At 50.6% G+C, this 70,193-nt stretch overlaps 2 protein-coding genes and 2 long non-coding RNA genes across 5 annotated transcripts; 3 read left to right on the top strand and 1 right to left on the bottom strand.

Moving 5' to 3' along the window:
• Positions 1-823: 823 nt before the first annotated feature.
• On the top strand, positions 824-9,976 carry LOC140898802 (uncharacterized). 2 transcript variants are annotated; one of them, XM_073313239.2, is made up of 4 exons: positions 824-1,039; positions 4,040-4,146; positions 5,591-5,703; positions 6,734-9,976. In XM_073313239.2, the coding sequence occupies exons 2-4, from the start codon at positions 4,097-4,099 to the stop codon at positions 8,410-8,412; spliced, it is 1,842 nt and encodes a 613-aa protein (XP_073169340.1). In that variant the 5' UTR covers positions 824-1,039; positions 4,040-4,096; the 3' UTR covers positions 8,413-9,976. The 2 variants fall into 2 exon arrangements, with proteins under 2 accessions (XP_073169340.1, XP_073169341.1); XM_073313240.2 differs by lacking the exon at positions 824-1,039 and adding an exon at positions 1,189-1,625.
• On the top strand, positions 4,155-5,209 carry LOC140898805 (uncharacterized). The gene is made up of 2 exons (XR_012155103.2): positions 4,155-4,432; positions 4,512-5,209. It is a non-coding gene; the product is annotated as an uncharacterized LOC140898805 (long non-coding RNA).
• An 8,701-nt stretch (positions 9,977-18,677) lies between the features above and the next one.
• On the bottom strand, positions 18,678-36,960 carry LOC144929494 (uncharacterized). The gene is made up of 4 exons (XR_013634746.1): positions 31,043-36,960; positions 29,403-29,599; positions 23,948-24,287; positions 18,678-20,200 (listed from the first exon to the last, which is right to left on the bottom strand). It is a non-coding gene; the product is annotated as an uncharacterized LOC144929494 (long non-coding RNA).
• A 6,942-nt stretch (positions 36,961-43,902) lies between these two features.
• LOC140898801 (uncharacterized) lies at positions 43,903-53,358 on the top strand. Its single transcript, XM_073313237.2, is given in 5 exon segments — positions 43,903-44,500; positions 45,658-45,784; positions 46,586-46,693; positions 48,953-49,506; positions 49,508-53,358. Coding segments are annotated over 5 exon segments (1,896 nt in total). The 5' UTR covers positions 43,903-44,476; the 3' UTR covers positions 50,591-53,358.
• The last annotated feature ends 16,835 nt before the right edge of the window (positions 53,359-70,193 follow it).

The raw sequence follows: 70,193 nt of genomic DNA on the forward strand, positions 1-70,193 counted from the left end.
CAAGCCCTGGCACAAATTAAGCACAGAGGGAATAAGGAGAACAACATTTCATGACCCCCACATTTTATACTTCAGTGATTGTAACCCAGCACCAGCCAAAATTGATCTCTTGTGCAGCACAGCTCTGTCTGCTGGATACCTAGGCAGAGTAGGTGAGTCCAGTTAAATACAGTCTGGTCCTGAAGCCTTTTCATGCATCCCTGGCTCACCACGAGCTGACAGGGGAGAGCTCAGTCAGACCTTGCTAATAAATCATAATTTGAAATGATTAGGTAGGCCAATATAGCCTAAACAAATGTGCCAACATTGCCCTAAATAGCTGTATGAGGAAGCTAATCTTTGTTCATACTTTTCAAACCCATTCTGCTTTCTCAGTATAAGTATTTTCTCATACACTGTATATGCTTTTAAAGTGTGGATTACTGTTTCAATTTAAATTCAGATTTCCAACCAAGCACTAAATTGGCAATACTGCATGTAACTGGGGAGGGGGGGGGGTGTTGGGGAAATTCAAGGGGGGTGTACACCCTGCCAGGGGGGTTTAGGGAAATCACAGAATCATAGAATATCCGGGTTGGAAGGGACCTCAGGAAGTCATCTAGTCCAACCCCCTGCTCGAAATACCTGCTCACGCCCCCCCAACCCCTAGCCCCATGAAAGTGGGGGAGCGAGCTAGGGAGCGGGGATGGAGCGAGCGGGGCCCCGGAGCAGGGGCGGGACAGGGGGTTGCACCATTAGAAAGTTGGCAGCCCTAGGGTGGGGTCAGGGCTGATGTACATTTCCTGGGCCCAGCCCCGTGCCAGGAGAGGGGCGAGCCCCGCCCCGCCCCGCAGGTCTGTGAGTTCGCGACCGGGGCAGGGGCGGACCCGGCTCGGGCTCCGGCGGGGCAACGTTCCAGGTTCCCCGCCCGTGGGCCCGGCGCTGCAGGGAGCGGGCTGCAGCCCGGATCCCCCGCCTCGGCCGGCAGGGGCAGGCTTACGGCGGGCGGGGCTGGCGCTGGCGCTGGCCGGGCCCGGCGGCGCGATGGCGGCGGCGCGAGGTGAGCCGGGCCGGCGGCGGGTCGGGCGCTGGACCGGGGCCGGGAGGAGCCGCCCGGGCGGGCTGGCGGGGGCCGGCCCTGGCCCTGGGGACCTGCGGCCGGGGCGCGGGCTGGGGCAGGCGGGAGGGAGGGTCGCGCCGGGCTCCGGCTGCTGGGCTGGGGCGGGTCCCAGCAACGCCGCCAAGTGCCCGGGACTGCGGTGGCGGGGGGGCCCGGCCCCGTTCAGGGTCCCTCGCCGCCCTTTCTCCAAACGCCGGGCTGCTCGCCGCCCGCACCGGCCTCCAGACTCGCTGTGCAAAGGCGTTAACTTCCTCCCGTGACTTAACCCGAGCGAAAACTCCGGCAAAGCAGCGCCCAGCCGGCGGGGATAGCCGGGCCCCTGCCCCCGCGGGCACCAGGCGGGTCTCCGCTGACTCGCGGGCGCTGTCCCGTGGCCTTGTGTTACCGTCCCTGCGACGTAAGGCCGTCCGGGGTCAGCGTGCACCTGATGCTCTTTGGGCTCATCCGGTCTAGGAAACTGGGACTTAGGCAGGGGCCACAGCCTTGCAATGGGAAGTTACCACGGGGTCTTGCTGTGTTGCAGAAGGTGAGAGTTCAGGAGCTACTGGTGACCCCTTTCACATAGCAAGCCTCTGGGTGCGACCCCCCCCCCCCAATGAAAAACACTTTTTTATATATTTAACATCATTATAAATGCTGGAGGCGAAGCAGGGTTTGGGGTGGAGGCTGGCAGCTCACAACCCCCCCCCATGTAATACCTCGCAATCCCCGGAGGGGTCTCGACCCCCAGTTTGAGAACCCCTGGGTTAGGACCGGGGACTGGTCTGGGACTGGGTAGCTGAAGCCTGTCTGAATGCAAGAGAAGGCAGGGAGAAAGTTAGGTTGGTTGTGTGCCAGTGGGGAGGCTGGAAGTCTGGGAGAGCCCTTGGGTATGAAGTGATAAGTCTGAGAAATGCTCTGGTTCTCCCAGGTGGAGCAATAGGGCGTGAGGAGGGAGCTGGGAGCCAAGAGAGGTCAAGGTGAATGAACTAATGAACTACATACACTGCCCGATTCACAGGGGAATGGCCAGAGACACCTCTGCCCAGATAGAGCTTTGACAGTGACGTTCTTGGCCTTTTCGCTCGTGGACAGAGGATAAAGTGATGGATTCTAGTGTAACCTGTGTCTCTCCTGAGCTGTGTAACCTGTTTCAAACCAGCTGTATTTAAAATATTGCTTAATGGCAGTGTTACTGTCTAACTCTCCACGTTGCACCAGGGAGGAACTTTTCCTGGGGATTTCCTAGTCTGATCTGAGTGACAATGAAGAGCTCTGATTTGTATCTTGCAGATGCTGTTGGTAACGAAGGATTAGAGCTGGTCAAAGCTCATGTTTTGTGGAAAAAAAAAAATTTAACGCAAAGTTTGTGTGTGCAATGTAAAAATGTGTGTTTTTCAGTGAAAAAAATTATTTTCTTTTTGGTGGGGGAAATTCTTCACTTTCTTTTAAAACTCCCCTCCCCCACAATCTTTTTCAAGTAGGAAAAAGGGGGTAAGAAATTAAACATAAGAGAGTACGGGGGGGGGGGGAAGTTTCGTAGAGTTTACGTCTTTTTAGTAAACTTTTAGTCTGACCTCCTGTATATCACAAGCCATTACATTTCACTAACTGTACTAAGCCCAAAGACTTTAGTCAGACCAAAGCATTTTGGCTCTGAGAAAAAGAGAACAGGTGAGGCCAAGGTCCCTGCGATGTCAGTGAATGATTAGATGAGATGTGCACAGGTAATCCCAGCAGGGGATCCATGCCCCATGCTACAGAGGAAGGCAAAAAAGACATAGGGACTCTCACCATTCTGAGCTGGAGGAAAATTCCTTCTCAATCCCAAATCTGGTGATCAGTGTGACCCTGGACAAGGGAGCAAGAGGCACTATCCAGGCTTGCTTTTTCGAAGGGAAAAGTTACTTTTGAATGTAAATGTTTTTTTCTCACACTTTTGGAATGAGAAAATTGGGGGAGGAGGGTGACGGGAGGAAAAAATAGAGAGCAGGCATTTCCCCGCCCTTTTTAAACAAATAATTTCAGGCATACCAAAAAAATCCTCTCCCTCAATTTATCTGTTTTGAAAGTGTTTCTGAAAACTAAAACTTCTCCTCCTCCAAAGACATGTTTGATGGGTGGGAGAAAGAGTGGAGTTTCTTTGACAACCCCAGTTTTTACCAAAAAGATTTTTTTTTTTTAAATGAAAACCTTTGACCAGGCCTATCATGTAGCTGACAATGCTTGGCGCTGGAAGGATCTGTTATGATTAATGTATGTTGCACGTTTACTATCTTGGAGAATGACTCCTTGGTGAACTGCTCCTGATGCTTGCTGCATCTTTTGCATCCATGGGGTTGTTCTCATCCAAGGATCACTGTTCATTATTTGCATGGTGGCTGGTAGCCTAAGTTACATGGCTTTGCTTTTGATCCTTGCGTGGATCACAAACATTTTAAATAGGAAGCGAACTGGGAATAATCTACTTTTTTGTGATGGATTTTCAAATGAAGATCATTAGTGCTTAGAAATGTTTGGTGATTTTGGGGATTTGGAGAGAATTTGAGGAATCCCCAGAAAATGCCTGAATCCTTTAGAATAGGCAGCAAATCAAAATGAATGGAACTTGGTCCTTGAATTTGTAAAAATATTCATAATTTTTTTTTTTAAACTTCAAGCCTTTCTACTAGCTGATCAGTTGGGGGCTGATCAGCACCTCAGACTGTTCATCTCTCATAGCACTAACAAGTACTAAGACTGCTGTAGGCCTCGGATACTGGCTGCACTTCCTTCTTAGCTACGGGAAGAACACGGAAGTCAGTATGTAATAACAAGCTTTCTATGAGTTCCCAAGCTGGAGTCACATCCTCCCTCATTTCACAGCTCTCCGTGCCAAGGACTGTCTGTTTCTCTCCTCCATTGGCCTGAAGGTTGCAGCCGTGAGTCTGGATCCAGAGTGTATTTCATTTCTCATTTCAGACTATGTTTGATGTTGCTGTCTAGCTCTCCTGAGGAGGAGTGGGAGGAGCTAGCGGAATGGCAGAAGGATGTGATGAGGGACAGCTACAAGACTTCGATCTCACTGGGTAAAAACTATTATTTGCAAGTTTGTAGAAGTGGCATGAGCTGTGAGGGGCCTGAGTGATCTTCAGATCAGGGTTATTCTCATGTTTCCCTTCGACTTTGACAGTTTGCGCTTGCATTCCTTTGTGGGAGGGAAAAATAAATCCACTCCAGTCAATGGAGACTCAAATTACAGAAGGTCGTTCTAATCCTCTGTTTACAATATTTTTCTGGTTTAGGACAATGGGTGTACTTCTCTGTCTGTGTTTAGCCCACAAGCAGAAACGAGCTGCTGGGTCATTGCACATGGTAGGTTGGCGCAAATAAGGGATGTTCCACGTGGAAAGAGTGTCAATATTCTAATAGAAGCAATTTAAATTTTCTGCAGTTCAGCATCCACACAATCAGCCTGTCTCTCATCTAACTCTTTCATGGCCAAAGAGGTCTGTAAAATTATGTGGTGTTTGTCTTTTATGACTCTCCTGTAGAAATACATTGAATCTCAATCCCAGTTCCTTGTAACCTCTTAGGACAGAGATCAAGGTGCCCTTGTGGACAAATCAATGAAGATGTTTGCTTAGTGTGTAGTGGTTACTGAGTAAGCAATTAAGATTTTAGGCTGTACTGTGACAGACAGAAAACGTTACAATGGCATTATCTATGGTACAGCTTCACCTTAAATAATGCTGTATTCATTTGTGGGGCCTTTATTTCCTAGACTGTAGCCTGTGTAATACAGGAGGCCAGATTAGATGATCACAGTGGTCTCTTCTGGCCTTAGAATCTGGGAATCCTATGACGGAAGAGACCCATTAAAGAGACTGATATTGGTATTTTAGAAAAGAATTTGATATAGTATCTCGCAAAACCTTACTCCCAAAATTGGGTGGGATAGGAGAACAATTTCTTGGATATAAAACAGTTCAAAGATCACAAACTAGAATTAACAACAAATAGCCATGTTCTGGGTTGGGAGATGGTTACAGAAGCATTTGGTCCAGCATTTAAAGTGGTGGTCATTGCTCTGGATGAGGAGGTAAGCAGCATGCCAGTAGATTTAGGAGGTGGTGCTAAACTGTGAGGAATTGCAAACGCCAGTGAGGACAGGAAAACAATAGGGAATGTTGCAAAATTACAAACCTGACTGGAAATAACAAAATTACAAACAATATGGCAGCTAATACATTTGGGGACAGGTTGAAATGCTCCATTGGAGGAACAATCCTGGGAAGTAGTAAGGTTGAACGAGACTTTTACAAAATACCAAATACTCTATGCTTGCCAAGTAACAGTATGCATCCGATGAAGTGAGCTGTAGCTCACAAAAGCTTATGCTCAGATAAATTGGTTAGTCTCTAAGGTGCCACAAGTCCTCCTTTTTCTTTTTGCGAATACAGACTAACATGGCTGTTACTCTGAAAAAAGAAAACATGGTGTGATTCTTTTTTTTTTTTTTCCCGCTAACAGGCGTGCTGTCACCAAACCAGACGTTGTATTCCTGATTGAACGTGGCGAAGAGCCACATGTGCAGGCTCACCAGGAGTCGAGGGAAAGTGACCTTTCTACAGGGGTCTCCTCTGGTGAGTAATAAGTATCTCACTCAGAGTTTCTGAAGAGTTCATTAATGAGCTGAGAAAGAAGCCCGCGTTTCGTGAGCTTCTGCTGAAACGGCTTTGTCCCCTCCAGTCAGCATAGTAGCCAGCCATTATTACATCTTTTTGGCAGGTGTCTATCCTTGATTCCTACCTATCCTGACTGGCTTTGGACTGTAGCCTCCCCCTTCGGACATCTGACTGCTGAGGTGGGATGGCAGGACGTGGTGGATATCATTGTCTTGCCTCTCTGTAGAGCTTTGAAACATTAGCTAAGCCAGGAGGTGGAGAGGGAGCTTCTGAATCATAGAAATGTAGAGCTTCAGAGGCTCATTTAGTTCATCTGCCTGCACTGTGGCAGGACCCAGTCCTAGGAAACCTAAACCATCCCTGACAAGTGTTTGACCTGTTCTGAAAACCTGCAATGAGGCAGATTCCACAACCTCCTTAGTTAACCTGTTTCAGTGCTTAACTGTCCTTGGAGTTAGAAAGTTTTCCCTAATATATAACCTAAACCTCCAATACTTCAGATTAAGCCCATTACTACTTGACCTTCCTTTTGTGGACATAGAGAACAATTGATCACCATCCTCTTTATAACAGCCCTTCACGTACTTAATGACTGTTATGGGGTCCCCTTCAGTCGTCTTTTCTCCAGACTAAACACGCCCAGTTGTTTTTAACCTTTCTGCATAAATTAGGTTTTCTAAGACTTTTATAATTTTTGTTGCTTTCCTCTGGACGGTCTCCAATTTTGTCCACATCTTTCTTAAGTGTGGCACCCAAAACTGGACCCAGTACTCCATCTGAAGCCACAGTGCTGAGTACAGTGGAACAATTACCTCCTGTACATACAACACTCCTGAACGGAGATGGAAGGGATATTTTCAGCTTTTCTAATACAGCCTATAGTCAGAATGCCAACATGATATGCTGTATGTTTATATGCTTTACATTCACGAGTCCAATGTCCTTTGTGTGTTGAAGTAACATCTGGATTCTCCATTTATTTCCGCAGATGATGGAATCAAGTGGAAGACTGAAGAGAATCATCAGCAGGGAAATTCTGAGGGTTTGGCAGAGCACAGGAATTTATCACAAAGAGAGAAAGCAAACAGCTGTGATGAGGGAAATACGTGTGAGAGTGAACGCGGGCCAGCCGGCCAACACAGGAACATAGGGGATGAGAGTGTGGAGAAATCCACTCCAAGTGAAAGACCTTTCAGTAAACACCAAAGCATTCCTATCCACACAGGAGAGAGACCCCATAAATGTACTGAGTGTGACAAAAGCTTCACTCGCCGCTCACATCTTCTTCAGCACCAGAGAATCCACACGGGGGAGAGACCCTATAAATGTACCGAGTGTGAGAAAAGCTTCAGACAGAGATCGGAGCTGATTGATCATCAGCGAACGCATACTCAAGAGAAACCTTACAAATGTGATAAGTGTGGGAAAAGATTCATTCGGAGCACACGGCTTATTCAGCATCAAAATGTTCACAATGGAGTGAAACCCCACAAGTGCCCCCAGTGTGAGAAAAGTTTTAGCTGGATCTCATCAGTTATTAAACACCAGAGAGTCCATACAGGTGAGAGACCCTATAAATGCCCCGACTGTGAGAAAACCTTCAACTGGAGCTCAACCCTTGTAAAGCATCGGAGACTCCACACAGGAGAGAGACCCTATAAATGCGCTACCTGCGCAAAGTGCTTTGTACAGAGTGCAAATCTTATTAAACATCAGAGAGTCCACACACAACAGAAACCCTATACGTGTGGGGAATGTGAAAAAACCTTTCCGATCAGGTCTCATTTCATTCTGCATCAGAGAATGCATACGGGAGAGGAACTCTACAAGTGTGATGGCTGTGAGGAGTGGTTTGGTCTTGTCTCAGATCTTCATAAACATCAGAAGATTCACACAGGAAAGAAGCCCTATAAATGCTCCGAATGCAACAAAAGCTTCAACAAGAGTTCAAATCTTATTAAGCATCAGAGAATCCACACAGGAGAGAGACCCTATAAGTGTCCCGACTGTGACAAAAGCTTCATTCAGAGCTCACACCTGATGCTCCATCAGAGAGCTCATAGGGGAGAAAAACCCTACAAATGTCCTGACTGTGAGAAAAGTTTCCACCAGAGCTCCCATCTCATTCAGCACCAGAGAGTTCACACACAAGAAAAGCCCTTTAAATGTCCTGAGTGCGAGAAAAGATTCAGCCGAAGCTCAGTGCTAAATAAACACAAACGAATCCACGTGGGAGACCAGAACTATAAATGCAGCAAGTGTGAGGAAACCTTCACTAGCAGCTCCCACCTTCTTCAGCACAAGAGAACCCACCATGTGGAAAGACCTTACACATGCCCTAGCTGTGAGAAGAGTTTCAGTCGCAGCTCACAGCTTATGCTCCATCAGAAAAACCACGCAGCAGAAAAACCGTACAAGTGTGCTGACTGTGACAAAGGCTTCATTTACAGCTCACATCTAATTCAGCATCAGAGAACTCACACTAGAGAGCGACCTTATAAATGTCCAGTGTGTGAGAAAAGCTTCATTCAGAGCTCGCATCTCCTTCAGCATCAGAAAATCCACACGGGAGAGAGACCTTTTAGATGCAGTGATTGTGAGAAAACCTTCAATCGGAGCTCCAACCTTATTAAACACCAGAGAACTCACATCAGGGAGAACCTGTAAGAGATGCTTCCATAGAACTCCACACTGTTGACTATAAAAGTATTCACACCGAAGGAAAATCCTATAAATATTCCAACGGTGAGAGAAGCTTCAGTCAGAACTGGTCATGTTGTTCAGCTTCACTGTATCGAACTGAATTAAGATCTCTAGGAAACTTGCCTTGCCCTTCTTATACTGGCAAGAGTTTTGATGGTATAAATTATACCAGTTTCCCCAACAATATACTATCCCGGCAAATGGACTTATTTGCCGATATAACTATGCCTACACTACAGATTTTGCTAGCACAATTATGTCTATTAAGGATGTGTGATTTGTGAGTGAACAATGTGCTGGTAAAAGCCCCTAGTGTAAGCACAGTTACATTGCCAAAATTTGCACTTTTACCAGTTTGTGGGGGACAAGGAGGGACACTGTAATAAACTATACTAGCAAAATAGTTAGATGGGGATTGGTCCTGCTTTGAGCAGAGGGTTGGACTAGATGACCTCCTGAAGTCCCTTCCAACCCTGATATTCTGTGATTCTATGACCATGCTATTTTGCCAGTATCACCTGAGTCCATGTTAGCAGCAGTCTGCGGGTATTTTATATCAGTATAATACATTGGTGTAACTGTATTGGCCAAGTCTTACAAGTGTAGGACTCCAACACAGTAAGTAACAAAGCGTTGATTGCCTGAAGTGAATAGTTAAGCTCCTCTAAAAAATGGGAAAGAGACTGCAATTTGATGCCTGTCTATGTGCAGAGAAAGAATAGACTCTTCTCTCTTCTCTTCTCCCACCCCTGGGTCACAAGAATTGATCAGAGGTGATTATTTAGCTTATGCTTTTCAGGTCATGTATTCAATCATCTGTCACTGGGACTGTTCCACCTGGAAGAGGGAGTAATTTATATGATCATTAAATATTCAGATGGTGTAAAACTGGAGCGAGCTGCAGATGCCATGGAGGAAAGAGAAATAAGTCAAAGGGACCTGGGGAGATCAGGCCCCCGTAGGAGTAGAAATCAACAGAGTAGGTAGGAAAAGGAAAACTGCTGCATGTGGGCAAAAGTGATCTGAAATACAAACAGTCCCTGGCAGAGAACGCTAGTGAGTGGTGCTGAAGGTAAAAGGCAGCAGTGCAGAGATGTTTGCTTTTGGGTGTGTCATTGTACAGTCATCTTGCCTGAGTCTAGCTCAGAATATCACTAATAAATTAGAGGTTGTGACTGAGAGCCCAACACTGTTGGGTTCTGTTCCCAGCTGTCCCATAGACTCCTGCTTTGTGCCTCTGTAGAAGAGAAAAACAAATGTAATTTTGGGTTGTAACTGCAGAGGCATGAGATTCCAGAACAGCTGTGGAAGAGTCTCCCATGAGAAGTGATGAGATTCATGTTTTGCTTGGGACTTTTAACACTAGACTGGGCACATCCCTGGAAAATATTCTGTGTTGGTTCCATCTGTTTTGGGGGGAGGGGGGGTAATTTCTGATCTGACAACACACCAGCAGGCTGTTGTATTTTTTTGTTCTTTAGGATTAAAAAAAATTAGATCTTTGGAATTAAAATGGTATTTTATCAAACTTGCTAATTGTCGGAAGGAATTAATCATTTAGCTGAGGAACAAAACAATGAAAATCTTTTTGTAAGTGAAATGAGCCAACGTGGTGCTTCATTCCAAGGGCTGCGCTAGTTTTTAACCATCAGGATTTGCATGCAGCTCAAGCAGAGGAAGGCTACAGCAGCAGGAGTTCCTTCGGGTGGTGGATGTTCAACATGATGTAGTCGGCTGAAGGATGCTGGGCTGGAAGTGGCATTGAAATTTGAGCCACTGGCGCTTCTAATTGGCCAGAGGTGCAGTGTCATCGGCAAACAGCTCAATGGCCCCACCTCTGTGCAGCTGTTTGTACAAATCAAAAAAGTTAACCCTGAAAACTCCAGTGTGGTGTAGACTGGTGAGGGAGAGGCCTGCTCCTGGACTTGGGGCGGGGAAGGGATGCTCCCAGTATGCAGTGTCCTCCAACGGCGAAGTTGGCTTGCCTGTGAATTTAATGCCTTTATATCCCCCTCACTATCTTGTCAATGTGCTCTGCCCACAGCTCACTGTCCTCCTCTCTCCTTGGCATCATGGCAAAGGAAACCTTCCCTCCACTCTTCAGTCGTCTTCTGCCTTTGCAGATGCAGACACAAATATGCCTTCTCATGTGCACGTGCGTGCGTGTGCTCCCCCCCCCCCCCGAAGATTTGCCTGGCATTCAGCCACGGATAATGCTTCTGTCCATGTGGGCAGCGATGTGTCAGGACCTGAGGGGAGGGGGTAGAAACAGCACAATTAGCTATTGTTAGTTCTAGTCTCCATCCAATAATAATAAAGTGTTGCTTTTCCTTCATTTTGGAATTCCATTCCCTGGAAAAATCATGGAGCAGGTCCTCAAGAGGAAGGTGATCAGGAACAGTCAGCATGGATTCACCAAGGGCAAGTCATGCCTGACTAACCTAATTGTCTTCTATGATGAGATAACTGACTCTGTGGATATGGGGAAAGCAGTGGATGTGATATATCTTGACTTTAGCAAAGCTTTTGACACGGTCTCCCACAGTATTCTTGCCAGCAAGTTAAAGACGTATGGGCTGGATGAAGGGAATATAAGGTGGATAGAAAGCTGTCTAGATCTTCAGGCTCAATGGGTAGTGATCAATGGCTCCATGTCTAGTTGGCAGTTGGTATCCAGCGGAGTGCCCCAAGGGTCCTGGGGCCGGTTTTGTTCAATATCTTCATAAATGATCTGGAGGATGGTGTGGATTGCACCCTCAGCAAGTTTGCGGATGACACTAAACTGGGAGGAGAGGTAGATACGCTGGAGGGTAGGGATAGGATACAGAGGGACCTAGACAAATTGGAGGATTGGGCCAAAAGAAATCTGATGAGGTTCAACAAGGACAAGTGCAGAGTCCTGCACTTAGGATGGAAGAGTCTCATGCACCACTACAGACTAGGGACCGAATGGCTAGGCAGCAGTTCCGCAGAAAAGGACCTAGCGGTTACAGTGGATGAGAAGCTGGATATGAGTCAACTGTGTGCCCTTGTTGCCAAGAAGGCTAACAATGTTTTGGGCTGTTTAAGTAGGAGCATTGTCAGCAGATCAAGGGACGTGATCGTTCCCCTCTATTCGACATTGGTGAGGCCTCATCTGGAGTACTGTGTCCAGTTCTGGGCCCCACACTACAAGAAGGATGTGGAAAAATTGGAAAGACTCCAGCAGAGGGCAACAAAAATGATTAGGGGGCTGGAGCATGTGATTTATGAGGAGAGGCTGAGGGAATTGGGATTGTTTAGTCTGCGGAAGACAAGAATGAGGGGGGATTTGATAGCTGCTTTCAACTACCTGAAAGGGGGTTCCAAAGAGGATGGCTCTAGACTGTTCTCAGTGGTAGCTGATGACAGAACAAGGAGTAATGGTCTCAAGTTGCAGTGGGGGAGGTCTAGGTTGGATATTAGGAAAAACTTTTTCACTAGGAGGGTGGTGAAGCACTGGAATGGGTTACCTAGGGAGGTGGTGGGCTCTTCTTCCTTAGAGGTTTTTAAGGTCAGGCTTGACAAAGCCCTGGCTGGGATGATTTAATTGGGGATTGGTCCTGCTTTGAGCAGGGGGTTGGACTAGATGACCTCCTGAGGTCCCTTCCAACCCTGATATTCTATGCGACCACCCTATTTTGGGGTGAGCGTGGAGATGGTAAGATCTTTTTCCACCTTGCTTCCCTCCTTGGATAGGGCCTCTGTAGAAATGTCAGGTTGGTGGTGGGCTGGGAATTGGGGAGGAGGGAGGCACGTGGGGGCAGGTTAAGCTCATGTGCACAGCTGCAGGCTGTCTGTAACATGATGCTGAGGGCATCTCTCCAAAGGCAGAGCAAGATCTTATTCAACAAGGCCATGGGCAAACCGGGACAATATTTCACGCCACTCTTTGTCAGGCTGGTGCCGGAGTGGAAGGGAACCACAAGGTATCAGGGTGGAGTCAGGTGAGCTGCATTGCCTAACAGTGTGCATGGGAAAATAGAGTCTTGTCTTTGCCTTAAATTCTCTTCTGTAAAACCTGCAGAGCAGCACAACGTGCACTGCAAACTCAGTGGAATTTTGCAGGAATGGCTCCGATCCCAAGGGATCAGATAGCCATGATTGCCTTAAGGTTGCTACACATTTAACATGTCTCTGTCGCCGTCTTTCGGCACTGTACCTCCTCAAATCTCAAGTTGAGGGCATTAATCAAACCGTAAACCCAAGTACTTCCTGGCGCTACAATAAGCATGTCTGCGGTGCAGCCGATGTTTTTGATTTTGTTTTTTCAGACTAGCATGGTGCCCCTGCCGTGGCTGGGTGGGAAGGAGCAGGAAGCAGCATAGGAAAGGGGGTGAGTGGCACGTTTCACTGGTGGCTGTAGGATTCGATATTTTTGAGAAATTGCTTTGGAGCATTCTCCTAATGCACAACAACCCAACACGGTGGTGCCCTGAGGGTATCTGGAATAAAGCTGTTTAACGGTTGTATTTTGATATAGCCCCTAATAGTTATGGGGAAAGGTCCCCTTCCCAGCACTGTCAGGATGGGTCTCTGGCTGGCAACTGGGCATCTCCTGGGTCACCGTCTGCTGCAGTGCCTGTCTCAGGGTTTCGTGGGCTGGCGCCATCCTGCCTGGCTAGGCAATCTCCTCCTGCTCAGGGTCTTGGTTGGCATCCGTGGGGAGTTCCTTGCTGCAGTCCAGAACAGGCTGGGTTCAGTGGGGGACTCCCTTTCAAAAATCCCCTCCAGCTACTCTCAGGAGATGCAGGGCTTGCCGGGTCTTGTTGTTGTCCCTGAAATCTTTGTAACCTCTGCGCTGCTGCACGGCAACCCCCCGACCACGGTACCTGGGGTGGTCACCCGAGTGGCCCACCTCTAAGGCTGGCTCTGGGCTGGCGTGTTGTGAGGTTAGAATCAGATGTTGTGAGTACGGGAGGGTAGAGAGGTGCCTGCTGGAGGTAGAACTTGGACTGGCTTTGGGGAGAAAAATGGAGAGATGCAAAGAGTAAAGTCTGGGAGGTGATGGAGGAGTGAATTGGGGGAAGGGAATTGGGTTTCTAACAGGCCCAAAGCAGTGGGATTGGATGTGGGACTTGCCTGGAGGGGAGAATTGGGAGATGCAGTGGGGGTGGGAAATAAGCTGGAGCCCAGGAGTTTGAGGAACAGGAATGTCTTGAATGCTGTTCCTTTACAGAGTAAAAGAAGCATGCCATGTCGCTTCCGGTGCCATACTGGTTTCATGCCCCAGTTCTCCTGTAACTCCCAGGAAGTACAGCAAGACAGATTGCTGCTGATGGCACGGGTCTGAGAGAGGGAATGAATCAGCTTGTAGAGCTGCAGAATGACCCTCTCGCAGTGGCAGATTAATAGGGTGACCATATTTACCAGGACACTCAGTAAAATTACTTGTATTCAAGCTAGTTCAATGGCAATCAATCAGAACTATGCAGTACAACCGTTCACGTTATTTTTGTACAGCAAGCACTTGATTTCTCCAGGTTTAACCTTAAAAATCTTGATCTGTACGAATGGTTCCACATAGGCAGGTACCATTTTGCCCAGTATGTCTAACTTCTGCAGGTCCCTTTGAATGTTTTCTTTCTTCGCAGCTCCTACCAATTTCATACCATCTCCATATTTAATGACCATGTTAGTAATTTCTTCTTCCAGAGTAAACCGCTAAACTCAGGACAGATGAGTGAATATATGACCCAAAAAGCACAAGTTAAATAATCACCTCAACTCATCTCTTGTGATCGGCGAGTCTAGTGTTTCTCTGCATGTGGACAGGTATCGAGTTTCAGAGTCTTTCCCGTTTTTAGGGGATCGTGACTCTTCACTTCAGGCAGACCAGGTTTGGTTCTTATTGATTGCGTTGGGGTAAATTTCTCCTCGGGCGAGGCCTACGCTTGGAAGACGCTGGCCGTGTACCTCTCCCCGTGTGCTACACCAGCAGAGTGCTGCTAGCGTGGACACCGCTTAGATGAACAAAATGGCGCTTGTACCAGTTTAGCATATTCCAGCCCCTCCCCCTAATCAAAAGAAACCAGACTGGTAGGTGTGCGTGTTTTCCTATATAATCACATCTGCACTCATGGCTTTTGCCAGTAGGTTGGTCACAAATCACACCTTATCACCCGCTAGCAGACACAGCTGTGCTGGCAAAAACACGAGCATAGACATTTATACTGCAAAAGACTCTGTTTGCTGGTGTAGCTTATTTTCTTTGGAGGACTGGTATAATCTATCATTTTTAACCCTTCAAGGGTAATTTTGTACTATTCATTCACATCATAGGTTGCCTTTACTGCTGGTTGTTACCATCTGGTGAGCTTTGCTGGGCAGGAGACAGGAGCAACTAGCTTCTCTATTCTGTTGGATTGAGTGGAATATATTTATGTAATTATTTAGTGCCTTGTACATTAGCAACAACTTTGCCACATTCATGTACTGGACAGTGATCTTATAAGCATCTGCTTTAATCCATGGCCTGACTTTCTGGTTCACAGACTCTAGCTCAGGCCTTAGCTCTTGTACTAGACCCAGTGCTCCAGGCCCTCTCTCCCTACTACAAGGGGTATAGACCACATGACCTTTTAGGGCTTTTCCTTCTCTTTGTTCTATCAGTCTCTCATTTCATTATATTTTCATAAACCTCTAATCAGCAGTTCATACTTTATACCTTTGCATTTGAAGTTTTGTTCAGTGCTGATAAGGATTGTAATTTATTTTGGGGCTATTTTGTACTGATTTTCTGCTATGAATTTCTGTTTCTAGCAGTAGGTTGTGGAAGAAGTTTATGGTAATTCACTAGAATCAGGAAGCAGAGTCTTAGCGCACGTGGGATTTTGTTTTTTGGAGGTACTGATGAAATAGCCTTTTTTTCTTGTCATGGAGGCTTTGTTCAGATGTAATTGATGCTGGGACTAATCCTTTGCCCCTGGAGATCTCAACTAAGTACACAGTCCCAGGGAATCTACAATGCTGAGAAATCAGTCGAGGAAAGCTTCCTTTGGCGTTCATTCAGCAGGAAAGTTGGAGAACCCACAAGATAGAAGTACCTGGGGTAAGCTGATCAAACAATGCAGGAGAAAGATCCATGTCCAGTCAGCCAGGTCCTCCTCTCTAGGATCAGTCTGGAGTTCATCTCTGTGTATAACCCTTGGGTGTGGAGCCCAGCCTTCTCAAATGCATCTTCCCTCCTTTCTGTTTCCCAAGAAGCCAGTCTTACAGCCCCTCCTCTGAACACCTGGGCAGCAGGAAGGGGAAGCTGAGGCAAAGTTAACCATTGTTAACCTGCGAGCAGGTAAGGCCCCTGCACCTTGTCACACCCTGTGACTAGGCTCAGTGCTTAGTTGGACTAAAAATCCCAAATCAGTGGGGGCTGGTCTAGAAACCTCTCAGACTATTTTGGGGTTTGTAGAGTTCACAAAGCTAATTTTCCCTAGAAATTGAAGATTCCTTGCCTATAGAAAAAGCCAGTCTTAGCCTGTGAACCCTGTCCATTCTGCATATCGGAATTGGTTTCTTACTGGGCGTTCTCTGTAATTCTCCTTTTTTAGTCTCTCTATGAGAGAGGCATTGTACCCTATAACATTGTTGGCCCTTTTTAATCCCAGCAGCTAGTCAAAGTTTGGGGTTGTGGGGCTGTTCCAGCTGGGAGTAGAAACCGATGGAAACTGGTATTTTCTTTGATGCAGTCTTGTTTATTTACAAGAAATGTGTATAAAGTCCTGCTTCTCCAAATGCAGGAGGAACCAAAAAAGAGGGTGGCTTCTTTGCTTGTAGCCCAAAGCCTCTTTAGTCAGCACCAGACCCAAAAGCTCTCTCTCTAGCTTCTTCCTGGGCCATCTCATGCTTACAGGCTTCTGCTTGGACTTCTCCAGTCTCTCCCTCTCTCATTATGTCCTTTATATTTCAGAATATTCCTTTTAGAATCATAGAATATCAGGGTTGGAAGGGACCCCAGAAGGTCATCTAGTCCAACCCCCTGCTCGAAGCAGGACCAATTCCCAGTTAAATCATCCCAGCCAGGGCTTTGTCAAGCCTGACCTTAAAAACCTCTAAGGAAGGAGATTCTACCACCTCCCTAGGTAACGCATTCCAGTGTTTCACCACCCTCTTAGTGAAAAAGTTTTTCCTAATATCCAATCTAAACCTCCCCCACTGCAACTTGAGACCATTACTCCTCGTTCTGTCATCTGCTACCATTGAGAACAGTCTAGAGCCATCCTCTTTGGAACCCCCTTTCAGGTAGTTGAAAGCAGCTATCAAATCCCCCCTCATTCTTCTCTTCTGCAGGCTAAACAATCCCAGCTCCCTCAGCCTCTCCTCATAACTCATGTGTTCCAGTCCCCTAATCATTTTTGTTGCCCTTCGCTGGACTCTCTCCAATTTATCCACATCCTTCTTGAAGTGTGGGGCCCAAAACTGGACACAGTACTCCAGATGAGGCCTCACCAATGTCGAATAGAGGGGAACGATCACGTCCCTCGATCTGCTTGCTATGCCCCTACTTATACATCCCAAAATGCCATTGGCCTTCTTGGCAACAAGGGCACACTGCTGACTCATATCCAGCTTCTCGTCCACTGTCACCCCTAGGTCCTTTTCCGCAGAACTGCTGCCTAGCCATTCGGTCCCTAGTCTGTAGCTGTGCATTGGGTTTCTTGTGTGCATTGGGTTTCTTTTTCTTTCTTGTGCTATGCTAGATTGAGAGAAAAATGGCAAACATTTCCCTTACTTACCCCTCAGCATGAGTTATGCCTGCTCAGTGACAAACACCCTGTCACCCATCATTTCTGAACTTTGTCCTCTTAGTCTCTAAGGGCCTGCTTTCACTGCAAAGTTAGCCCAGATGCTTACTCAGATGTTGCCCCACTTGTCCACACAAAACCCTCTCACCTTAGTTTGGTGGCACTCTAAATCCAGGGTATCTGGCACTGCTGGATTGTGGGCTAGAGCCAGGGTGCTGCTTTACTCTCAGTCTGGAGCTCATCTACTTTGCAGCGTGGACACAGGTCAAATTGCTTGAGTGCTGATGGCTAAGGCTATGATTTTGGCATGGAAATTTTTAGTAGATTCCACAGCAGAGGTGCAGGAAAAACATTCAAAGTCACCGAAAGGTCACCAAACAATGTAGTTTTTGCAGCATCAATGTACACAAGAGCTTTTAAGTAGTAAAAGTGTCTGATATTAACACGCTGATCAATGATAATATATGTACAATTAAAATCAATTTACTCCTGGGGGATTCTGCGCCAAAAAAATAAAAATTCTACCCACTATTTTAAAATTCTGCATATTTTATTTGTCAGAATAATACAATATAATCACACCAGTTTCAATTATTTTTGGTCATTCATTCAAAATACCTGTCAGCAAGTATGTCTATAACAAACAAAGAAATTCAAGAAAAGTTTTTTGACAAATAGATTCCTTAGTAGGCATATTAATACAGAACTCTGAGTAATTCCTTTAAACTAGAATACAGAACGGTATTTCCTGCCCCCCCCCCCCCCAGAAGCAGTGTAAAGCCTTGGGTGATTCGGGGTAACGGAGGAGCTGAGGGAGAGGGAAGTAAATTGCTGGGAAGGAGCCTGGGTGTGAACTTGGAGGATTGCTGGGTATTGGTGGGGAAAGTATGGAACAGGTTTTTGGGTTTTTTTGGTGGGGGGGAGAGGGATTGTTAGGGATCTTCCCCCATGCAGGCCCTGGCTGACCGCTGTTAGGAGGATGTGAAGTAAATAGGGTAAAAACTAAACAATAATAATCTTGCTTCTGGCCTTGCTTTTAATTTAAACAGGCTGAATAAGCAAGCAAGAGAATGTAAGTGAAAGCACAAGGCTGCGTGTGCACACAGAAACACCACCCCACCCCTGTGAAGCTGCTAGCCTTGCCTTTCAGTAACAAGAGAAGATAAGGGAACCTAATCAAGCAAGGGGTTGTAATGGTAACCAAGCAGCTGGAACAGAGGGGAAGGTGCAAGGAAGAGATATGGAGTCTGCAAGAAAGTGACCATGGCCACAAGTAAGCCCTCTCCTTACCGCTCCCATCAGGTACAAAACAGGTGGTCTTATCGACCCAAGACCCCGCCAGAACAGAACATGACCATATATTGAAAGGGGTGGCACCAGGGAAGGGGCACGACATTCAGCCTCTGCCCCAGTCTGTCCTCCCCCCTAGCCCTTATGAGCCCCTGTCTGACCCTCCCCCCACCCACCCCATGCTGTCTGTTTCCCCATAGCCCCTGTCTCCTGACCTGGTCTGACAGGTGCTATGAAGAAGCCAGGTGCGTTCTCTTCCCTAGCTAGCCAGGAGCTGCTACTGTGTTCTATGGCCACAACACCCTCTGACAGGCAAAAGGCAGAAGTACACTAACATTTCAGCAGAAGCTTTCTGTGCAAAAAATTGAAAATATGCATGGCTCATTAATTAATTATGCACATGCACAGTAGCACAGATTTCCCCCAGGAGTAAATAATATAAAGACTACTGCCAAGTTTAACTGTTACTTTAGAGTACATCATGGTGGTTGTACTTAGTTTTCCACAAATGTGAAACAGAATGTTGTACACTCTGAGATTGGCATCCTTAATTCCACATTTGCCATCTTGGAACACAAGAGGAGAATGAAAGTAAAGGGCTCTATACATTTCATCACCATATACATTTTGACTGGTTTCCAGGCCCCCTTTTTGGTTTATGGCCTATTCAGGTCTCATTTTTGAACATGTAAGCTTTTGGCATCATGGCCACTTTGGATTTTTTTAATTTAATTTTTTCATGGGGCACATTATGGCTGCTTGTGTGTTTTTTCACATTTACAGCCATTTAAAAAATTTTAGGGTTAGAAAAAACATTTTTCAGAAGAAAATAGGCTTTTTAAACATTTAGGGCCTTTTAAATAAAGTTTAGTAAACAGAGGAATAAAGTGTTAAGACATAAATACGTTAACAGGCCTTTTTAAATGAAAAAATACTAATATTTAATGTCTTTATTTAAAAAAAATGCATAAAAATGTAATAGAACACGTGCTTTTAGAAAAAATAAAGAAGGGAGAGGTTGTTTCTCTGTTTCACAGCTTTGAGTGTGAGAACGCAGAAGAAGTTTCTAAGAGAATATGCTGCTCTGAGATTATCTCCTATGGACCTGTGCTATCCACAGGAGCTGGCAGGAATGCTAAGGACAAAGCCATCAGAGAGCCAGCTATGCTACCCAGGTGGATTCTTGCCGTCCGCATCTCCTGGATGATGCTGCCCAATTTCTTCTCCAGACTGTGCACAGAGGCAGGATGCTCAGTTCTCTGTGCTCTGAACATAGTTGTGTTATTCTCAGATCCTTGATCTGAATCTGCTCACACAAATCAAGGATCTGAGAATAACACAACTATGTTCAGGTACATAGATTCGTTCAGAATGTGGATGTAGGCCAGGCGAGGCTGGAGGTGAGCAAAACGCCCTGTCCAGGGCTTTCTCCTCCCTCTCCACTTGGCTGTGGACTGCCCCACTGAGTGCACAGGAAGACCTACTGCCACGCCTCTCTATGCATTCAGCAATGCCCATGCTGTTGTCTCCCTGGTCTGTGTGTCCTAGGTGTGCCTCCCAAATCCACAGGCTGGTGGAATGCACAGGGGATGGAGAGAGGTCCACGTTGTGGGAGGAGGGATCAGACGACAGGGATGCAGGAGAGGGCCCAGCTGGTGAGGATGTGAAGGCAGTATTCAGAGCTGTGTCAGCAGATGATGGATCTGTGTAGACACAAAACCGTGTTTAAACCTTCTGAAAATCTGACCCGTTGTGTCCCAACGAACAGAGCAATAGCTTGAAAAATCAACTTTATGTGAACAACAAGGAACTGCAGTAAGTCAAGGCCGAAGTCTGAAACATCAGTGTGTCTGGGACAGAGCAGGAGGAGCTCAGAAACTGTGCCCCTTAAGGCAATTCATTCAGAATAAGTCTTTACAGTAATTTCCACTTCCCCAAGAAGATATTCTGAGACCTTCACTTGGGGAGGATGGATGAGTATGTAAAAAATGCCCCAGGAGCCATTTCTACCTTCAGCTCAGTCATTCGCAAACTGTGGTCTGTAGAACGTCGTAATTTGAGAACCAAAGAGTGGAGAGCTGGGAGATTGGGAGGTTAAATGGGTCCATGAAAGACACTACCACAAAGTGGTCCATGCAGGATAGCAAAGTAGGAGAGACCCTTGTGAATCAAGCCACCACCAGGGAAGTTCTCTGTCTGGGGCAAAGTATTTGTGAGCCCTCCAGAGAAGAGAGATGAAGATACCAATTCAATTGCAACAGCCGGATGCTCACAAACTAGCTGGACAAAATGCAGAGGGGCAGGGAGAGTGGAAAGAGATGATTGATGTCTGCCAAGAAAATATGAAATCTGCTAGCTACCAACCTCCCGCATGGAACTGTAGATGTACATTGGAGTGGGGGGTCATTCTGGATACATTATACTATTTATTTATTTGTAGGCAGGAGCCCCGGTCATGGACTATGAGGCAAGGAGCTGTAGAAGCACATAACAAAGATGGTCCCTTCCTGTGACGGGGTGAAACCCCATCATGGGCTAGAACGGGTTAAAAGCCAGTTAGTTGCAGCTACTACACCTGTGTCATAATTAAATGGTTGCTTCACAGCCAGACGGGGTGGGACTAAGAGGTGTCAGGTGATAACTTAATACACAGCTGAGACCTTCAGTCAGGGGCGGGGTGGGGGCGGGGAAGAAGGGGACCCAAAATGGACTCTTGTGAAGGGGCCTGAGCCAGAGACTGCAGGAGAACAAATACCTCAGAAAGGCTCTGTACTGGAGCCGGGCAAAGACTGCAAAGTGGCCCCAGAAAGGGGACTGAAGACAGAGCCCAGAGGACGGGCTGATTTGCCGAGGCACCTGGGTTGTTGGATGGATGTTCTGTAGCTGAAAGGGCTCTGAAATAGATGTTCCTTTCCTGGAGGGCTGACTGTGCGCAAAGGCAGATGGCCTTCGCAAGGCTCTAGCGGTGAAGAGCCTTGTAATGAGAGGCCCTGATGACAGGGGGCGCTGTGGTGGTGAATATGTCCACTCCCCCTGCCCCAGGGAGCTTCCGACTCGCTTGTGGATGTTCATCTGTCCCTGGAGTCCCGGTGAGCACTGACACGCGGCTCCTCTCCTCGCTCCATCTGGGGTATGATGTCCGGTTTGCCAGCAGCGCAGTCTGCGGGGGGAGAACGATGATTATGCGCTGACTGTGATATCCAGGGAACGGGTGCTGGAGTGCTGATGTTCTAGATCTCTCTGTTCCCAAAAGGGGAAGGATCTTCCTGTTAGCGCTGCCTTGCCAGTGCTCTGTGACGCACACAGTGGTGCTGGTACCGTGCTCCTGGGCAGGAGCACTGTGGGAAAATCTGATGCCCTGTCTGGACGTGTTCGGGGGCCCAGACGTTATCCCCAGGATCTCAAGAAGGGAAATTTATCAAATAACTCAAGTGAAGGTGCAGAGTCCAGGAGGACAAGTGCAGAGTCGTGCACTTAGGACGGAAGAATCCCATGCACTGCTACAGACTAGGGACCGAATGGCTAGGCAGCAGTTGTGCAGAAAAGGACCTAGGGGTGACAGTGGACGAGAAGCTGGATCTGAGTCAACAGTGTGCCCTTGTTGCCAAGAAGGCCAATGGCATTTTGGGATGTATAAGTAGGGGCATTGCCAGCAGATCGAGGGACGTGATCGTTCCCCTCTATTCGACATTGGTGAGGCCACATCTGGAGTAGCATCAGTGTAGCAGATGACAGAACAAGGAGTAATGGTCTCAAGTTGCAGAGGGGGAGGTTTAGGTTGGATATTAGGAAAAACTTTTTCACGAGGAGGGTGGTGAAACACGGGAATGCATTACCTAGGGAGGTGGTGGAATCTCCTTCGTTAGAAGTTTTTAAGGTCAGGCTTAACAAAGCCCCCTGGCTGGGATGATTTAGTTGGGGATGGGTCCTGCTTTGAGCAGGGGGTTGGACTAGATGACCTCCTGGGGTCCTTTCCAACCCTGATATTCTATGATTCTAAGGTGGAGGATCAGGGCATATTCCCTGTAAAAGCTGAAGGCGCTATAGTATTATCACACACAGAGCTAGAATGATTAAAACCACCACAGTATTTTGTAATTCTGCTAAGCATTTCAAAGGCATGAGAGCAAATCTGAGCTGAAGCTAACTCAGGCCCTTCAAAGTTCATGCAGCTTCTAGAAATATTTCAGAGTAGCAGCCCTGTTAGTCTGTATTCTCAAAAAGAAAAGGAGGACTTGTGGCACCTTAGAGACTAACCAATTTATTTGAGCATGAGCTTTCGTGAGCTACATCCGATGAAGTGAGCTGTAGCCCATGAAAGCTTATGCTCAAATAAATTGGTTAGTCTCTAAGGTGCCACTAGTACTCCTTTTCTTCTAGAAATAGGTGAACGATCACTGTTACCCAGAGAGATCATAGCCTCATAGTTATCCCTCATCACGTCCTTGTACAGCTCCTTTTGCCAGTTCGCTAGCTCTTCCCACTCCTCCGAGGAGAAATACACAGCGATGTCTTCAAATGTGACCAGGGCCTGAAACAGCGAAGAAACCGTGATCGGCAACATCTGCTTCAGTCAAATCCTGGCAGCAGCAGCCCTGGGTCCTGGCAGGGCAGGGAGAGCATTTCCTGGGCAAGTAACTCGCCTGAGTAACACACACAGCACAGCCGGTCCACCTGGAGTGTGATTCCCACCCTGTCAGCTCACACCTGCCACTCCAGGGCTCTGATGGAAGGAAATCATTTTCCAAGTGGATGCTGAGTAGTAGCCCAGCCATTGTCACAGTGGAGACTCCCCATCAAGGTGGCACCAGTCCCTTCCCCCCATCCCACCTCTCTGCAGTGATGTCTAACTGGGGGTCGTGTTGTCCAGTGAAACACAAAAATCTAAACACTGACACGGCTAGAGAGGACATGAAGGCACACCCTATACCGAGCACACCTGCATTTCAGAGTCCGGAATGCACTGCCCCCCGCAGCTGTATCCTTCTTTGAATTGTGACGGATAAGGCATCTGTTCAAAATTGTCCCCCGAGGAAGCTCGTTTCTCCCTGGCTTCCTAGCCAGCTCCTCCCCTGCCCATTTGCCCTGCTCCGTGTGTGTGTGTTCCCCGCTCCTGGGAACAGTTCTTCCCTTTTTTGTTTTCTGACAGAACGTTGTTAGAAGCTTTCTCTGGAGCATGGGGCTTTCCCTGAGCCTGCAATGCGAGGTGAAGCTCTGGGGAAGAAGCCATGAAACCACATGTCCCAAACCCCACCACAGAGATCCCCCAACTCTGGATGAACTAGAATTGGACTGGTTTGCACAACTCCACTGTGGAGTGCAGCAATGGTTCTAAAATCACCTGAGCCGAGGAAACAGAACAGTCCCATAAACACAGCTGGCAATCGCCCTCCTTCTCCAGCGTCCTTACAGTTCACAGGAAAAAGTCAAGTTCAGGGACAAAGTCCTACCTGAGCAGAGCCCCTGCCAGCCACTTCCCATCCTACGGGATGTGGATGTTTGCTCCCAGGTTCAGCAGCTGGTGGGGAACCCAGGCCTCCTGCTGGGACTGCCGCAGGCTTTGTGCTGCTCTAGCCGCTCCTGCCCAGAGCAGCTGCTGCTCTAGTGGAGATTGACACAAAGGAGATGGGACTGAACAGCGCAGGAGCGTCCCAGGAGAGGCCAGGGGGAGGCTTAGCGGCAGGAGGAAGATTTGCACATTCAGATTGAGGAGCTAAATTCCATGCAGGGCTGGCTATTTTCCTTATTGTACATCAGTATCAGGCCAATCTGGATTTGGTAGTTAAACTCCTGGGGAAAAGTAACAGAGAGAATGGTTGTGGGTAGTGTGGGAGGCGGGAGGCCAGGGTAACAATCCTGTGTCCAGATCTCAATAGTGCGGCTAGAGAGGCCTCTGCTTAACTCCCGGAGCACCAAGAAATTAAACACAATTCCCCAGCCTAGATGGGAGGGCTTGCTTTCTCCCCTTCCTTTTTTTAATCCCCATCTTTCTCTCTCTCTTTTCTGTTCCTGAGCTGGTCTGTTTCCTCCTTGTGATTTCACTTCCTCCTGCTGCTGGCCTTTCTCTCAGCCTCTGCAAGGCAGCGTCTCTTCTTATCCTTTGTCTTGCCCGTATCCCCCTCCCTGCTTTCTGGTCCATCCTGCCGCTTCTCTTCTCCGCAGCCATCCCTTCCCTATAGCTCGCCTGCTGGACTCTGGTCCCCCAGGCTCCTCCACCCTCTGCTGCTTTGCACCTTTCCTCACCTGCCTTTCTCAAGTCTCCTTTCTCTGCAGTGGTTAAACCAGATGGAAACAAAAGTCTTTATTTACTTGTTCCCATAATATAAGAACTAGGGGCCACCAAATGAAATTAATGGGTAGCATGTTTAAAACAAATAAAAGGAAGTTCTTCTTCACTCAGAGCAACAGCCAACCTGTGGAACTCCTTGCCTAAGGAGGTTGTGAAGGCTAGGACTATAACAGGGTTTAAAAGAGAACTGGATAAATTCATGGAGGTTAAGTTCATTAATGGCTATTAGCCAGGATGGGTAAGGAATGGTGTCCCTAGCCTCTGTCTGTCAGAGGGTGGAGATGGATGGCAGGAGAGAGATCACTAGATCATTACCTGTTAGGTTCACTCCCTCTGGAGCATCTGGCATTGGCCACTGTCGGTAGGCAGGATACTGGGCTGGGTGGACCTTTGGTCTGACCCAGTAGGGCCAGTCTTATGTTAACCCGGTGCCCCAGGTGGAGAGGGAGCAATCTCTGTGCTCACTGCACCAACTGAGGGGAGGGGGGCACTGTCCACATGTTCACTGCACACTGCACCTAGGGTGATCAGATGTCCTGAATTTATAGGGACAGTCCCCATATTTGGGGCTTTGTCTTAGGCACTTATTACCCCCTGCCCCCATCCTGATTGTTCATACATGCTGTCTGGTCACCCTAACTGCACAGGCCAAGGGGAGTGCTTTATGATCACTGCTATCTACGTGCACTGTACTGGCCAGAGAGCATAGAGCAGAGATGGGCAAACTACGGCCTGCAGGCCACATCCGGCCCGCAGAACCGTCCTGCTCGGCCCCTGAGTTCCTGGCCAGGGAGGCTCGCCCCCGGCCCCTCCCCGACTGTCTCCCTTCCCCCACAGCCACGCTGGCAGCAGCTTGTGCTTGCCCACCTCCCAGGCTTTCCAATAAGCCTGTCCTGCCGCTCTGAGCGGCATCGTAAGAGGGAAGGGGGGGTTGGATAAGGGGCAGGAGGTCCTGGGGGACAGTCAGGGGACAGGGGCGGTTGGATGGGGTGGAGGTTCAGGGTGGGGCAGTCAGGAGACAGGGAGCAGGGGGGGTTGGATAGGAGGTGGGATCCCGGGGGGGCTGGGGGAGTCCCAGGAGGAGGGGGACAGGGAGCAGGGGGGGCTGGCTAGGGAGTGGGGTCCTGGGGGGGAAGTTAGGGACAGGGGTCCCAGGAGGGGGCAGTCAGGGGAAGTGTGGGGAGGTTGGATGGGTCGGGGGGTCCCAGGGGGCTTGTCAGGGGGAGGGTGTGTGGGTCAGGGTCAGGGCAGTCAGGGGACAGGGAGGGTTGGATAGGGGGTGGGGGATCCCGGGGGGCAGGGGCAGCTCTACCAATTTTGCCGTCCCAACCAGTCGCCGCCGAATTGCCGCCGTGCCCGGAAGAGCAGCGGGGCTGCTGCCCAAAAGCTGCCACGGCAGGAAGAGCAGCAGGGCTGCCGCCGAATGGCCGCCGCGGGACACGGCCAGCCACCCCATTCTGAATGCCGCCCCCAGCACCTGCTTGCAAAGCTGGTGCCTGGAGCTGGCCCTGCCAGAGGGGGCGGTTAGGGGTGGGGGGTCCCGGGAGGGGGCCATGAGGGGAAAGGAGCAGGGGCAGTTGGATGGGTCGGAGGTTTTGAGGGGGGCAGTCAGGGGGTGGGGTCCTGGCTGTTTGCGGAGACACAGCCTTCCCTACTCAGCCCTCCATGCCGTTTCACAACCCCGATGCGGCCCTTGGGCCAAAAAGTTTGCCCACTCCTGGCATAGAGACTGCTCCTCCCCTAAGATTTGCCCCCTTGTGGACAAAACCTACATTCCCAACTTCACAAACAAGCCCGCTGCAGCCAGTGGCGGATTAATGATTTTGCCACCCCTAGGCCCAGAAATAATTGCCGCCCCCCGACCCCAGCTCACCTTCGCTCCGACTCCACCTCCTCCCCTGAGCGCGCCGCCGGGTCCTGCTTCCCCCTGCTCCCTGCCAGGGCTTGTGCGCGAAACAGCTTCCCGAAGGAGGGGGGCAGCGGGGGAAACGCGGTGCGCTCAGGAGAGGAGGCGGGGCTGGGGCGGGGATTTGGGGAAGGGGACCAATAGGGGCAGGGAGGCGGCGGGGAATGGGGGCGGGGAAGGGGTGGAGTTCGGGCGGGGCCAGGGGCAGAGGGCGCGACCCGGCACCGGGGGAAGCAGCCTCTGGCTGCTATTATAAATTTGCCACCCCTGCAAATTTGCCACCCTAGGCCTAGGCCTTGTCGGCCTAGGCGTTAATACGCCGCTGGCTGCAGCAGGACGGCAGCTGGCAGGGGCTTAGTTGGGGCCCTCCCCGGAGAAAGTCAGGCCTTGCAGCTGGAGCCATTGCTGGCATAGACGGAGGAGCCTAGGGGCGTAGGATGTTCTTCGAAAAGCTCTGCTCTCAGAATTGCTTTGGGGCAGTTCTGCTCTCGGAATTGCTTTGGGGCAGTTCTCTGGCTAGCCGGGGGGTCAGACTTCGATGATCACAATGGTCCCTTCTGGCCTTGGACTCTATGAACCTATACCCTGCCGTATACGCTCCGTTTTAGTTTCTTTAGGGGTTGCTTTTAACTGCAGTGTCTTGTGGCTGCTGTGCTGATTGAACTCTTTAGCCCCCCTGGAATTAGAGCCCCGCTCACGCTCTCTGCAGGTCCCGGCCCCATCAGGAACAAAGCAGCTACAGGGACGCTTCGTTCCCTAAACTCCATTTGTCTGCGTTCCATTTTACTGGCCCTCCTCCCCAGAGATCAGAGGGGGAAGAGCAGGGGCAGGAGCCAGCCTTCCGTGGGAAAACAAAATGGAGGAGCTCTGCTCTGCGTAGCCTGCACAATGCTGCATGGAAACTCTCTGCCCCTGGAGCGGGGCCTCTTCGGCAAAGCTCTCAGCACACAGCAGATATTTCCTCCGTTTGCACAGCCCGGATGTAGAGGCCCCTCCACCCCCGAACCAAAGCTGTACAGTTGCCAGGCAAGCTGTTTGCAGCCCCTCCAGAGGCTAAGGCTGGAAAGAGGAGAAAAACCCGCAGCCTCCTTTACCTGCAGCCTGTCTCTGTTTCACGGATGGCCAGCCCCAGCGCAAAGGTTAACGCCATGGAAAGCAGGCTATAACCCTTTCGTGCCCAAATAACCCTTTCATGCCCGTATCAAAGTTTGCCCCAGTACAGGTGGTGCGTGTGTGCGTGTTTCAGGATCTCTGTCACAGGCCAGACGCTGCCCCTCTGCACAAAAAGCGGACTGTGGTGAGCAGACATTTTAAAATGCCACCAGTGGAGGGGTGGGGGGCAGCTTTCGAAAGGGGAGGAAAATTCCCAAGAAATCCCATAGTTCCTTGGAGCTAATTTCTGCACATTATTGCTGGGGCTCGGGAATTGTAACTTTCCTCCATCATTACATTTTAAAGAATGTTTAAAACTTTTCATTTTATAGTCCATCATCCGGGATGCCCCTGGAAAGGGACACTATGTGCAGGTGACCTCTCAGGGGCTCCCAGTCCTGAGATTCTCTGATTCTACAAAATCTGCCGTCAGAGTTTCCAAGTTCATCCCAAGAGTGGTCACCTATAGTTAGGGCCCTACCAAATTTACGGTCCATTTTGGTCAATCTCTTGGTCATAGGAATTTAAAAATAGTAAATTTCACGATTTCAGCTATTTAAATCTGAAATTTCACAGTGTTGTAATTTTAGGGGGCCTGGCCCATAAAGGAGTTGGGGGGGTCACAAGATTATTGGGGGGGGTTGCAGTACTTCTTCCCTTACTTCTGCGCTGCTGCCTTCAGAGCTGGGCCACCGGAGAGCAGCAGCTGCTGGCTGGGAGCCCGGCTCCGAAGGCAGCAATGCCACCAGCAGCAGGGCAGAAGGAAGGATGGCACGGTACGGGATTGCCACCCTTCCTTCTGCGCTGCTGCTGGCAGGGCATTGCCTTCAGAGGTGGGCACCTGGACAACAGCCACCACTCTCTAGATGCCCAGATCTGAAGGCAGCGCAGAAGTAAGAGTGGCAATACTGCAACCCCCCCCTAAAATAACCTTGTGTCCCCCACGCAACTCCCTTTTGGGTCAAAATCCCCAATTTGAGAAACACTGGTTTCCCCTGTGAAATCTGTATAGTATAGGGTAAAAGCCCACAGAAGACCAGACTTCATGGTCCATGAAGCGTTTTTCATGGCCATGAATTTGGTAGAGCCCCACCTATAAGTCTCAGCCCTACGCTCAAGTCTCCACAGTTGAGGCCAGTGTAATGCAGCAGCAACTGGCACTGAAGTCCATTGTGTTACACTGACATAAAACAGATGGCCTGATATTAGGGGCAACTATACCCCCCCTACACAAAAAAAAACGTGTCCTGATTTTTCACACTTGCTGGCTGGTCACCAGCACAAATCAGAGCGGACTTAGGCCCTTTCTCTGGGGTCCCTGAGGGTCCCATCTAACTCTAAGATTCTGACAGCCCCTCTGAGGGAATTGCTTCTGACATTGACGAGTTAACATGTTATAATCCGATTGCACTATCTCACAAACCTAGCTAGTGGTGGCGACTACAGATCAGACGTGTGGGCGGGGGGCACTTTACGCTGACGTACCAGCGTTATTTTATATTTATTCCACCGTAACTACGCAACCCACAGCCAGGGCTTCTCCAGTATATTTACTCACTCCGTGCCTTGTGCTAGTACGGCTTCCCAGATAGACAAGCCCTAAACCTGACAATTTTTCGGTGTCCTCTGCCTCTCGTATTGTCTCATTGGTTCCTTGTGTCCCACATCTGTCATGCTGTGTATCCTGGAAGCTGTGTGGGGCAGGGACTGTCGCTTTGTACGGTGCCTGGCGGAGGGGGGTCCATGACAAGGGCTCTGGGCACAACCACAATACAAATAAATAATAATGTTTTGATTGATCATTAGACACAAGCAGGTGCTTGCCTGGAAATTCCAGCTGCCTCTGAGGTGTTAACAAAACCACCTGATCAAACCCAATAGCCTCCAGTAAAACACCCAACCCCCAGCATCCCTGCTTAGCTAAAAAGCACCCCACTCTCGGGTCCCAGTTCAGCATTGCCTGCAACTTGCAGAGTTATTTGCAGTGAGAGCTCCAGGAGGAAAAATTCTCACTGACTCATTTATTGCTGTAGAAATACTCTCCTCCATAAAACTCTCTTAGCATTTGGGGTGCTCCAGATTATGACTGACTTGAGACCAGTTTAAGGGAACCAGACAGCCCAGTTTGTGGGGCTGTCCTCTTTCAGCCAATGCTTATATGGAGCCGTGCTCTGGAGCCCATTCTGTAACTGGCTAATCAGCCAACTCCGCCCATCCCCCAGGACGGTCTCTGTGCTGAGCCCCAGTGCAAACTGGTGCCAGGGCTGCTCCAGGAACTGGAATTTGGAATCCACTGCATGCTAATGACTGCAACGGGGAGCCCTGTGCTCAGCAAGAACGACCAGATCTTGCACCATTGCAGTTAATGGAGTGTGTTATTGACGTTACCAGGAGCCACATCCATGCCTGAGGTGGGCAGTGGCAGGTTTGTATAATTTTTGGTGGACTGGAAACAGTAAGCATTTAACAGTTTCCCTATATTTTGCACAATGTGGGGGAATGGGAGCTCTGGCTGGGGGTGCAGGCTCTGGGGTGGGGCTGGGGATGAGGGGTTTGGGGTGTTGGAGGGGAAGGGAGGCAGTGGGTTGGGGTGGGGGATAAGGCCTCTGGCTGGGGATGAGGGGTCTGGAGTGTGGGAGGGGCTCGGAGTGTGGGAGGGGCTCAGGGCTAGGGCAGAGGGTTGGGAATGAGGGCTGTGGGGTGCGCCAGGGATGATGGGCTCACCATGCAGGAGGGGGCTCAGGGCTGGGGCAGAGCATTGGGGTGCAGGATCTGGCTGGGGGGCAGGCTCTGGGGTGGGGCAGGGGGTGAGGAGTTTGGGGTGCAGGCATGCTGCCCCAGGGCTGAGACCAGGGAGGAGGACTCCACAGTCCCCCTAGCCCTCTCTCCCCCGGCAGCAGCGAGCTCCAGCGGAGGGGCCCCCTCTCTCCCCCGGCAGCACACTCACCTGGCACCATCACCCCACATGCTCCTAGGGGCCGGGTCCCTCTCAGGTCCAGGAAGCCCCCTCGCCTCCACTGTGGTGGGTGCCATGGGGGAGGGGGCTGCCATCACATGCGGCCTCCTCCCCTGCTGCAGCCTGCTGCCCCTCACCATAGCCTCACGGCGGATGGGGCTGCCCCTTGCCCAGCGTGGAGCAGGAGTGGTGACTGTGGGTAGGTGAGGGACGGGGCGCTGATCACACGGTCAGACACTCACCCAAGCCCCAGCAGCTGCTCAGGTGAGGTCCAGACTCCGACTCCCAGAAGCCCCTCGGCGTCGCCTCCTGGTGGGTGCCAGGGGAGGGGAGGGCTGCCAGTCATGTGTGCGCCTCCTCCCCTCCGCAGGTGCAGCAGCCGTCAGCGGCCGGTGGCGGCGAGGGAGCACAGCGCGGAGTGGCAGGGCAGCTGCCCGCTTGTGGCAGGGATGCTCCAGGGCCAGGGGGAGGCGCACTGGGGCAGCAGGCAGGGGCTGGGGAAGGCATGTTGGGGCGGCTGGCAGGGCCGGGGGAGAGACCTGGCTCCGAACATTGGTGGAGCTGGGCCCCCGGGCCCTGAATATTCCTGGAGCCCGGGCACCATGGGCCCATACAACTCGCCGCCCCTGGGCAGCGGCAGGAGTGGGAGGCTGGGAGTGGGAATACAGAGGCCACTGGTGGAATGGGCAGCCACCCTGATGATGTGACCCTGTTGGGACAGCTTTGGGTCTCTGGGTTTGGTTCCCACTGTACAATGACTTGGGGTTTTAAATAATTACCAAAAAAGAAATGTCTGGCAAGATCTACATGAAATAAAAAAACTGAGCAAGCCACTATGCCCAGAGGTACTCAGTAGCGCACCCGTTATTGGAAGCTCCAAAGCCTGGCATCAGTCCTGGGCTAGCCTGGTCAAAGGGTGCTTGCTGCAAAGCTCCGAGCTGAACTGCACCTTTCTTAGAGTCTGAGTCTGTTCCCATCTGGGGGATTGGTTGAAGAATCCCTCTAGGGCCCCGCTATGGCCAAACACTTTAGCATTTGCTTACTTTTAAGCACAAGAGTAGGCCAATTGACTGCCATATTGCCAATCCTAAATGTTCAAAAATCACGAGATTGGCTTTAAAATCTCGAGATTATGTAAAATACTAGATTTGGGGTTCTTGTTATTGGTCTTCTGCTTTTTTGGGTCTTTAGGGTGCCCTGGGGTCACATTTGGAAGCTTTCTCCTCAGTCACGATGGGTAGAAATTTAGTTTTTATTGAAGAATGAAGGCTGAAATCATCACATATCCACCTGACTCCAGGAGCTGGGGCTTTAAGGAATGCTCACGAAAGCTTATGCTCAAATAAATTTGTTAGTCTCTAAGGTGCCACAAGTCCTCCTGTTCTTTTTGCAAATAATTATCCTGAGACTCGTGACAAAAATCATGAGAGTTGGCAACACTGTGACTGGACGGAAGCTACTCCCAGCATGCTTCAAATTAATAATATTTCTCTTTTACAGAGCGAGCACTTTTCACTGAGCAGACGCTGAAGTGCTTTGCTGGATGGGGAGGTGTCTCATTTTGGAACGTTTTAACTGGCACCGTTTGTTCTGGGAATGAAGGGTTACAGTCTGTTCTCCCCAGGAGACATTTTGTTGGGTTTTTGCCTCTGAATTGCTGTCAGTTTAACAGAGGTTTCCTGGATTTGTTTTTCCTTTTGTGCTTTCAGATCCAGCTGCTCTGTGGGGCTGGAACTAGACCGTTAAACGCATCGAGCTGTGAAGTGGTCTGTGCTCTGCTAGAGGATGCATGGTATAACTGCATCTGCTTTCTTTGAAAGGGATATGCTCCCGCGGATTTGCTTGAACAAAAACATGCTGCATCACAAACAGCTAAAATGCCAAATCTGGCTGGGACCTTGCAACGGGACCTGCACGGGTGAATCCCAGTGGGGCTCTGCAGGAGCACAGGGGTCCAGCTGCATGACTGGGGTCTCTGTGTAGTTAGGTTTTGCTGCTAGCTGAGACGTATGCATGTAAGATAAGATATATTCTGCCCTCACCTGGGGCGGAATGGAACTTGTCCATTGATGCTTGTAGAATTCACACAATATTATAGTGAATGAAAAGTACAATGATAAAAAAAATGGATTGGGGGCAGTGACATTTTCAGCTTGTCAATGAAACTTTCATCAAAGCCTGAGCATTTTGGGGGGCATCAACGTGAGCTGGGTTTAAAAGATTAAATGCTGGGTTAGCATGGTTAGGAAATCAGCAGATTTTCCAGAGGCATTGGAAATTTACTGCCAGATACACTAGATACCATTTGCAAAGGTCAGAGCCTCAGCTGGTGTAAATCGGCATGGGGTCACTGACGTGAATGGAGCTACCTTGACTTACATCAGCTAAGGCGGTGGCCCTGTATGGTGGATTTCTTTACTCCTTTGAAATTTTTTTTCCCTTTGCTTTGTGGAAAGATTGCAAATAAATGTACAAGTCTCTCATTACAACAGTGAGCTGCCAGTCGCTCCTGATGACAGCGTGCAGTGAAAATTAAGTGTTGCTCCCATATAGCATCTCTGTAAATGTTTCTAATATTGACCCAAACCCACGCAACTACCCTGGAGTTATTTTCTCTTGTAGGTGTTTGTACAGATCGGGGTTGGATAATCTCCCCGCTTACGCTGCGCGCCACTTTTTTCTCCCGGACAGCGGGAGTTGCAGTCACTCCCTGGTCCCTTTGTGTCTGTCTCCATCCCAGGAAAAGCAGCCCCCTGGAGGAGGGGGAACGGGCAGCCTGGATTCATCCCCACTGCCGAGCTGCAGCTGAGAAACCAAACCTTCCTCTGCCTCACTCGGGAGAAATCCCGCAGGGGAATGGCTGGACCGGGCCCTGCTCAGGTAGGGCTTTGTCACCGCACTTCCTGGACACTGCTATATCTTTGACAGGCTCAGCTTTTCCAGGGGTGCTGACTAAGCATATCAACCAATGCACCACGTCCCTACTGTCTTGTGCTTAGTGGCTAGAGCACTGGCCAGAGACTCAGGCATCCTGGATTCTGTTCCCAGCTAGGCCACTAGCCAGCTGGGTGACCTCGGGCAAATCACTTCCCCACCCTGCGACTCAGTTTCCCCAAGTGTATTATTTTTTATTATTTGTAGTATTATAGCGCCCGAGGCGCCAGTCATGCCCCAGGTCTCCATGGTGATAGGTGTTGTACAAACACAGAACAAAAAGAACCCCAGGGAGGTTACAAACTAGGTGTAATGACACTGACCTTTGTAAAGCGCTTTGAGAGCAGCTGATGAAAAGTGCTAGGTGAGAGCGAGGGATTCTGATTATTATTTTGTTCCCCCTGTAGAGACTCCATCACCTCTCTCCTTCCCCATTCACCCATCAGCCCACTCTCTCGTTCTCGGGGAATAACAAGAGCTGCTAGGTGCTCGTATGAAAATGTGACTCTATTTTGCCCACATTTGAGCTTGGGTTGATTTTGTTGATTTTGTGTTTTAATTCCCTCACTGTCTGGGCCTAGTGCCGTAGCTCAGGTCTCCTGTACAAACTCTCTGAAGACTGGGGGAGGGCACTGGTGTCAGTACTGTGGGAAATCCCTACTGCTCAGAGGCCAGGCTGCTACTTACCACCCCATGGGGGTCACAAGGATGACCCCCATGTCCGTCCAATGGAGCCCTGCAGTCACAGGTGTGAGCTGAGGGGTGGGGGTCGCACCGCCAGTGTGAGTCACCGTTTGTGGGCAGCCCATAGGTGAGAACTGGTTGTCCAAATGATTCCGTTTAAGAATAATGAATAGACTTGCAGGGAATCGCAGCAGGTTGGGGGATGACTTAGCAGAAAGGGCTAAATTGACAACAAATAATGTTCTCAGCAAAATAACTCCACCAGGAGTTTACAGGCAGGGAAGAGAACCCCATCCTGTGACACATGGGCCAGAGCTCACACTAATAATGACAGGCCACGTTCTCGGCTGGTGTTAACTCCATTGGCTTCGGCCGGCGCCCTAGAGCTACAACTGAGCCTCCAAAGGGGACGTCATTTAAGACATGGTGTGAAACTCATTTCAGTGCTTAGAAGTGAAAAGAACCTGTTGTGACTGATATTGCCTCGCTTGGAGGAGAATCCCTACAATCAGCCTTGCAAACTACACTGCATGGACGAGGAGCCTTTGACAGCTGAGATGGGGATAGGAGGTTTGCACAATAGGAAAAAACCCAGCACTGCAAAGCTCAATTTGCGTTTCATTGGATAAAGGCCCGTCACCTGCTGGTCTGTACAGAGTGTTCCGGGCTGTGATATGCAAAATAACGGTGAGTGCACAGCCTGCAGCCGTATGGATGCCCCAGGCCAGCAAAGCACTTAAGCACGTGCTTAGCTTTAAGCACGAGTCGTTGTGATGGGACTGCGCCAATGTGTAAAAGTTAGGCATGTCCTTAAGTGCTGCACTGGATTGGGGTCTGAGCCAGAGAGTCTGCTAATTAGTAGAGCCCTGCAAATTGTAGTAAGAGGAGGCCCTGAAACATAAACTCTTGTATCAGAGGCCCAGTCTGACGCCTGAAGCCTGAACCAAAGTACTTCCAGGCAGTGTTCAGCAAAGCTGGGCTGCGAGCCACAGGCAGGTCCCACCCACAGAAGTTGGCAAGAAAAGGTTGTTAGAGGCCCGTGCACACACACATAAGGGCTAATGAGAGGGACTTGCGCCAAGACGGCGTCAGAACACTCCACAGACATAACGAGGAACAGGCAGGTGCATCTCAAAGAGAGGGTCAAAAGGACAACATGATGGATGGATTCGTTTGAAGTATGATGAGTAATCTGTCCTGCAACGGTATAAATGTAGGCCCGGGAGCGCACATCTCCGTCCAGCCTAGGGGGCAGTGGAGTGTCCCACCACTGACTGAGCTGTGTCCATTGCCAGGGAGCACAAATTTGTAGTATGCCCTGTAGAGTCTATAGGGGACTATCACTGTGCTTCGTTTGACAATAAACCTGGCTCGGGTTCCTTCATACCTTACTAGAGTCTGTGGTTTTTGGGGGTTCTCTCAGGGTCTGCTGTGTCAGTGATCTGCGCAGAGCCGGGGCAGCGCACAGAGGGAACACGCACGCAGCCGACTTTTTATCGTCATCGCACAAGAGCAGAGCACCACACCGGTAGCTACCGACAACACAAATCTGCGGATATCTGCCTTACATCCACAGACCATGTTTGCGGATCGGATGGGCTCTACGAATAAGGAGTATTTATTTGGGCAGGCGCTGAGAGATTTCACTACTAAAACAGTGAGTTGGTCTTGAAGAATAAGGACAAAAAAGGAGGGTGGAGGATATGTTTGACTGGAAACATGCCAAGACGCCAGCCCCAGAGTATCTGCGATAGCTGCCAGAGAATAAGGGTCAATGGGAGTGCTAATAACAGCAACAGCTGGGTAGATAATGGCAGAAAATTTTCACAGACACCCTCCCATCTACAGAGAGAGACATTTATCCCGAGAAAAATGTCATTAACATTTGGAATTTTCAACTGTCAGCCAGTTGTAATAATGAGAGTTTATCGCACTTGTGCAGTGCTTTTCTGGTCAAGAGTGCCTTGTGTGTATGAAATAATTCGCCTCTTTCCCATGGAAGGTTTTTTGTTCTCTGTTTTTATTTGGGAATTTAGAAATGCATGTCTCCCCTACCCTGCACTCGAGGATGGCTGGAGAGTGAAGGAAATTACAAGAGGCAAGAGAGCAAAGATGAGCGGTTAAGAGGCGGGAGAGGATTTTTAGTCAGACTGTTTCAAATTGTCAACATCTGTTTAATCCTGACTCCAATGACCATCTGGGAGAAAGGTAGTCTCTGTTCAGTTTTCAACAGCATACCTTAACTGAAGAAGCGGGAGCCACAGTCAACATTTGAGACCTCCAAAAAGGTCTTCTGGCAAAATCAGGAGAAGACAGGTTTGTACAGTGCTTTGTAGAATAGGGTCTTGGTCTGAGACTGGGGCTCCTAGAGGTTACGCCAAATAATAAGCAACATTATAATCAAAAAGAAAAGGAGTACTTGTGGCACCTTAGAGACTAACCAATTTATTTGAGCATAAGCTCAAATACATCCGATGAAGTGAGCTGTAGCTCATGAAAGCTTATGCTCAAATAAATTGGTTAGTCTCTAAGGTGCCACAAATACTCCTTTTCTTTTTGCGAATACAGACTAACACGGCTGTTACTCTGAAACCTGTCATTATAATCAAAATTAGGGGAAGCAAAAGTGGATGGGAACCTGGGAGGCAGTGACCATGAGATGGTCGAGTTCAGGATCCTGACACAAGGAAGAAAGGAAAGCAGCAGAATACGGACCCTGGACTTCAGAAAAGCAGACTTTGACTCCCTCAGGGAACTGATGGGCAAGATCCCCTGGGAGAATAACATGAGGGGGAAAGGAGTCCAGGAGAGCTGGCTGTATTTTAAAGAATCATTATTGAGGTTACAGGGACAAACCATCCCAACATGTAGAAAGAATAGTAAATATGGCAGGTGACCAGCTTGGCTTAACAGTGAAATCCTTGCTGATCTTAAACAAAAAAAGAGGCTTACAAGAAGTGGAAGATTGGACAAATGACCAGGGATGAGTATATAAATATTGCTCGGGCATGTAGGAATGGAATCAGGAAGGCTAAATCACACCTGGAGTTGCAGCTAGCGAGGGATGTTAAGAGTAACAAGAAGGGTTTGTTCAGGTATGTTGGCAATAAGAAGAAAGCCAAGGAAAGTGTGGGCCCCTTACTAAATGAGGGAGGCAACCTAGTGCCAGAGGATGTGGAAAAAGCTAAAGTACTCAATGCTTTTTTTGCCTCTGTCTTCACGAACAAGGTCAGCTCCCAGACTGCTGCGCTGGGCAGCACAGCATGGGGAGGAGGTGACCAGCCCTTTGTGGAGAAAGAAGTGGTTTGGGACTATTTAGAAAAGCTGGACGTGCACAAGTCCATGGGGCCGGACGAGTTGCATCCGAGAGTGCTAAAGGAGTTGGCGGATGTGATTGCAGAGCCATTGGCTGTTATCTTTGAAAACTCATGGCGATCGGGGGAAGTCCCGGAAGATTGGAAAAAGGCTAATGTAGTGTCCATCTTTAAAAAAGGGAAGAAGGAGGATCCTGGGAACTACAGGCCAGTCAGCCTCACCTCAGTCCCTGGAAAAATCATGGAGCATGTCCTCAAGGAATCAATTTTGAAGCACTTACATGAGAGGAAAGTGATCAGAAACAGTCAGCATGGATTCACCAAGGGAAAGTCATGCCTGACTAATCTAATTGCCTTCTATGATAACTGGTTCTGTGGATGAAGGGAAAGCAGTGGACGTGTTATTCCTCGACTTTAGCAAAGCTTTTGACACCGTCTCCCACAGTATTCTTGTCAGCAAGTTAAAGAAGTATGGGCTGGATGGATGCACTACAAGGTGGGTAGAAAGTTGGCTAGATTGTCGGGCTCAACGGGTAGTGATCAATGGCTCCATGTCTAGTTGGCAGCCGGTATCTAGCGGAGTGCCCCTAGGGTCGGTCCTGGGGCCGGTTTTGTTCAATAGCTTCATTAATGATCTGAAGGATGCTGTGGATTGCACCCTCAGCAAGTCTGCGGATGACACTAAACTGGGAGGAGTGGTAGATACGCTGGAGGGTAGGGATAGGATACAGAGGGATCTAGACAAATTGGAGGATTGGGCCAAAAGAAATCTGATGAGGTTCAACAAGGACAAGTGCAGAGTCCTGCACTTAGGACGGAAGAATCCAATGCACAGCTACAGACTAGGGTCCGAATGGCTAGGCAGCAGTTCTGCAGAGAAGGACCTAGGGGTGACAGTGGACGAGAAGCTGGATATGAGTCAACAGTGTGCCCTTGTTGCCAAGAAGGCCAATGGCATTTTGGGGTGTATAAGTAGGGGCATTGCCAGCAGATCGAGGGACGTGATCGTTCCCCTCTATTCGACATTGGTGAGGCCTCATCTGGAGTACTGTGTCCAGTTTTGGGCCCCACACTACAAGAAGGATGTGGATAAATTGGAGAGAGTCCAGCGAAGGGCAACAAAAATGATTAGGGGACTGGAACACATGAGTTATGAGGAGAGGCTGAGGGAACTGGGATTGTTTAGTCTGCGGAAGAGAAGAATGAGGGGGGATTTGATAGCTGCTTTTAACTACCTGAAAGGTGGATCCAAAGAGGATGGATCTAGATTATTCTCAGTGATAGCAGATGACAGGACAAGGAGTAATGGTCTCAAGTTGCAGTGGGGGAGGTTTAGATTGGATATTAGGAAAAACTTTTTCAGTAGGAGGGTGGTGAAACACTGAATGCGTTATCTAGGGAGGTGGTGGAATCCCCTTTCTTAGAAGTTTTTAAGGTCAGGCTTGACAAAGCCCTGGCTGGGATGATTTAGTTGGGATTGGTCCTGCTCTGGGCAGGGGGTTGGACTAGATGGCCTCCAGAGGTCCCTTCCAACTCTGTTATTCTATGAAAATTGTCACAGCGTGGCTGGCCCCTTTAAGTGAAGTGGCATCAGCCCCCCTATACCAGCACAAGGTGACCTCATTAAGAGGGGAGGTGACATCTGGGACTAATAAATGAGAGGAAGACTATGGTGATCAGGCAGGAGGTCTCTGGAGGAAGTCCCAGGGAAAAGGGCTAGGAGACCAGCCAAAGGATTAGGTTGCTGACCTTTTCCAGCCAGAGGCTTGGGAACCAGGAAGAAACTTGGGAAGGACTCCAGCCAGGAGGGCTAGGGTGGCTGTTTAATGGAACAAGTGGTCTCCAAAGGAAAGCTGAGGTGTGTCATTTGACTGCGTTTCAGAACTTTTATGAACTATATGCCCTGTGTGTGAGATAAATGGTCTGTGTCTTGGGCCTTTTGAGGATTGTTTGCACTGTCAGCATAATAAACCAGCCCTGGGCAGGGGTAATGTATGTAGGGGTATGTAGCCCAAACCCAGGAGATGCTGTGGTGAGTCCTTAAGGGGCCTGAGAGGGAAAACTGAGGTGGCAATCCTTGTGTTACTACGCCCACCCACAAGGGGGTACTTGGGGTTGAGGGGGAATAATGACAATCAGCCTGCCACTTCAAAACAAAAAAGAAGTAAAGAAAAAACACCTCAGGTTATTTGCAGGCCTCTTTCTCCATCAGGAAGAAGCAAAGCCCGGTTTTCACTAATGCAGTCTGGGGCAGGGGGAGTGGAGCTGGCATTCTTTCCCAAATGTTCTGGGAACTGTACATGCAAAACCATCAGAAAACATAAGCACAATCCTAAGTTAAAGCAAATTTAAAATTAAAATGCCTACAGCGCTTAATAAACGAGAAAACAATAGTCATTACCCAGCGAGAGCAAAGCCTCGTGGTTGTTCTTCTTCACGTCCTTGTACAGCTCCTTCTGCCATTCCATTAGCTCCTCCCACTCCTCTGTGGAGAAATAAATGGCGATGTAATTGTACATGACCGGTGCCTGAAATGACAAATAAACCATGATCAGCAACGTCTCTTCAGTCTCACCCTGACAGCGGGCAGCTCTGGATCCCAGCAGGGCAGCAAGAGTGTTTCCTGCGTATGTAGCCCACACCCAGTCCAGCTGGTGCATCCCCTGTGGAAATCCCATCCTGACAGCTCACTCCTGCCACCACAAAGCAAACGTAATTTGGGATGTCCCTGGAGATTTCCCACCAAGGTGACATCAGTCCCCTCCCCGATGTCTAAGTGGTTTGAATATTGTCCGAAAGGTGTGGAGTCCCAGCCATTGAGCAGGACTTCACTATGCAAGGTGCTGTACAAACACAGAGCAAAGAGATCAGTCCCTGCCCCAAGGGGCTTACAGTCTAGGTCAGTTCCTATATGTACACCCATTCGTGCCGTGATCCAGGCCTTAATACAAGAGTATATGTTTACTACCACCATGACACAGCTCTGAGAGAGAGCTGCTTTCTACTGCTGTTCAATCATCATCAGTAGAATTGTTAAGTAAGTCCCAAGTGCATTACCCGGGATCATGTAGGACCCATAAAGAGCCCACCTGATGCTCAGCTCCCAGGCAGCGTCTGCAGGCAGGAACACAATGTCTTTGTTCCATGTAAGCTGGGGGGGGGGGGGCACATTATGGGCCAACACAGATGGACACTCCGATGCACCATTGCAGAGAGGAATGGACCTTGAACAGTATTTTTGTGAGAGAGGAAAGCTTTGCTTAAAGGCCCCAGAAAGGACCCATTCCTTCCCCCTCCTGCTCCTCATCAGTAGGACCCTGCCTCTCTCTCTACTCCTGATTCCCCCACCTGCAGCATCATAGGACCCCTCTCATCTCCCAGGACCAGCTCCCTGTCATCCAGGTGGTCTGATGGTCCCTGTCCTCCAGACCTGCCTCCTTCTGGCTGATGTTGCTTGTTTGCTATGCCCAGGCTGGGCTCCCCTGCCCCTGCTGGGCTCCCCTGCCCCTGCTGGTTCCCAGTCTGAAGGCAATATGGGTGGGGAAGCAAGACTGGGGAGTGAGGCAGGAGGGGAGCACAGACTAGCAGAGGAGTGGAACATCCCTGTGAGGGAGAAGGGCTGTTGTCATCCCAATTGGTCCCACCTCCAAGGGGCGAGAAACCCTCCCTCTTGCCCATCACAGCGTGCTCTGCCAGTGACCTAGGAGCACATTATTCCCAGGGTGACACTGCTGAGATCAGGGAATTACAACAGGGGTCAGTGTGTCCCTTGGGGATGAGCTGGTGTCTTACAGGTTAATGAAGGCGGGCTCTGGGCTGAGAATATGTTACGTTCCCTGGAGAAGTCTGGCGAAGTTAAACTGTTATTTGTAACTGTGTTGCCAACACCCAGGGGTCAGAAATCATGAGACAGACCCCCCCAAGATGCTGAGACCAGCTTACAGATCCTGAATTTTTTTTAAAAAATTAATTTTGGTTCCCTTTTATCATTTAATTAATTATCATAGGGTCTAGGAGTCCCAGTTATTAACCCATACCCCATTGTGCCAGGTGCTGTACAATTTTATTCATCTTGTTTCTGAATCTTTAGAGGACACTGGGGTCACGTTTTCAGCCTGTTCTCTGCAACCACAAAGGCTAGAAACTTAAAATGCTAGCTGAGAGTCTCACATGATGACCTGACTCCAAGAGCTGGGGCTTTGTGGAAAACACCAACTATCTTGAGGCTGACGATCAAATCACGAGCATTGGCAACATTGATTTGAGGCAAGGTGGGATTTGTACATGTGAAAGACTATTGCTGTATAGCTCCTGATAAACAGGCCAGGCTATTCAGTCTACCCACAGGCAAAAGCCTAAGAAATTCAGAGGCAAAACCCTATCTGAGCAGAGCCCGCTCCAGCATCGCCTTCTGCGATTCTCCTCTGAATGAGGCAGATGGAGGGCTTGTTCCTCAGCTGTAGCTCAATAGCCATGGAGGAATCCATGCCTCTTGCTGGGACTGTTTTCACACTGGTTTCACACTGGTGTATCCATTTCTCCTCTAATTGATAAAGCACTAACTGTCCTAAATCTCACACACCTACACCCTACCATTTGCACCAAGAGATTTGTCCACAAGGGGGAAGTAAATAACCCCCTCTGGTGCTAATGCCAGCCGAGTGTTCGCAGTGGGGCAGAGTGGGGGTCATCATGGCTCGCCTCGCCAGCCCTATTCTTGCCTCCCAGGTGACTGGACTTGTTTGCAGCAGGTTTAACTAAGAAAGTGGTAAAAATGGAGCCTCAGCTCCACCAAGGCCCCCTCCGGTGCTAATCCTGCTTTAGCTGAACCTACGACAGACCACTTTGTAAATTCCTTAGTGTAGACAGGCCCTAAGTGAATATTTAAACTGGCACACAACATATGTTCAACGTGTGTGTCACAAGAACAGGTCAGATCCCGGCAGGAATATGAACCCAGAAGCTCAAATGACATTTAAAATAATGTTTGCCCAATTTCTATCCCAAGCAGCATGTGCCTGTGCCTCAGTTTCCCCATCTAACAAAAGGGAATAATGGCACTGACCTCCATTATAAAGCACTTGGGGATCCACTGATGAACAGTGCTATGAAACAAGTGGGTATTATTATTAAGTGACTGACACCCCCAATCCAGTCTCCTTGTACTCCAGGTGGCTTAGACCTGATTTGGATTGGAAGGACCATTTTATGATCCTCCAGTCAAGATGCTACAGACAGTGACAAACTGAGGTATAGGAAGACAGTAGGTGTTTATGGTTCAGCTGACAAAATTCCCTATTCAGAGGGGAGAATTCCTGAGCCCAGTGGGACTTTATTCAGCATCTCACAGAAGCTTGCTCTCCCTAGATTGCTGGTTGGAGACTCTTACACTCTCTACAGCTGGATGTCTTGTTTGGATGGTGGCCCAGTGCTGCCCTGCTGCATTAAACTCTGCTCCTCTCCCTCGCCAGCATCACTAGGCCATGGGCTGCCCTTCCAAGTGCCACTTGTCCCAGAGACCCATGCGAGGCCAGCTGAGCTGCTGGGGTTGGAATGCCCCCTACCGCTCACTAGCCAGAGCACCCTGAGCGAGGAAGGCGGGGGCTCCAGGGGGCTCTGAGCTCAGCATCAACTCCTGGGCATCAGAAGGGCTGGAAGGTCCAGTGCTTAAAGTGGTCTGAAGAAAGCAGGAGATCTCTCATAATCTGTGCAGGGCAGCTCTACTGGGAGGGAGCTGACAGTTCTGCCCTCAGTGACCCAGTTCAGAATTTGGGTGTTTGTTTATTTACTTATTGCCAGGTTTCCAACCCCTTGGGAACCACCCTTCCCCCACCAACCTCTTCAAGCACTGAGAAAGCCCCTAAGCAGAGCTGTGCTAGGTGGAATGAGCGAGCCCCCCCCCCCTCCCCGCAAGCTCCACTAGACATGTGCCCCCAGCCCTCTTCTCAGCTAGCAGCTCTCCGGTACCCAGACCAAAGCTTCCCAGCCCCCTCCCCACCGCTGCCCAAACCCCTGTGCACCCCGTGAGCAAAGCCCCCTTGCTCCCCGGAGCCACTGGACTGTCCCTGACTTGCCCCCAGGCCAGATTCGATTCCAATACACCCAGCCAGCAGCTGCCCCCGGCCCAGCTTCCCGCTGCGGCTGGGCCCCCCGGAACCGGAGCCAGCTCAGGGGAGGCGCATCCCAGCGTGGGGGGCTCAGGCCGGGCCGCCCTCGAGGGCACGGAGGCGGCGGCAGGTTTGTCTCCTGGCCCCAGGCTGCGATCCGTGCCCCAGAGGCTGCAGCCGGCTGGAGAGACCCCTTCCCCGGCTGGGGGCCGCTCCCGGGCCGCCGGCGCGCAGGGGCTGGCTGGAGAGGGCCGGGCAGCGGCTCTGCGCAGCGCTGGGAGCGGCGCTAAGACGCGGCGTTCGCGGGCTCGGGCCGCGCTCGGCTGCCGGCGGAGGGGCCCCGGCGCGGCTCGGAGGGGCAGGCGGGGTCCCGGGGAGACGCGCAGCGGCTGAGCTCCCGCCTCGGGAAACGCGTCTCGCTGGCTACGAACCCGAGCCCCGGGGAAGCTGCTGCCTTTGTGCGTTTGCAGCGGGCTCGGCTCTTCCCTCCTGCCCGGCGAGTGCGCGGCGGCCGGGTCGGGCTCCGCGGCGTGGGGCCCGGTCAGCGGGGAAGCTGCGATTCCGCCTCCACTGCCGAGCTGCAGCCGAGAGACCGAACCTGCCGCTGCCCAAGGAGAGGAGGCTCTGGCTGCCGGGGATGGCAGGGGCGCGCCCCGCTCAGGTAGGGCTTTGCCGTCGGGCCTCCAGGGGGGCCTGGGCTGTGGGTATCGCACTGGCTCTGGGGGCTGCTGCCGCTAGCCCAGGGGGTAATTTCCTGACCTGCCACAGACTTTCCGGGTGACCTTGGGCCGAGTCAGTGCCTCTGTGGGCCTCAGTTGCCATCTGTACAATGGCCTCATCCCCCGCCCCGCCAGCGGGGTAAGGGGGCGGGGCTGGCTTGTCAGGGTAATACACTAACGGTTGTGAAGCGCTTGGAGATCTCCTTTCGAAAAGTGCTGTACAGGAGCAAGGTCTTGTTGGTTATTATTACTGTGCCTCTTCTTATGTTCCCTGTGTAGCAAAGGCCCCTGTGCCAATGTTCCTTCAGTAGGTGGCCTCTGATCCCCACCCCAGTCTTCCCCATCCCACCCCAGCTCATTCAAGGCATTATTCAGTGCTGTCTAAAATGCTCCCCCTTCCTCTCCCTCCCCCCCCAAATACAGGAGGGTGTTTTGCAAATGACAGAAAATGCACTGAAGACTGAATTATAATGCAGCCCCCATGTATCAGAAATGTCCTACACCCGCATTAATGAATCGCAGCATCTGTCGTGTGAACAGCTCCGCCTGGTGGCTGCGAGGAGGTGTTCATGGGTGTTTCCTAGCCAGATCTTATCCCCCGAGTCACAGTGAAATGTTCCAGCTTGGCCCTGACAAATGATGATGGGACAAACCCAGCCGTATGCAGCTTGCATTTGCCATGGGAGTCTCTGGGACAAGACCAGGAGTGATGTAAACCCTGGTGTGAGTTACAGGTTGGATTTGCTAGTCAGCGGGGTCTAATAAACAGCTGACGTCTCAAATGCAAACATGTGGCTACTGCAGCTAGGCAGGGAGGCCCCAGGTGCTGCTTCAGCAGGAAATCGCCACCGAGACAAAGGCCAGGCTTCTGCTCCCCATCCCTGCATCCACGGCACACTGTTTCCAGGAGAGCGCTCCGGTGACAGGTGTGAGCTGCCCCGGGGGATTCCCATCCTGGGTACACCAGCAGCGACGTGTGTGGTCAGCATGTGTTACACACGCAGGAAATGCTCTCCCTGCCCTGCCAGGACCCAGAGCTGCTGCTCTCAGGGTGTGACTGAAGCAGAGGCTGCCGATCACGGTTTATTTGCTGTTTCAGGCCCCAGTCACGTTTGACGATGTCGCTGTCTATTTCTCCGCGGAGGAGTGGGAGGAGCTAGCAGAATGGCAGAAGGAGCTGTACAGGGACGTGATGAGGGACAACTACGAGGCTTTGAACTCCCTGGGTAACAATTAGTGGTCACTCGTTCATTGGAAGCTGCAGCCCCCAAATAGGAGAGCTTCAAGTCATCCTCTGTAGTGTGATTACATGAAACAAAGAGCCCTGCCTTAAGCACCAGCCAGAGAACTTGCTGACTGGGAAGTCCTTCCATTTATTAAATTCCCCCTGTAACACATCCTGGTCCTCTCTGGTGATGGTGAAGGATCAGGAAGCCTATAACCACTGCACACGGTGTACAAGAGAGCGCTCCCTGCATGCTGTGTGGTACCATTTGTGGGAGTGGAATGGAGACATTTCCTGTGTCTAGGGAGAAGTTCGGATGTAAGTGGGCCGGTGGCTGAGGCCATGGGACACACCAAATATCATTCATCCTGTACAGTAAGTGTAGGTACCTGAGTCTCCCGTGAGCTGTTCAGCTCATTTCAATCCATAAGGCTTTTTTGCCTCTGGATCTTCACTCTCTTCCCATGTAATTCATACACTGGGCTGGGATTAAATCAGGAGTGTCATTTGAAAATGGTGACAGAACAGTGAGTAATTGCTGAGCTACACATTAGGTGGGATGGATGGTCCAGTGGTTAGAGTGCTTGTTTAGAACTTGAGAGTCTTGAGTTCAGTTTCCTGCTCCACCACAGACTGTCTGGGCAAGTCACATGGTTCTCTGGGCCTCAGTTCCCCATCTGTAAAATGGGGATAACTGCCTTGCCCTGCTGCACAGGGGCTTGTGAGGATAAACACATTAATGATTGTGAGGGGCCAGCTAAGTACCTAGGATCAATAGATAATTCTCTTCTCTCATCACCAGGACATGCTGCCGCTAAACCCGACATTATCCGGCTGCTTGAATGTGGGGAAGAGCCATGTGTCAAGGGTCACAAGGACTCTGGGAATGGAAAAGCTTTTAACTTTATCTGTGAGTAATGATTGACAAACTGTTCAGAAACAATGAGTGTGCGGAACCCAGCCGCCCCTTCCTGCATGCTGGCAATTACCTCTTTGCTCCCAGTAACAAACGCAGTAACCCTTGTTACTGGCGCATCATTTTGGCAGGTGTCAGCTGTGTATCCCCATCGATATATTTCCACTCCCATTGGAAATAGCAACGGAGCTCTTAATTTTCCCTTGCTAGTGGGTGAATGGCTCTGGAGAGCAAAGTGGAGCAAAGCAGAGGCTGCTAACGTGGAATTTGAAGTGGAGTGGAGAGGGCATGTTCTTGCTTGGAACAAAAGAAGGTCACAGAGAACAGCCACTCCTTTCCCAAACTGATCTAGAACTGACCGAATTGCCAAATTGGTACAGTTTGAGAGCTCCTCCCCTTCCTAGCAGAGGACAGAGGCTGTCAATCAATGCCTGTCGGTAATGCTGATCCTATTTATTCACTGGAAGCAAATGGAAACCTTTTTACAAACCTCTATCTGTCTCTCTCCACTTTCTTACACTATATTAACTGTCTGGTTAGCTATGAGATAACATCAGAGGAATCCAATTAACAGGTCAGTAATGATATCTAGGATGAAATTCTGGCCTTTCTGCAGTCATTAGCAAAGCTCCTATTGACTTCCAAAGGGCCAGGACTTCACCCTTAAAGCTTAGTGAGCAATTTCAGAAACATTTGTGAGACATATTGACCCAAGAAGGGCAAAGGCAGACCTTGTGTAAGCAGCTGGAGCTGCATTAATGTTAATGAAGTTGACCCACGTCCGGTAGATCTGATTTGGGCCCTCTGCATGCAGATCATAGAATCATAGAAGGTTAGGGTTGGAAGGGACCTCAGGAGGTTATCTAGTCTAACCCCCTGCTTGAAGCAGGACCAATCCCCAATTTTTGCCCCAGATCCCTAAATGGCCCCCTCAAGGATTGAACTCACAACCCTGGGTTTAGCCGGCCAATGCTCAAACCACTGAGCTATCCCTCCCCCCTAATTGCCAAGTAGGATGTAGTTCTGGGGTGAGATTCTGACCCCACTGAAGTCAATGGCAAAATTGACTTTAATGGAACCAGGATTTCACTCCTAATTTCTACATAAATCTGGGCGGAGTTTTCCAGCTGGTGCAAGGCTGAAAGTCCAACCTCATGGGAATGCTATAGAAATAAAATGTTAATGTCATTGAAATAAACTAGGGCTGTCAAGTGATTAAAAAAAAATTAATCAGGATAAATAGCGCGATTAAAAAAAATTAATTGTGATTAATCACACTGTAAAACAATAAGAAAATACCATTTATTTAAATATTTTGGATGTTTTCTACATTTTTAATTATATTGATTTCAATTATAACACAGAATACAATGCGTATAGTGCTCGCTTTATATTTATTTTTTATTACAAATATTTGTACTGTAAAAACCAAAAGAAATCGTATTTTTCAATTCACCTAATACAGGTACTGTAGTGCAATCTCTTTATTGTGAAAGTTAAACTTACAAATTTAGAATTATGTACAAAAAATTCATTCAAAAATAAAACAATATAAAACTTTACAGCTTACAAGTCCACTCAGTCCTACTTCTTGTTCAGACAATCGCTCAGACAAACAAGTTCATTTACATTTGCAGGAGAGAATGCTGCCCGCTTCTTGTTCACAATGTCACCAGAAAGTGAGAACAGATGTTTGCATGGCACTGTTGTAGCCAGTGTCGCAAGATATTTACGTGCCAGATGCACTAAAGATTCATATGACCCTTCATGATTCAACCACCATTCCAGAGGACTTGTAGGACTTGTAGACTCTAAAGTCTTGCATTGTTTTATTTTTGAGTGCAGTTATGTAACATCTACATTTGTAAGTTGCACTTTCACAATAAAGAGATTGCACTATAGTACCTGTATGAGGTGAATTGAAAAATATAAAGTGAGCAGTGTACACTTTGTATTCTGTGTGGTAATTGAAATGAATATATTTGAAAATGTAGAAAAACATCCAAAATATTTAATACATTTCAATTGGTATTCTATTCTTGAACAGTGCGATTAAAATGGCGATTAATTGTGATTAATTTTTTGAGTTAATTGTGGGAGTGATTAATTGACAGCCCTAAATAAACCCATGATGTCATTGACTGCTGCTCTATAATTATGTTAACTGAACTATAGGCTGAGCATATTCACAGGAGCTTTCCATTCTCTCCAGCCCATGCGATAAATAACATCTGGATTCTCTCTCCATTGCAGCAGATGCTGAGATCAGGGGGAAGAAGGAGACTCATCTGCAGAAGACTCTCAGGGGATTGGAAGTGCCCAGGCTGTTAGCAGGGGGACCCACAGAAGGTGGCCTCCAGAGCTCGGACAGGGAATTAGTCTGTCAGGCTCAGTCCAACTCAGAAGATCATCAGGGAAACTCTCCTGGAAGTGGAGTGGAGCCACCCACTCCTTGGCAAAGCAGGCTCACTGCAGCCACCTGGCAATGCTGCTCCCTGGGATGTAAGCAGGTGGCTCCCTTTGAACTCCCTGTGGGACTCCCGCGTGTGCTTGAGGGCAGGGTCTGGCCCTTGGATGTCCTTGCTCCCCAGCCATTCACTCCTGCTGAGACTCTGTGTAAACGCATCCAGTGTGAGAAATGGTTCACTCCGCTGCCAGCTGCTGGTGGTCACGGCGGGACGCCCATGGGAGCAGAGACCTCCATGTGCCCCAAGTGCAAGGGGAGCCGTGGGGAGAGCTCTTATCTTAGTGTACGTCAGAGAATCCCCCCAGGAGAGAACCCCTGTCTGTGCGCTTGCCGTGAGCCAAGCCCAGCCTGTGCCCCACAGACTCCCCCCGGGAGAGAACCCCTGTCTGTGCGCTCGCCGTGAGCCAAGCCCAGCCCAGCCTGTGCCCCAGAGACTCCCCCCGGGAGAGAACCCCTGTCTGTGCGCTCGCCGTGAGCCAAGCCCAGCCCAGCCTGTGCCCCAGAGACTCCCCCCGGGAGAGAACCCCTGTCTGTGCGCTCGCCGTGAGCCAAGCCCAGCCCAGCCTGTGCCCCAGAGACTCCCCCCGGGAGAGAACCCCTCTCTGTGCGCTCGCCGTGAGCCAAGCCCAGCCCAGCCTGTGCCCCAGAGACTCCCCCCGGGAGAACGACTGTACAGATGCCCCAAGTGCGAGAAGAGCTTCTGCTACAGGCAGGAATACACGTGGCACCAGAGAGCCCACCTAGGCGACAGGCTCTATAAATGCAGCGGGTGTGAGAAAAGTTTCCGCTCCAAGCAGGAGCTGGTCTGGCACCAGCGGGCCCACGCAGCAGAGAGGCCATACAAGTGCAGAGAGTGCGAGAAGAGCTTCCGCTACAAGCAGGAATTCACATGGCACCAGAGAGCCCACGTGGGCGACAGGCCGTATAAATGCCCCACCTGCGATAAGCACTTTCGCTACCAGCAAGAGCTCACGTGGCACCAACGGAGCCACACCGGGGAGAGGAGCTACAGGTGCCAGGGCTGTGAGAAGAGCTTCCGCTACAAACAGGAATTCACGTGGCACCAGAGGGTCCATGTGGGAGAGAACCCCTACCGATGCCCCACGTGTCAGAGGACCTTCCGCTGCAAGCAGCAGTATGCAAGCCACCAGAGGGCCCACAGCGGGGAGAGGCCCCATAGATGCTCTGAGTGTGGTAAGGGCTTCAGCCGGAACTCAGCCCTTCTTAAACACCAGCGACTCCACACCGGGGAGGGACCTTACTGCTGTCCTGCCTGCGAGAAAAGCTTCCACCAGTGCGCACACCTTCTCAAACACCAGAGATCCCACACACGCAAGAGAGACCGGCCGGATGGGCAGAAGCCTTCTGAGCGGAGGCAGCCCCAGCAAGGCCCGAGCAAGGCTGCAGGCAGAGAGACCCTGTAAACCCCCAGAGCCTGCAGAACGTTTCAGGGGGAATGCTCGCTTTCCTGAGCATCCGGGAGGCCGAAGCAGGAGAGGAGCTCGGCTGATGAACCCAGCATGTGAGAGCCTCAAGCACAAGCTGAAGTTGCACAGTGCCATATGGGAAAGAGCCTGGAAAGGGGCTGAACAGGTGGAAAGCTCAGTGGTTTGAGCATTGGCCTGCTAAACCCAGGGTTGTGAGTTCAATCCTTGAGGGGGCCATTTGGGATCTGGGGCAAAAATTGGGGATTGTTCCTGCTTTGAGCAGGGGGTTGGACTAGATGACCTCCTGAGGTCCCTTCCAACTCTGATATTCTATGATTCTATGAAAGGGCTGTAGAGTCAGAGTCCCTCGGGGACCCCGTGGAAGACACACACATGGCAACAAGTTATAGGTCAGTAGGACTTCTCTTCCTGGAGGTGCTCAGATACTTCGGTGATGGGCAGCAGGGTAGAACCCTGGAATCCAGGGCCCCGTCTGGCTGCTGACTCTGTGCCTTTTTGTTACTAAATGAGTAGCTGCTCCTGTGCCCCTGAGGCTAAGGTGTTCACCCGCTCCAGTCCTGCTCCCCGCACGCTGCATCGTCAGCCTTAAATATGCCAGGAGATCTCCATTGCTGCGGGGCAAACCAACATGTTAATGCAATATTGTGCATTTGGAGGAGGATGTCAATGTCAAGGAGTCAGGACGGTTGAAGTGCCGGGACTCGCAGCCACTCTTAGCTGAGCCCTCTGGATAGCCATAACTCAAAGCTGTAGGCAGGGTACTGGAGCGATGATGCTCTTCGGGCTCTCTTCTGGCTTCCACCCCTGCCCCAGATACTCAGATCAAACCGTTTTGCTGCCACCCTGCATCACACGTCAGCGTAAAGGAGCAGCTATGTGAGTGCCTTGCTCACTGTTACTTTGCTCAAATGTTGCACACGCAAGGTAACCGCACCACCTCTAGAGGGCGATCTCATACTAACATAATGGGGCATTTCTGGTACTTGCCGTTATTTGAAAATCAAGGTTGCTGGGCCGTGACCCACCTGTACCCTGCTGCAAAGATCCCTCTGTGGGGAGGTCCTGAGCATTGCAGGGGCTGTGAGGGCTCAAAGCACAGCTTCCCATGTTCCTCCAAGTACAATCGCCTTTCTCACCAGCTCTCTTTCTGCAGCTTCGGCCCTGCATTACTGTGCAGACTGCGATATGGGAGCTGTATTTCTCTGAGCGCCCCCCCTTTCAGAGGGTGCTGCATGTGCACATCGGGCACCTCTGTAAGCTGACAGGGGCTCGGCTGTGATCCCTCCTTGGCCCAGCCCCCTTTGGGGAGTCGAATGCTGGAGCTAGATTCACACAGTCCATCAGCTCCTTCCTGGAAGGGCAGCTGGTGCTGTGCGGAGGCGTTTTGGCTCCCTCTCACCGCGCAAAGCTGGCCCCATTGGGCGTTTTCTCGACAGCATCTCAAACCCTCTTTTCATGCCATAGTCAGAACTTTTCCTGGGGCTAAATTCTGTTACACTGATGTAATTCCAGAGCAACTCCACTGACTTCAGTGGTGTTTACGCTGCTGTAACTCCGAGCAGAATCTGGCCCTTGCCCTAAGATCTTGTTCCTCCCTGGTGTTGCTCCGGGGCAGTGTGGTCAGTAGGAGCAGTAGCCGCCTCTACTCTTTGTCCTGTCTCTACCATCTTGTGAAGCAGGAGAAGGTACCACAGGTGACTGTAGGAAATGGGATCTGCCACATGTGGGGGGTCTGGACTGTCCCTTGTCCTGATATGGGCTGAAATCCACTGGATGCATCCAAATCACTGACCCAGAGGCTGTAGCTGGCCCATTGCGTGTTTCCGCCACACCCAGGCTCTAGAAGAATGCTCCTCTCTCCGGCTTTATTAATTAGAGGGTAGTGGGAAGGTGAGGAGTAGGCACTGGCTTGAGACCCAGGAGACCTGGACTCAAGACTCTGTGTGCGCCCTTGGCCCAGTCTCTCTGGCTGTTGGTCCCAGCTGCATAGTGGGGATAAGAGCAGGGCCCTGCTGCGTGGGATGGCTGCGCGCTGTTCTGAGGTACTTGGATTCTGCAGGGATGGGAGCAGGTCAGTACCTAGCCAGATATTCTCCACAGCTTGCTAGGCTATTCCACTGTGCTCGCTGACTCCATAGCATTTCACCTCCCCATGCCCGGTAGGGTCTGCTGAATGGGGTCGCTCAGTGCAAATGCCAATCCACTGGGGTTACCGCAGCTATAAATACATGCGACAAGCTTCCCTAATGCCACTTCTCTCATTAAAGGCATTGTTCCATTCTTAATGGCTCCTCCGTGCTGCTCCTCTTGGCGCTGGGCGTGTCTGTCCTCCCCACCTCCCCGAAAAAAGACAGCTGGACTTCAGGAGTGCTTCACCCTGCTCCGTCACACCCACCAGCTGCCTGCGCCATGCCGTTGCTGGTGCCATGAGTTACTGGGGGCCTCCCGCTTAGGTATCATAGCAACGCGTAATGAACAAGTGCCGCGCAGCCTTGTGTGCCTGCCCCAGTGAGAGGCAGAGTAGGGTTATGTACAGGCCTTTCCCCAAGCGTCGCGTACTGCGGCCTCTTCTCAGTGGTGGAGCTGCGGCCTCTGCTGTGCATTCGATTGTACGCTCGTGGGAGCAGGGGCCTCACCTTCCTGTTTGCCTGTAAATTGCCTAGCACAGTGTGGAAGCTACAAAAATAAATAGTAATAGATAAAAAATATGCCCATGGTACGAAATGCACTTGGGCACAAAGCTACTTATCTCTGTCTCTGTAGCTAGCTCGCTGTCGCGTCAGGAGGAGTGATCGGTGGGTTTCCCTCGTATGCAGCATTGGTGAGGCCATTGCGGGGTACTGTGTCCAGTGCTGGTACCCGCACTTGCCCAAAGATGTTGGGTTGAGAGATGAGGCACTAGAATGATCCGAAGTCTGGAAATCCTGCCGTATGGCGAGAGACTTAAGGAGCTTGAGCAATGTAGTTTATTACTGAAGAGATTATTATTAAAATTGGTTGTGGTCAGTAGGCAGAGTCGTCCCTAAGGGGGACGGGGCGGGGAGAAAGTGACGAATCTGTCACTTCCGGGACCGATCATGCCAGCCAATTGGTCCAGCCTGCAGGACCCCCCAAAGCGGGGGGCCCAGAGTGGTTGCTCCAATTCTCCGTACCCAAGGGATGGCTCTGTCAGTAGCTACCTACGTGGGGAGCAGATATCAGATTTTAGGGGGCTCTTTATTCTAGCAAGCAAAGGCAGAACGAGATCCACTGGCTGGAAGTTGTAGTTAGAAAACTTCAAATTGGAACTAAGATGCAACTTTTTGACAGTGAGGGGAATTAACCTTTGGAACTGCTTAACCCGGAAGGTGGTTGTGACGAAGTGGGCCTGTTCTTAATGTTTCCTCCGAATAGTGTGGGGGTGCCTCAGTTTCCCCTATGCAGTTCTTAAGTATCTAGGTGGTGGGGTAAGGGTGTATGATCATTGCAGAGCCCTAGAGGGCAGGTGTGTGCAGGGGTCTGGACACAGAGAATGGCCGACACCCTGTTTCCTGGCCACTGATGGCCTGGGCCCTTCCCCCCTGCGAGGTGAGAGCTAAAGGGTTGGAGAACAAAGGAATCAGGTGACCACCTGGCCCGGGAAAGGAACAAAGCCCAGAGGAGGAGGGGCTGGAGGGAGTTTCAGTTTGGGGCTGGCTGGGACATGGAGTGAAGTGCAGACGTGGTTGTCTGGCTCACGGCCCCCCAAAATGGACCCAGCTGAGGGGTCCCGTTCTCTGCACCTGCAAGCTCTGTTTTAGACCATGTTCCTGTCATCTAATAAACCTTCTGTTTTACTGGCTGGCTGAGAGTCACGTCTGACTGCGAAGTTGGGGTGCAGGACCCTCTGGCTTCCCCAGGAGCCCCGCCTGAGCGGACTCGCTGGGGGGAAGCACACGGAGGGGCAGAGGATGCTGAATGCTCCGAGGCCAGACCCAGGAAGGTGGAAGCTGTGTGAGCTGTGTGTCCTGCAGACAGGCTGCTCACAGAAAGGTGACTGCCCCAGAGTCCTGACTGGCTTCATGGGGAGCAGTTCCAGAGCATCGCCCGGGGACTCCGTGACAACTGGTGGCAGCGGTGGGATGTACTGCACCCCGTGGATGGCGCTTCCTGCAGTAAGTGACTGGGGAGCAGTAACACGAAGGGGGATTGCCGAGGACCAGGCCTGCTGAAGGCTCAGAGAGGAGCGGTTTCGGGGGGCGGTTAACCCCTGGGAGTGTGTGACCAGCGAGAAGGACTGTGCAGTAATGGGGTCCCCCTGGGGACTGCAGTGAGCAGTCTCAGGGGCGGAGGAGCCTGCAGCTTGGCCCGGGGAGAGAGAAGGACTTTTGCAGTAACAGGGTTCCCCTGGGGATTGCAGTGAGCAGTCCAAGGGGCGGAGGAGTCTGCAGCTCGACCCTGGCAAAGAGGTGGTGACCTCGAGAAGGGCTGGCACACTAGGGGTTCTCCCTGGAAACCGTGGGGAGCTGAGAACACACGGGCCTGTGAGTCCACAACAACTTGGGAGGAGCGGAGTGATGGCCTGTCACCGTCTCCTTAAGAAGGACATTGTAACCCTGTGCAGAAAGAGAGGGTTGAGCGTTGGAAAGTTCACCAAAGCAGAGTTAATCGTGCAGCTGGAGGAGGATGACCGCTCTAAGGAACAGATTCCTGACCCCAACTGGGGCTATCGCAGGATCTGGGAGCAGCTGGAGTGGGAGCCAGGCATCCCCAAGACTCCTGTCCCCGTCCAGACGGGGGTCTTCACGATCGGGTTCCCCATCGGGGGATCGAGACGGACGGGATTGGAGCTGAGTCCGAGGGAGCAAGAGGACTGTGGGAGACAGCGAGAGCCCGAGAAAGAGCTGCAGAAGCAGCAGCAGCATGAACTGGCGGTGGGGGAGCGGAGAGGCCTAGGGGACCTCCCCGGGGTGAGTGGGGATAGACCCCGGGGGGCCAGTTCCGCAGGGAACCTCGAGACTAAATTGCTGCCCCTAGTTAAGGGGGGGGGGTGTGGATGCCCACCTCACTGCCTTTGAGCAGGCTGGCGATTTGAACCAAGGGGACCCTACGGAAAAGCCCCGGTGTCTAGCTCCCTTGCTGGGTCCCAAGGCCACAGACTCCATCAGCCAGATGGGTGGGGAGGTGGACACGCTCCCACTCCTGACCCCAACCTATGTGTCTGTGTGGAGTCTCCTGGGGCCAGGCCCCTCGGACCCCCAGTGGGAGCGGAAGGTGATGGTCAATGGGGAGACATTCCTGGGGTGGCAAGATCCTGGGACAGAGAGAACTGGTGTCAGACCCTGGGTGGTGCAGCCTCAGATGCTGAGGGGCTGTGTGAGCTGTGTGAGGGTCCCAGGGACGAAGCCCCTCGCCTTCCCTATGGTCCAGATCCCTGTGCAGACCCAGGAGGAGTGGGGCTGGCTGGTCGTTGGGGTGCCCCAGGACACCAGCTGCGAGACCCTGTTATGGGGTGACTGTGTCTCTTTGGGACAGGATCCAGGCCCTGTTCCTGTAACTGCCAAGGGTTTGAATTTGAATCCAGGGAACCAATCGGCGGAGAGGGAAATGGTCAGTGAAAATGCAGATGACCTGGCTGGCAGCAGGGAGGAGCCGCTAGGCTCAGGATACCTGCCTGCCTGTAACCAGACCCCTGGGGCTGGGTGGGACAGAGAGATGCTCCCTGCCCCCTTGCACACAAGAGTGGGGACTCTCCCTGGCTCTGATGCATTGAGGAAAGCAGTGGCCTGCCCCACTGGGACAGCCAGGGCAGCGCTGAGCACAGTGGGAGCTGAGACCCCAGCAGAGTGGGGGGAGACACAGGCAGGGCAGGGGATCTGTGGGGAGTGGCAAGGTGCTTGGTAAGGAAAGTTTGGATGAGCCTAGGCAGCCTTGTGATCTGATGGCTGTGTCCAGTCAGCAGGGTGGGAAGGCGAGGAGAGCGGAAGATGAGAGTCCCTGGACCTTACCTGTTAGCTGGGTGGAGAATTGGGACAGTGAAGGAAATGGGTCTCTGTCTGTCAGGGGTATTGACTTGCCTATGGAGGGAGCTACCCTGATCTCCAAGCAGTTGTCTGTGACCAGCCTTGTGTGCTGGGACAAAGGGAATGAGATCCCAACCTGTGTGTCTGGTAAAGGAGAAAGTGTGTCTGGGTCTTCTTGGTCTGTGGAGCAGACAGAAGGGGCCTTTCAGCCTGTGATGGTTGAGGGTCGTGCAGTTGTCTCAGAGCTGGTTCTGGACTCAGCTAAAGCCCAGGAAGGGAAGGGTCCTAAGTTTCTGTCTGCTCGGGAGAATGGCCCTGTAACTAGGTCACATCCAGTTAGGGTCTAGGTAAAATCCCAGAGACCAGACAATTCTGGTGCTTGTATTTTGCCTGTTGCTAGTGTGTTGTTGGAAAGGGTGGAGCAACTCTGTCTAATCAGGGTGAGATCCTAGCCAGGGCACAAGGAGAGCATGAAGGTGTGTGATTGTGTTACCTACTGAGGGTGTGGAAACCTGTAGCAAGAAGGAAAAGATTCCTGAACTTGTGTGTGGCAAAGGGAAGGAGAAGGCTTCTAACCTTTTATCTAGGAAGTCTGTAAGTTTGCCTCAAAGGGGATTATGTAGGAATCCTCCTGATGGGCCAGAAATGATTCTGGATGTAAGGGAGACCCAGAAAGAGTCTGTTGTTGCTCAGGAAAGTGTTCCCCTAGAGCAAGCCCTAGGTAAAGAGGGTAAGAGCAGAATTTCTGGGAGGGGTGAATTGTTGCATAGAGAAGCCCTACGGAAAGGAATCCTCATGGAGTCTTTGCAAGCAGTTTACTGCAACTGAAGGGTGTGAAAATGATTTAATCAAGAAAGTTTCAGTTCCTAACAGCCAGAAATTTTCTGTTGTGAATGGATCCACTGACTTTCCTGTTGAAAGATCCAGTGTGGATAGCTTTGAGAAGGTCTCAGATGAAGTGAAAGCTGTTAAGAAAGGTATACCGTCCTATAAGCAAGTGGCTGTGTTTGGCCAGCTTGTTGGGAGACAAGGTTGTGGAGAAAGGGATGTCTCCATGCTAGTTCTGTAAGTGAACAGTATGTGGCCCAGGTCAAGATGGGGGCTCTTAACCAAGAGAGCCCGAATTGCAGCCCTCCAGACTGGAGCACTCGGAGAAAACCCAATCCCAGTTTGACCCCCTGGGGTTTTGGGGTGGCCAAAGGGCATGGGCTGCAGAAACCTTCCCACATGCAGCCTGCTAGTGCTATCGACCACCCCCGACCTAAGGGAGGGCGTGAAACTGGAAGGGCCTGGTGTAACTCCTACCAAGGAATGGGAGAGATGCTGGGGCATCCATGGGAACATTGGTGGCTTCGAACTTCCCCAGGTCACCGGGTAAAGTGACCCCGCTCAGTTCGATCTCGAAGGGGGGAGAGATGTGACGAAGTGGGCCTGTTCTTAATGTTTCCTCCGAATAGTGTGGGGGTGCCTCAGTTTCCCCTATGCAGTTCTTAAGTATCTAGGTGGTGGGGTAAGGGTGTATGATCATTGCAGAGCCCTAGAGGGCAGGTGTGTGCAGGGGTCTGGACACAGAGAATGGCCGACACCCTGTTTCCTGGCCACTGATGGCCTGGGCCCTTCCCCCCTGCGAGGTGAGAGCTAAAGGGTTGGAGAACAAAGGAATCAGGTGACCACCTGGCCCGGGAAAGGAACAAAGCCCAGAGGAGGAGGGGCTGGAGGGAGTTTCAGTTTGGGGCTGGCTGGGACATGGAGTGAAGTGCAGACGTGGTTGTCTGGCTCACGGCCCCCCAAAATGGACCCAGCTGAGGGGTCCCGTTCTCTGCACCTGCAAGCTCTGTTTTAGACCATGTTCCTGTCATCTAATAAACCTTCTGTTTTACTGGCTGGCTGAGAGTCACGTCTGACTGCGAAGTTGGGGTGCAGGACCCTCTGGCTTCCCCAGGAGCCCCGCCTGAGCGGACTCGCTGGGGGGAAGCACACGGAGGGGCAGAGGATGCTGAATGCTCCGAGGCCAGACCCAGGAAGGTGGAAGCTGTGTGAGCTGTGTGTCCTGCAGACAGGCTGCTCACAGAAAGGTGACTGCCCCAGAGTCCTGACTGGCTTCATGGGGAGCAGTTCCAGAGCATCGCCCGGGGACTCCGTGACAGTGGTAAAATTCTCTCTCACTTGGAGACTTTAAATCAAGACTGTATGGCTCTAAGAGACATGCTGTGGTTTGACCACGAGTCATTGGGTGCAATCTGGCCACTTACAGAGTAAGGAAAAATAACTGCCTTCGGTAAGAGTCTCCGGCCTGTGTATACAGAAGGTCAGACTAGATGATCATGGTGCCTTCTGGCCTTAAAATCTATCTAATCTATCTTCTCCCCCCCCCCCCCCGCCCCCTTAGCCAGTGCCGGTGTGTTTAGGTGCTAAGCACAGGAAGGTTAACTCCAGTTTAGTTTTGGCAGGGTTGTAGACTGTGCTCTCCTCTATGTGAGGTTGCATTTCATAAGCTGACTTTCTTCATTAGAAGTTAGGGGAAAATTCAAGGGGGAAGGAGGGCTCTGAAGCCAAAATATCGCTGCCTTCATTGAGGCAAAGAGATGCTCTTAAGAAGGCAAGACATGGTTTCCTCCTGATTTCATGTGGTAAGGAGTTCTACAGCCAGAAATACTCACATTGGGAGAAGTAATGGCACTCACTTTATCGACACAATTTCCTTTAATCTCATAAGTATTGCAAGATACTTTCAGAACTGTTGTCTTGGAACAAGATAGATCCATCATGAATACATTGTTTCGCTGCTGGAATTCAGACACCTACCATTATCATGTTTTACCTGATCCAGAATTTTTCCCTGGTGGCCAGCTCCAACTTCTCTTTAAGTCAGTTACAAGCCGCTCATCAATTCCAGCACAGATGAGATCAGGCCTTGTATAAATACAGCAGTAAGAGTGTAGAGGAGGGGCGGGCAAACTTTTTGGCCTGAGGGCCACATCGGGTTTCTGAAACTGACCCCACCCTGCTTCTCACCCTTGATGGGCCCCCCGGGACCCCTGCCCCATCCACCCCTCCCTGTCCCCTGACCGCCCTGGACTCCCGGCCCTGACTGCCCCCTGACACCCTATCCAATCCCCCTCTCCTTCCTGACTGCCCCCAGGACTCCTGCGCCCATTCAAAACCCCTGTTCCCTGCCCTCTGACTGCCCCAACCCCTATCCACACTACCGCCCCCTGACCACCACCCCGAATTCCCCTGCCCTCTATCCAACCCCCTCACCTGCTCCCTGCCCCCTTGTCGCGCTGCCTGCCTGCTACAGCCACACCGCCCAGAGCACCAGGACAGGCAGCCGCGCCCCCCTGGCTGGAGCCAGCCGCCAGCCGCACCGTCCAGAGACCGGGTCCAGCCGGGCTCTGCAGCTGCGCTGCCCCAGGAGCTCGCAGCCCCCTGCTCAGAGCATCGCACCGGTGGCGGTGGCGCAGTGAGCTGAGGCTGCAAGGGAGGGAGACAGCAGGGGAGGGGCCGGGGACAAGCCTCTCTGGCCAGGAGCTCAGGGGCCGGGCAGGAGGGTACTGCTGGCCGGATGTGGCCCACGGGCCTTAGTTTGCCCACCTCTGGTGCAGAGTGAGTGATCGGAAAAGCCAGATCAAAGAGAGACCTTAAAAAGAAAGAGAGAGGGAAATTATTGCCCAAACTGTAACTAGGAAGTTGAAGCAGCAAAGAAAGAACTTGGAAAAGTCCAGCAGGACAACTCTTCACGCGCCATTTCCCAGAAAAAAACGAAGCAAAATCAGTTGGCAAAGTTCCAGGGACTTTGGTCAAGTGGAAGTTTCAAATGCTACAATGGGGTAAAAAGATGCACATCTATGTATGATGCTTGGTATGATACATATTGGAAGGGATTGTCACAAGAACCTCAGGAAGTTAGCTGCCCAAACGCCCATTGAATTGCTCTGACCCTAAACGAGAGCTGAGGGTTGAGATTTATTTGTTCATTTCACTTCATAGCGGTCCATCTGCTCAGTGCTCTGGACACGTTCGTATAAAAAATGCATAAACCAAACTACAGCAACATGCCTGCAGTGTTCAAAAAACAACCCTAGAACGCTCCCAACCCTTCCAGCTTTCCAGGAAAACTCTTCAATGCTGGTTATCTACTGGTCTGTTTAATTCCTTTTATCCCTCCATCCCCATGTGAGGGAGAAATATGGGCCTCGTAGCACATCGCTGTGACCTTGGTGGGTAAGAAGAACAGGAGGACTTGTGGCGCCTTAGAGACTAACAAATTTATTTGGGCATAAGCTTTCGTGGGCTAAAACCCACTTTATAGGATGCATTCAGTAGAAAATACAGTAGGAAGATATATATATACACAGAGAACATGAAACAATGGGTGTTATCATATGCACTGTAATGCATCCGATGAAGTGAGCTGTAGCTCACGAAAGCTTATGCTCAAATAAATTGGTTAGTCTCTAAGGTGCCACAAGTCCTCCTTTTCTTTTTGCGAATACAGACTAACAGGGCTGCTACTCTGAAAACTGTAATGAGAGTGATCAGGTAAGGTGAGCTATTACCAGCAGGCGAAAAAAAACCCAACCTTTTGTAGTGATAATCAAGATGGGCCATTTCCAGCAGTTGACAAGAACGTGTGAGGAACAGTAGGGGGGAAAAATAAACAAGGGGAAATAGTTTTACTTTGTGTAACAACACAGCCACTCCCAGTCTTTATTCAAGCCTAATTTAATGGTGTCCCGTTTGCAAATTAATTCCAATTCAGCAGTCTCTTGTTGGAGTCTGTTTTTGAAGTTTTTTTGTTGTAATATTGAGACTTTTAGGTCTGTAATTGAGTGACCAGGGAGATTGAAGTGTTCTCCGTGACGGAAGGTTTGGTGCTAGATAAGATTTAATTGTTGTTCAGGACTTTTCAAAATTGTATTTCAGTGCCTAAATATGGACTTAGGAGCCTAGCTTTAGGACTCCATTTTTCTTGCACTCTGAGCATATATGTGTGTATCTGCACATCTAGTAGATTAATACAACCAGTTGGGTGAAATCAGCTACACACATTTGCATGCACCAGTATAATTGGAATTTAATTTCCAGCAGCTCTCAGGTCCCACCAGCAGATGGTGGCCAAACACTCTTGGACTGAACAATCAGCTTCCTCCTTCCCATATCTGCTTCTTCACAAATTAACAACAAGGCCTTGGCGTCAACATCCAAAGCAGCAGCAGCAGCTGCTGCCTGGGGGACCAGGAAAGCCTCTCCCCACAGCTTGTGAGGCCCTTTCATCTCCTCCGTTCCCAGAGGAAGAGAGCAGCCAAAAGCTGAAAGAGCACAGCTGTCCTTGGTTTGTGCTCTAAAGGCTCATGGGCTTCTCAGGGCTAGCTGGTGGCTAAACATGAAGCTAATAAACTACATAGCACCTTCCCCTCATTTGTGTCACCCTGTGGGGCTCCAGTGGAGGCTGGAGGATATTAGCTGGGAGATGGCGATTGATCTCTTTGCCAGTGGGTGGCCACACTTGGTCTCCCCATCTGGGGGCCTCATTGAGATGAGCTGCGACTACAGACCTGCAGCCACCACAGCGCAAAGCATGGGTTGAACCCAGGCCGTCCAGCACCAAAACCACAGCCCTCCACTGCCTGAGCTAAAGGCACAACTCTCCCTCGTGTGGACAAGCAGCAGGCTGTTATTTATTTGGTGGATGCAATCTGGTCAAGCCAAGCCACAGCGTTGTTCGTATCAACAATGCTCAAGACACAAAGACCTCCTGGAAGTTGTCATTTTGCCACAGCCAGCCACTGGGGGGAGCCCTAGCCACATGTACGAAGCCAAGGTCTTCTCTCCACAGCCACCCATTACTCCACTAGGTCCAGGTAGTTCCAAGCAAAGCTCTGTGATTGCCACAGTGACTTGGACCTAACTGCTGTTGTTTGGGCCCTGGCTTCTGCCGCACTCCCTGTGGGGAGTCTGGCCAGTCTGCTTAAAATTCTATCCAAAACGTGAGGTTTGTATTGAATTAAAATGATAATGAATACTCCAAACTGTAGCGTGGTCCCCGGGACTGAGGGGTTCGAAGCACAGTCGCTGGATTTGTTTTTTGCTGGATAGTGGAAACAGTTCTCAGTGTTGCCACTGAAATTAGGTTTCAGAGTTGACTACCCATTGAGATGAATGGGCAGGTCCCAGCTCTTAGCTGTTGTCTCCGCTGGCCGCAGACTCATGTAGACACCGCTTTATCCATTAGCAGTCAGTCCCATTTTGAAAGCTCTCTTTGCTACCATAAGGGCTAGGAACATCAGGTTTTTCCAGGGACTAATTAGCTCCTAGAGCACACTTTAGCTGCAAAGGAGTTAACTCCCCAGACCCACAATTGCTGAATACACAGGGTCCCAATCCCAGGCCCCATGGGCAGGGGCAGCCCCCGGTGCACGCAGTGTTGAGTGCCTGGCTGGCACTTAACTAATCATAACACATTTGCACGGAGGCAGCTGCAGTGGCTATTGGCGGAGGGGGGGGTTGCCTCATGCTGAAGAAAATGTGTTAATCAAAAAGAAAATACAACAGCTGTTCCCAGGATTGTTTATTTTCCCAATTAACTAGCAACATTATCAGTGCTATTAAAACCCTGGGGCAGGACCCAGAGCATTTCCTTTTTGGTCTTGCATTTTGCTGCTACCGCTGGCCTCCGGGCTCTGCTGACAGTAGCTGACCTGCCAGCATTAAGAATGGTCCTTAGCCAGGCCGGCTCAAGGTAACGCAAGCTAACGATATTGTTACCCAGGCGTTTAGTTCTAATCAGAAAAGAGATGCCTTCATAAACAAGCCCATCTCACTCAAACCCTGTGTATCTTATTGTTACTGCAGTTGCTTCAGCCAGGACCCTATTGTAGTAGCTCTTGTACAGTATTGATTAGGTTCATTACAGTAGTGCCGGGGTGCCCCAGTCATGGTCCACAACCCCCTTGTGGTAGGTGCTGTACAAACAGAACAAAGATAGTCCCTGCCCCAGTGTAAATAAATACAGTGTTGTCAACTTTCTTGTCATGATTGCAAGACTCACAATATTTGGAGTTTCTCTTCAAGCCCCCAGCTCCTGGAGTCATGTGAATAGCTGAGAATCTCAGCTTTTGTTAAGGAAATACATTTCTAGCCCTCATAATTATGGAGAAAAGCCTGAAAATATGACCTTTAATGACTCAGAAACCAGAAGCACATTACATTGATCATGGTCTTAAAATCTCATGATTTCAAAGCCAATCTCATGATTTGGGGCAGGGATGCTGACTCATGGTTTCTGAACACTTGGCTTTAGCCAACTGCAAATCTAGTTGTTTGTGGTATTGACAAACCCAAATTTTTATTCTTTCTGCCCTGGAGCATCAATACAGTGATGGGAAAGGGAACAGATATCTGTTCTTCTCGGCCCAGTAGCAATGAAATTGTTCACTGGATCCTGTTTGCAGACTCTGCGCCTGGAGATGGCGTAGTGAGCCCGGCTGAATTTGCAGATCCCCGGTTAGCTTGTGGGGCTGGGATTTCAAAGTCCCTTTTAGTTTCTAACTGAACCAGTCTGACTTGCAGTGGATAACATCACTTGCAGATGGTTTTCATTGTGGAATCTATGAGGCCCTGAGATGTACCATCTCATAGATGCTAAGGCAGGAAGGGACTGGCATGATCAGCCAGTCTGACAAGACACAGGACACAAGCTAAATTTAATGCCAACAAATGCAAAGCAATGCACATTGGAAGGGGAGGGAAAGCTGTCAACTGCTTGTGCACCGTACAGGGTTCTAAATTGTACACAGCTCCAGGCAAACCTCTGTTCAATGCGCAGCTCCTGTTGAAAAGGCTAACGAGCTGCTTGGACGTACAAGGAATGGGATGGAGAATATTGCCATGTCTTAGTAAAAAACACTGCTGTGGCCACTTCTGGATGCTTTGTGCAGTACTAGTCACCCCAGCTCGAGAAGGGTAGCGCAGGTCTGGAGAGAGTTCAGAGAACAGTGATGAAAATTATCAAAGGCCTGGAAAAACTCTCCTCTGAAGAGAGATTGCCAAGATTGGGATTGTTTACTCTGGAGAGGAGACAGATAAGAAGGGATGTGATGAAAAATTTATGAAGTAAGGAATTGAATAGAGATGATAGATTGGGAGCGTCTGTTTTCCCTGTCTCATAACACAAGAACAAGGGGACATTCAATTAAGGTAAACTGCGTAAAATTCAAACTAGATAAAGGAAATACTTTGTCACACAATGGGTAATTAGCCCATGGAACTCATTGCCACAGGAAGTCATTGAGACCAAGAGCAGAACAAGATTCACAGAGGGACTGAACATTTATATAAACAACAAGGAGTCCCATCTGAAGAAGTGGTGTTTTACCCACAAAAGCTTATGCCCAAATAAATCTGTTAGTTTTTAAGGTGCCACCAGACTCCTCGTTGTTTTTGTGGCTACAGACTAACATGGCTACCCCCTGATACCTGAACATTTATATGGCTATCAAGAATAGTCAAAGTTGCCATAATTATAACACATTTCAGAAGGGATATTAACCCTCCTGTTTCAGGGCTTCAGCCAATCTCTGGCTAATCAAGGTCAGGGTGAGAACTAAGATGGGGGCAGATTGTCCCACATCTGTTCCGCAGGGTTCTCACCCCTTCCTTGGAACCATCCGGCACAGGCGCTGGCCTTGGCTCTGCCTGGCAATTCCCATGTTCGTGCCAGAGGCATTCACTCAGCAAACCCTGCACCATGCCTGTGCGTCTGCTTGAGCTGGCTGATGGACTGTCTCATTAGCCCCATTTTACAGATATGGAAATTGAGACACACGGGGATGAAGCATCTCGCCCAAGATGGCACAGCAGAGCAATGAGTAAACCAGGGACAGCTCTCAGCTGTCCCCACAACTGGCCACATGCCGTACCCACAGGGCCACACTGCCTTCCTCCAGCTTTCACAAGTGCACTGAGGGCTTGGGCGGGATTTGAACCTGGGTCTGCTCCTTCCTGAAGTGGGATCCATACCTGTAGGCCTACACGAATGCCAGCAGCATCACCGACTCTGTGGCCAGAGGAGCTGTATTTTGCCCATGTGTTTGCTAAGTCCCGGTAACTAACGCAGGTTAAACTCCTCATGGAGATGTTGTTGTTTTAACACATGAACTAGCAGCGGTATAAACCCCAGTGGGGAACCTCAGGTTCACCTTGGTCAGCTCACACTTGCTTAAACTACAGTTAGTGTCGTCCACACTAGGATTTTAACACCTGCTAGTTACCTGTAAACGTCCCGGATTATTACTTAGAGGCTCTTGCTTTACATCCCTTTATTATTTTTTATTTTCTTGATTGACATCCCCCCCTCCTCCCCCCGCCCCCTTCAGTTTCATCTCAAAATGAATTTCCTTCGGCGTGTGACCCTTGAAGGCTGGGCAACCCACAGAACAATGGGGCCATTTATAACACAGACACTTCACTGACCTTAGAAATCATTTGTTACAAAATAAAACACGAAGTCAGGTCAACAGCAAGTTCTGGGCCAGAGAGCGGCTCTGATAAGACGCTTCGCTGTATTAACAGCTTGAAATGCCAAGATCCACAGAATTATAGGGCCCCCATCCTGAGACATACTGAGCACCCCTCCGCTCCCATTGAGGAACTTGGAAGTGAGGGACACTCACAGCAGCAGGCCCATAGGCTTCATATAGGGCTGATCCAAACCCCACTGGAGTCAATGGGATGTCAAATCAGCCCCAGAGGGTGGCAGGCTTATGTCAGAAGGAAGGGCTAGTGTTTGAGGCTGGCAGGAAATCCTTTGCGTTTGGGGTCAGGGAGCAGCAATGATCATGCATTAACATTGGATACGTACATCCTGTGTTCCAAAGGGTTCCAGGCTGGTTAAGGGACATCCCCCAGTGCAAAGCCTATAAAACAAGAAAATGCCAAGTGATGGGACTCCCCGCACTGGCGAGGCCCTTCCCTCTGCTGCCAGCTGATAAGGAAACACAAGGTACACAGCAGCTGAATCTCCCACATGGCATAACACAACCCCGCTTCCCCCACAGCTACCTGGCACCCACCCACCAGGGTCTGTCCGGCCTACTCGCTGGGGCTGAGGTTGTTTTCCATTGTGCTGGGTGGGAGAGCAGCCTGGCCTGGGGACTGTGCAGCTTTCTCGCTAGCAGGGAATCCCCCCTTCCCTTGGGATTATCCCCGGGACCAGGGGGTGGTGCTGACATGCAGGAGGGGCAGGGGCCCCAGCTGGGGAGGGCACCTCTTCACCTGAGCAGCCTCCCATCTGCAGTATAAGCTGCAAGGCAGCAGACAGGAGGTGGGAAGCGAGGGGGGAAAGCGAGAAGAAGCGAGGGGCGCAGAGAAGAACCACAACAGTGTAGGGAGGAACATGAGCCCTTTGGCCTGCTTTGGGGCTAGCCCCTTTGAGTGACATGCAGTAGGCCAGTGCCCAGTGCATAGGGCCCTGGCATTCCATATACCTGTATTCTCCTCCAGCTCAGCTGATGGCCTTCCACTCTCTTCTCTTTGCACTGCAAGCTCCCTGGTGTAGTTCCCAGCTCAGGCAGCCAGACACAGGCTAGCTCTGCCTGGGCTAACAGGCTAAAAATAGTGTGACTGTGGCATCACAGGTGGCAGCTCTGGCTAGCTCCCCGGGGGCCAACCTGACATTAGCCACCTGCTGCCTGCCCCACCATGGCCACACGGCTAGTTTTAACACACTAGCTTGAGCAGAGCTCGTGCATGTCTGTCTGTCTGAGCTGGGAACCACACCTCCCAGCTGCCGTGTAGACAAACTGGAAGGATCACTGTACATCTACGCAGCACCCAGCACAATGGGGCCCTGGTCTGAACCGATGCTGCTAAGTGCTACTGTACTCCAGATAATAATTTTCCAGCTGCCATGCTGCTGCCCTGGTACATGTGGTATCCACACATTGAGCGAGTAGGTTAGGCATTTTCCCATGTAATTAAGAACGTTACCACTCCTCTGTGGCCTGCATGTGCTGGGGCTCTGTCTGTATTTCCGCTGGAAGCAACGCTGAGAAGATGTGATCACAGCTCGGGATTCAGCTGGCGTCACTGGCGATGGGATGGGGGAGGCAAGCTCCGCTGTGCGGGCTCGGGGCACATCCCTTGGGCATGTTGCTGCCCGGGTAGGTCTGGGGGCACAGACGGTGCTCTTCAGAGGTATTTTTACAAGCCCCGGGGATAGGTCATCTCTGGCAGGCATGAAATAGCAAGCTCCAGAGACAGGGTGGGGATGGTTATCAGGGAATTCCCCTTCCCCTGTCCTCCTCCCTAATTTGGCAGTGCAAAGTAGCCATCTCCCCCAGCAGTGGGCTGAAGGACGCTGGGTGACACTGTAACAAGCTCTCTGTGGTTTTGGCTCTTTGTGGTAAGCTGAAGCCGTGGGCTTTGCAGAGGCACAAGTGGGTGTCAGGATCCAGCCAGCCCCAGCAGCCACCCGGCCCAGCGCTCACACCTCTCCAAAGGCATATTCCCACCCAATTGGGCTCTGCACTGACAAGCCAAGACCCTCCCCTGGGAATCCCAGGAATGTGCGGCTCTGCTCCTTAATCTGCTGGAGTGGGCTCAGCTCGGCCACTTCGGAATGCGGCCCCGGCCCCGGGGAGGGGCTCGTCCCCCTTTGCAATGGGAGGGGTCCCCTGTGGCTTACATGTCTCCCAAGACCCAGGGTCTCCCTGAAGAACAATACTCCTCCCCGATCCCAAAGCGCTTTACAGAGCACCATCCACAGGTTCCAGCTGGGGGAACTGAGGCACAGGGATTTACCCATACAGCAGGAAGGTGCTCCCATTACAGAATCCTCCTTCTCCCCAGGGGCTAACTGGGCGCCTCAGCAGAGAAACCGCAGACTGTCTGAGCCATAGGGCCCAGATTTCATTCTGAGCCCTGAGGGCGTCCCTTCCACCAGGGCTGAGACACGTGGGCAGGGGGTGGGAAGCTTGTATTGCGCTGTACCTCCATCTCCAGGGCCCCACCCCCCAGCACTAGGTTAACTTGAAAGCCCAGAAAATAGAAACATCGGGGGAGCTGCTTTCCCAGGGACTCTGGCTGGGTGCTGCTGGCCTGTATCATTCTAGCTCCTGGGCTCATTGCATGTGGCAGCTCCCTGGCCTGGCTGAGCAGAGCCCACAGGCCAGATCCCTCTAAGCCCCCTGCCGGGGGATGGCCTGGGAGGCAGCGATGCCTTGGTTTATCTTCAGTAAATAAACCTTCTCTTCCATGAATTGTTTTTTGCGAGCCCCCTCATGCTCCCCGTCCCAGCGCCAAGGCTCCTCCAGCCCCTGTTTATAAACAGTCAGCTTCCCAGCCCCCACTCTCCCTGAGCAGAGCAGGGGAAAGCTTTCTTTCTGGCTCCCTTAAATAGTTACAGTGGACCTGGGAGCCAGGATTATTCCTCCTCATCGTCTGTTTAACTGAGACTTTCCTCCCTCTGCTCCACCAGGAATGTGCACCCGCCAGGCAGTCATCAAGCTGGCCAACTCCATAGGCCTGGGAGAGTGGGTGGAGCACACGGGGATGGGGGCTGAATAAGGGAGCAGGCATGGGGGGTTTAAGGAGCTGGGGAGTGCTGAGAATGGGGGACCTGGAGAAGGCTGAAGAGGACTGAGGCTGGGGGGTAGTACAGGGATGTTAAACCACAAAGACCCCAGCATGGCTAGTGGTGTTAAATACAGGGGCCCTGGCACCGCAAGCCGCATGTCACGGACATTCAACCAAGGAAGGCGCGGCACTGCCAAAAAATTAACCCGGGGCACTGACAGGGGTAGGGCCATGATACTGAAAGACACACCAGCACCTTTAGAGATGAAAATCAACAATCAGTTGGGCTGCAATTTCCTTGATTTAGCAAAGCCAGATAAGATAATTGCAGAGCACACACCGACCTCCATCTGCATGTGCTTATCAGAAAAGCATATGGTCCCTCCCCACCCCCGAGCCTTGTCCTCAATTCACAGATATACTAGTAACCTCCCTCCGCTCGGGATGCAACTTTCTTCCCTTTGTGCTGTGTCCTTGCGGCACAGCTCTACACCTAGAGGCGATAAAACACTTGCAGAAGCTGGTTTTAGAGTAGCAGCCGTGTTAGTCTGTATTCACAAAAAGAAAAGGAGGACTTGTGGCACCTTAGAGACTAACCAATTTATTTGAGCATGAGCTTTCGTGAGCTACAGCTCACTTCATCGGACGCATAAGCTCACGAAAGCTTATGCTCAAATAAATTGGTTAGTCTCTAAGGTGCCACAAGTACTCCTTTTCTTTTTGCAGAAGCTGGTTACTCCAGTCACTGAATCAACCTAGGGCCTCACCCTGGGTTGTTCCGTGTGTAACTATCTGGAAACTCTTCTGGTCGCTCCATCTCAAAGAGGATGTGGTGGAACTGGAAAAGGTTCTGAGAAGTACAAAGATAATCAAGGGTCTGGAACAGCTTCTATAGGAGGAGAGACTACAAAGATTTGGATTGATCAGCTTAGAAAAGAGACGACTACAGGGGGATCTGATAGAGGGCTATGAAATCAGGAACGGTGTGGAAAACGTGACTAGAGATGTGTTATTTGCCTGTT

The sequence above is a fragment of the Lepidochelys kempii genome, chromosome 15, assembly GCF_965140285.1.
Source record: "Lepidochelys kempii isolate rLepKem1 chromosome 15, rLepKem1.hap1, whole genome shotgun sequence".
Classification (NCBI taxonomy): Eukaryota; Metazoa; Chordata; order Testudines; family Cheloniidae; genus Lepidochelys; species Lepidochelys kempii.

Excerpts from the sequence above, each read along its gene's own strand:
- LOC140898802 (XM_073313239.2), top strand. The coding sequence starts at position 4,097 with ATGGCAGAAGGATGTGATGAGGGACAGCTACAAGACTTCGATCTCACT. Across the intron at positions 4,147-5,590 it reads CAAGACTTCGATCTCACTGG|GCGTGCTGTCACCAAACCAG; the intron begins GTAAAAACTATT and ends TCCCGCTAACAG. Across the intron at positions 5,704-6,733 it reads TTCTACAGGGGTCTCCTCTG|ATGATGGAATCAAGTGGAAG; the intron begins GTGAGTAATAAG and ends TTATTTCCGCAG.